This window comes from Globicephala melas, chromosome 20 (genome assembly GCF_963455315.2).
Source record: "Globicephala melas chromosome 20, mGloMel1.2, whole genome shotgun sequence".
Classification (NCBI taxonomy): domain Eukaryota; kingdom Metazoa; phylum Chordata; class Mammalia; order Artiodactyla; family Delphinidae; genus Globicephala; species Globicephala melas.
The window spans coordinates 44,568,194-44,621,891 of NC_083333.1; the positions used below are offsets into that span (position 1 = coordinate 44,568,194).

The 53,698-nt window shown below is 54.5% G+C and overlaps 1 protein-coding gene across 1 annotated transcript; it reads left to right on the forward strand.

Annotated features, from left to right (window-relative positions):
- Window positions 1–9,933: 9,933 nt before the first annotated feature.
- NGFR (nerve growth factor receptor) lies at window positions 9,934–35,209 on the forward strand. Its single transcript, XM_030840123.2, has 6 exons — window positions 9,934–10,154; window positions 17,431–17,572; window positions 20,871–21,230; window positions 24,797–25,049; window positions 26,491–26,651; window positions 27,331–35,209. Exons 1-6 carry the CDS (start codon window positions 10,086–10,088, stop codon window positions 27,630–27,632), a joined length of 1,287 nt encoding a protein of 428 aa, XP_030695983.2. The 5' UTR covers window positions 9,934–10,085; the 3' UTR covers window positions 27,633–35,209.
- The last annotated feature ends 18,489 nt before the right edge of the window (window positions 35,210–53,698 follow it).

Below are 53,698 nucleotides of genomic sequence, written 5' to 3' on the forward strand. Positions count from 1 at the left end.
TCTTCCTTCTCTCCCTCCTTCTCCTGCCTCCTTCTCCTCCTCTATCGATCGGTCTCCCCAGCTCTAGCCAACACGGAGGCTTTGGACGGTGCTCACAGTCTTGCTTTAAATTTATTGCCCAGTAAAGGAGGCGGCAGATGGAAGTCTCCGTGCCCCACCCCCACCCTCCATGTCTCCTCATCCCCACAAAAGCCAATCTAGACACGAATGTCGCCCATCAAATGCACCAATATGGGGTTATTTATAGGCTACCCCCTTCCAAGAAAGGCGAGTGTTTTTCCTTCTCTCTTTTCTCTTTGAGCTTTCACATCTCAGGAGCAAGGGATTCAATATTTGAAAGCTGCACTATGAGGTTCCCATCCCTCAGATTCTAGGGTAGGGGGGCGCAGAAGTGTCTTGATTGGAAATGAATTAATTAGAAGTGAGGCTCTCCAAGTCTCCGAGTTGGGTTATTTATAGTGTTCGGTTAATTTTGATAATTAACACTGGGAAGGAAAAGCGAGTTCCGGGCGAGGCAGTGCCGGCCAACAGAGACACGCTTCCCGCCCCTTCGGCTACCCCTCCCCACTCTGCTCTATTTGGACTCTGTCAAAATAGACTAGTCCCTGCCACGGAATCCCTGGCTTTTCTAAAAGTAGAAGGAAGGAGGTAAGGCCAAAGGCCTAGGGGATGCTTGGGTGAATTTCTATTTCTGAGAAGTGGGGAACTCAGACTGGGGGATGGTCTGGGGTCAGCTCTCCCATTCACCCAGCATCAGGCCAGCACCCCTCCCCACTCCTGGCCACATTTCCTTCCTGGAGCAGCAGGTGCCAGGCTGCTGGTCTGGGCTGCATGCTACGCGGTAGCCCACGGAACCACGGGAGGGTGGGAAGGCTGCACACCTGAGGTTTGGGCATAGACGCCCGTTCTACCAAAGCTGCGGGGGAGAGAGAGGCCTGCAGACAAGGGTGATGGGAACCAGAGACAGCCAGAGACAGTCAGACACCAGGTTTGGGAGGAGAGAACGGGTGGATGGGGAGAGATTCTCAGAGAAGCAGGAAGTTTTGACTTGGATCCTGCAGCCTGCCCCCAGGGCAGGACGGGCATTTCAAGGAGAGAGAGCGATCCCTCACCACAAAGAAAAGGGGCCTTCAGAACGCCCCCAGCTCCGTCTCAATCCACTTGCTCCCCCATCCCTTATGCTGCCCCAAACTGACGGCTCAGCGTTTCCACACGCACCGCCTCCTTCCGTGCTCCTGCACCCTCACTCAGACGGCCCCTTTGCTCAGAATGTCCTCCCCTCCCTGCTCTGGTGACATCAAGGCCCAGTGCACACGTGACCTCCCCTGGGAGCCTTGCTGAGTTGGTGGTTCCCCCTCCTCCTGCTCTCCTAACTTTGGTGGAATTCACCCTGGGAGCTGGTGGTAAATATGGGACTCGAAAGACCTGGGGATGGACTCTTAAGGGCCCTGTGAGCCCTTCCCCGCAGGTGCCGGCAACTGCTTCCCTGCCTGGGAGCCGGGCAGCGGGCTCTAGGCTGCCCCCCCAACACCACGGTGGTTTACCAGGAAGGGATCACTTTTCTTCCCAGGATAAAGACCAACTCAACACCCTCCCACCTCCAGTGGGGGGCAGGTGGGACCACCCAGCACAGGTACAGGAAGTGGTGAGAGGCCTTTGTCCCTCCTGCAGTGTTCTCCACCCCTGAAGCACAGAGGCCATCGGGAACATGGAGAGGAATTTCAAATGCAACCATCCTCCCTTATGCTCTCGGAGGGAAGCTCTGCTCAGGGCTTGCCAAGGACTGGGGCCAGACCGGAAATGGGATCAGATCAGTGACCAAGGGCCGTGGGCTCCTGTTCCTGCAGCCTGTGCCAGCTCCCCCGCCCTTCCCTCCTCCCCCTGCGGATGTTCTCAGGTGTCTCAACCAAATCCCTTCCTCTGCCGTTCCTCCCCTTCTCTCCTAGCTTCTGATCCCTGACAGGAGAAGGAAGAGAGAGAGAGGGGAGATTCCTCATTCTCCTGATGGCTTCTCCCTGCTCTCCATCTTCATAATAAGACATGCTATGTCCCTGACTCACGCCCCTGCCCATCGCCTTCCCACCACTGCCTGCCCAGCCGTTTCGTTGTTTCACTGGCATCCGAAGTCCTCCTCCGGGAAGCCGCTGAGGCTGCCCAGCTGCCCTCTCACGTGCAGCCCTAGTTCTTTTCGTCTCCATCTCCAGCCACAGGTACACTGGGCGACTCCTGGGTTTGCTTCTAGGTTGTTCTGGGAGGTACTTATCCATCTGTCATTTTCCATCTTAAATTCTTTGTGCAGACCCCAGCCCTTCTTGAGGATAGCAACCTGTTCCCGCCCCAGACTGGGGGCTCCCCAGTAGTTAGGGTTTGTGGAAATGGAACTCCCTCTGCCCCTCACCCCACCCCCGCCCCAGGGTGCAGACCTGCTGGCCCACCCACCTGCCTCTGTTTTTGCTCTGTCTCCAGTGCCCAAGGCCTCTGGGCTCCTGGTGCCCTCTGTGGCCAGGGCCTCTGGGCACGTGGCCGTTCCAGGCCAGGCCCCTGACCCCAGGCCACCGCAGGCCAACCCTCAAACATCTCTGAGAGTTTTCCCCCACTTTTCGGCCCAGGGGTCTTCGGGGAGCTGCTCTCTCGTTTTCAGCTGCCTCTGAATGGAGAGCCCATTTTTAATTAAAGTGGAAAAAGAGCTGAAAATCTGTTCGCATTTAATCATCTTGACGACCTTTTTGCTTAAGAGTTTCCAGCTGAGGGGGGTATGCTGCGAGGGGGATTTTGAATGGGGGGTGTAGGCCTTTCCTGAGAGTGGGCCTGGGCTGGGAAGGAGGAGGGAGAGCCTCTTACAGGGATGAATAATGGAATAGGAGTGGGCGTGGCCGGGACTCTGAGTGCCAACTCAGCGCTTTCCTCTGCCGGCTCTTCCAGGAGGTGCCCCGCCCGCCCCTGCCTCCCCTCCCCAGGGCTCCCTGTGGGCTGGGCCGCACAAGAACCCGGCCTCAGACTCCACAGGGTGCGGGAGCAGGGGCAGCCTGGGAGGGACAGCTTTCTTCATGTCACAGGTGGGAACAGGCCTGGAGAGGCACAGTGAGTGGTCGCAGGTTCCACGGGGGGGCTGGGGCGACGCTGAGGTGAGAGCGCTATCTCCCACCTACCGGCCCAGGGCCTTCTCCACTACACCGTGCTGCAGCTGCTTCAACTGCGCCCATTAATTCCCTCCTTTGCCGCGGACCCACTTGGAGCCTTTCCTGGGCGTCTCTGGGTCTCGCTTTCCCCGATGGCAGATGGCCTCTGGGGGGGTTGCTTCCACTTCTAACTGAGTCCCAGCCTAGAGCAAGTAACTGGAAACTGGCTTGTGCTCCTGCCTCAGGTGCGAAACACTCCTGTTTGATTGGGGAACCCCTTAGACTAGGAGGTCCTCACGGCCCTGGGCCATCTTCCCTCTCCCCGGCCCCTGAGATGATAGGAGAGGATGGCGGCCCCTCTCCACATCCTAGACATGCTCCTGGGGGACAGGAGGCTGCAGCCTAGAGACCGTGTCCTCTCCTCAGAGTGGAGGGACTTCCAGGGCGAGGGCTCTATCTCCCCGTCAGACTGGGGTCTCCTCAGTCAGCAGGTGGAGTGGGTGGGACTGAGAGAGTCAGTGCGAGAAGAGCTAGCGGCCCAGGCCTTCTGCTCTTAACTGTTCAGCTCTGTCTCAGGGGTCCCCCAGCCCAGCGGACCGGGCTGTGGGTTGGGTGGGGTTGGGAAGGGATCCTCCTCTGCAGCTCCTCTCCCTTCCCTCTCGGGGGTCTTCTCTTGACTGCGAGACTTAACAGACTGTGCATCTATGCCCTTTACCCTCCTCTGCTGGAAACCAACCCAGACAATCGCACTTGACCCCACTTCCCAGACGCGCCAGAGTGCAGATAAGCTGGGGCCTGGGATGTCTCCTCCCCCAGCAATTCCCGTGGGAATTGTGCCGGAGCCCAAGTCCTGTCACAGCTCTGGCTCTTATCAGCAGCAGGAAGGCCCCCCGAGCCTGGCTCTCCAGTGCTGAAATGTCATCTCACCCCTCATCCGGTCTCCAGCCTGCAGGCCAGATGCCACCATCAGCAGCGGCAGCAAATAGAACGAGCATAATTGACATCTGCCCAGCTCCCGTGACACACACACACTCAAGACCTCTGATTCCTCACAGTAACTCTGAGACTGGAATCTTATGCCGATTTTACAGATGAAGGAAACTGAGGCTCAGAGCAGGGGAAGGAACTGGTCCAAGGCCACACAGCGAATAAATGGTAGGCCTGGGCCTTCTGATGCCTCATCCTCTCACCTTCATGCTCTGCCAGCAGGGTGTAGCCCTCCGCAGGTTTTCTTTAAAATGTCTTAACTGTCCTTGGATGCAGGATAAAAAGTGAGAGGGGGCTTCCCTGGTGGCGCAGTGGTTGAGAGTCCGCCTGCCGATGCAGGGGACACGGGTTCGTGCCCCGGTCCGGGAAGATCCCACATGCCGCGGAGCGGCTGGGCCCGTGAACCATGGCCGCTGAGCCTGCGCGTCCGGAGCCTGTGCTCCGCGACAGGAGAGGCCACGACAGTGAGAGGCCTGCGTACCGCAAAAAAAAAAAAAAAAAAAAAGTGAGAGGGATGATTGAATCCTTCAGAACTACAGGGCAACTCTGCAATCCTTCAGGGCTGTGAAGGATCAAAGTGGAGGGTCCAGAGGAATTTCCTAAAGGCTGGGTACTTGAGGGGGAATGTGCCACGGAGGTGAAGGAAGAGGCTGCAGAGAGGGGAGGCCCCCAAGTCAGCAGGGAAGGTGGCTGCCCTGAGGCACGGGGTACCCAAACTCTCCCCCAGGCCCTTACCACAAAGCCTGGGACTCTCTCCATTCAGGCACTTGGGTATAGCATTGCCTTCTCTGGGCACCTGTCCTCCAAGACACAAAGTCTGGGGAAATTAAGTCCCTACTGCCTGGACTTTCCTGGTGGCGCAGTGGTTAAGAATCCGCCTGCCAATGCAGGGGACAGGGGTTCGATCCCTGGTCTGGGAAGATCCCACATGTCGCAGAGCAACTAATCCCGTGTGCCACAACTACTGAGCCTGTGCTCTAGAGCCCGCGAGCCACAACTACTGAAGCCCGTGCGCCTAGAGCTCGTGCTCCACAACAAGAGAAGCCACCGCAATGAGAAGCCTGCGCACCGCAACTAAGAGTAGCCCCTGTACACCACAACTAGAGAAAGCCCGTGCGCAGCAACGAAGACCCAACACAGCTAAAAAAAAAAAAAAAAAAAAAGTCCCTACTGCCTATGTTTGATGAATCTTTTGACAAGAGGTATGGGTACAGACCAGGACATGTGGGAGGGAGGGTGGCCTTTGAAGGAAAGACTGCAGATGGGAAAATGGAAGACTTTGACCAACTCTACAGTTATCTTGAAGGAAGAGAGAAGGCAACTCTCATGGGGGCATAACCCACAGAAGGGCTCAGAGGTGAGAGAAGCTGAGTAATGTGCATCAGATGGGGCCCCTTGAAGGACAGGGTGGAGGCAGGAAGGGAGTACCAGCCTCTGAGGCTGGAGCAGACAGTGGGGGAGGGCACCGTGGAACTGGCCCACTTTGATGCTCCAGTTAATCTAACTGGTCTCCAAAATTGATTAATTCCTCTCACTCCTCTCACTACTGATGCAGTTCTAGAATCCAACTGGGCTGACCCCAAACCAGTCCCCAGCCCTGACCCTGCTCCCTTACTGGCCAGGTCTCCCTTGCAGCCCAGAAGGAGTCAGCTTAGAGGTAATCACCGCATCACGCTTCAAAGCCACTGAGCTAGCTCTTAATGGGGGCAGGCGGGTTTCACTTACCTTGCCTGGCCGCCTGCCTGGGGCAGATGGGATGCAGCTGGGGGAGGCCTGGTACCTCCTTTTCCCCCTCGCCCTCAGGAATTGTTCTCTTCTTGTCCATCTCCCTTCACTGCTTCTCTGGTTGGACACTGGAACTGAGGGACAGGGGAGGTGATTTTCCCAAAGCAGGAAAAGTGCGTGCTCGCTAGAAGAGCTTGGAAATCACGTCTTCAATCAAAAGACGGAGATCATCCCCTGGCTTGCCTCAGCCCATCCTACCCCGGCCAAAACCCAGATTCTGTGAATGTGTGTCAGGAGGGGGTATCTGAGCAGTTGTACGGAAGGGCCGAGTGCAGCCCCTCTGAGATGAAGGTTCTATCTCCCGAACTCACTGGAGTGAAGGCTGGAGGGGCTGCGTTGGAGGGGAGGAGTGGCTGGGACATGGGAGATTAACATTGAGACGTGTGGCTTTGGAGGGCCACTTATGGCACCACTGCCTCCTTCTGGGGGTCCTTGAGCCAGTGGCTTAACCTCTTCAAGCTTTAGTCTCTTCATCTGTTTATGGTGAACCCAGCACCTCCTTCATGAGATTGCAGTGGGGATTAAGGGAGATAATTGTGTGGATCTCCTGGCTCACAGGACATCTCAATAAATGTGAGTTCTCATTGTCTGCACCCACATTTCTGCTTGGAAGTAAGTTGGGGCTGCAGGCTGGCTCCCCAGGGGCTGCTGGCCAGAGGCACAGGGAGCTGTGAGCAATGTCCTGCAGGTGCCCGAGGTGAGGGGTCCCAGTGGAAAGGAAGGACTGGGAGTGTGTGTTAAGAGCTTGCCGTCCTGGAGGGGCAGGGAGATGGAGGGATGGTGAGATGAAGAGGGGAGGGGCAAACCCCTCCCACTTCAATTCCTGAAGATGCAGTCTGACCCACCACTACCACTCCCAGCTTCATGTAGATCTGCACTGAGATTCTCCACCTTTTCATCTTAGGGTCCCTCTTAGGTCCAGGAGGACTTGGTGTGTGTGTGGTGGGGGGAGGGGCCCTTTATACAGGCAATTCTGTTACAGGAGATGGTTCTGGGGAACCCTCCAATGAAAACTGCTGCCCCCTTGGTGCTGCTTGGCTGGTCCTACTTGCTGGCCAGCTCCTCAAAGCCCTCTCCCCATGCCCCCTCCCACAGTGTGGCTGCAAGTGCTGAGGACTAAGGGAAAGGGAGCTGGGTCAGAGAGAAATTTCTGAAGGATACTCATGTCTGTGGCCAGGAATCATGACAATTAGGGAGTTAGGGTCAGGCAGGCAGTGGCGTCACAGAGCCTCCAGTAATGTTCCAAGGAAGAGGGATGGACCCGAGTATTCAGCGCTCATTAGGAACAGGAATCCCTGCTGCTTGTGGTGCAGATGTCAAAAGGTAAGTGGTGGCGGCCATGGCCCTGGCACCTGTGGTGGTGATGGTGATGGTGGTGATGATGGTGTGGTAATCGTGATAGTGATGGGGATGATTGGGGGAGCAATAGTGATGGCAGTGGTAGCTGTGGTGCTTCTTGTAGTGATGCTGGTGTTGTGGTGATGGTGGTCATGGTGGTGCTGGTTCTGGTATAGGTGGCTGTGATGGTGACGATGGTGGAGATTGTGATGGTGGTGGTCCCAGCAAAGGAGCACTCTGATCACAGCCATGCCATCTATCTAATGGCACATTATAAAATAATCCTTCATATCAAATCACTAACACGCTAGAACATCAGCTCCATTAAGGCAGCTGCTGTTGTTCACTGCTGTATCCCCAGTGCCTAGAACAGGGTGTGGCCTATAGTAGGTGCTCAATAAATACATGTTGAATGAAGGGGATTGAGTCTCTTCTTTGATGAACTTTATTTGCCGTTCAAGATAGAAGTTTTTTTTTAATTCCCATTTTATAAATGAGGAAACTGAGGCTGAGAAAGATGACGTAAACTCAGACCATGCAGGAGTAATTGATGTGGGGGTGGAGTGGGGTGGGAGGTGTAGGAATTTGTGGCCAGGCCTGTCTGACTCTCAGTTCAGTGCTCTTTTCTCTGTACAATTCACAGCTGCCTCCCCACCAGCACTCAGCATTACATCGTGGTCTTGTGCTGGGGCTTAATCATAGAAATACTGTAATAATAATAGTAACAATTGCTGTTTGTAATTGTTGGAGTAAGGCTTAAATGATCAAGACCACGGAAATTATTAATAACCCAGGCCCAGCCATGGTGGCGTGGGTCATATTAAATTGTGTTGAGCTGCATAACCTTAGCAATAATAGTAACCGGGATCATAAATTAATAACAAAGAGTATTTAAATTAATGCCATACTGTCGATACCCTTGGTAGTAAGCAGCTCAACACTGCTTTTAGTACTAATGTTGCCCCTTCCTGCCTTCCATGAATTCAGCTGCGAGGAAAGGCAGGGCTCTAAAAGCTGCAGGAGGAGACAGCTTAGAAGCAATCCCTGTCTGGGAGGAGGGAATCCTCAGGGATTTCTGAAGAGGGGCTAGCTGCCTGGCCTCTTATGCCCAGTCAAGGAGGTGGCTAATTCACGCTCATGGTCAAGGCCACAGTGATGTCTACCTGTCCTTTCTGGGATATCCACTGGACTTTGTTGGTTACACAGGAAAGAAATTCACAGGGCAGACAGAGTTTTTCCCCCATGAATGGATGAATTAGCTCAGCTGATCTGGGAAATCACCTACCAGCAGTAAGCTCTTCACAAGTGTCTATCTCCCTCTTCTTCCCGTAAGGTGGGAGGGTATCTACAGTTACACCCTCAGTTTATCTTCAGTTCGAAACTGAGGTCCACACCTGGCCAAGATCAGGGTGAGGGGATGGGCTTTGTAGACTTGCCCCCCACCCCCCACCCCAAAGCTCTGTGCTCCAAGGCTTTCCTGTCTGGGAACCAGGAAAGGGTGGGGACAGGCAGGCAGCGAGCATCAAGGTGGAGGTGGAAAAGCTTCCCACCGAAAGACTGGTGGCGCGCTCTCTGGGCTGCCAGGGCCTGTGATTTGGACCTGCCAAGGTTTCTAGGGCATTGGTGAGTGTGGTCCTGGGGGTGCCTACATAGTACATGGACAGGTACATGAATGTGAGTCCATCCAACCAATTTTACATTTATTCCCTTCTACAGACCTTTATTGAACACCTACTGTGTACCACGCATTCAGATAAGAAACCATCGTCCCTGCCTGCAGGGAGCTCATCAGCTAATGGAAACACAATCTAGTGAAGGCCAATTGTTGAGGATACATCTGTGTGTGCATATGAGTGTGAGTGTGTGTGTTCATGACTGTGTGTGTGCACTGTGTGAGAGACTGTACATGTGAGGGCTTGCGAGGAGGTGACTGCACACATACACATGTATGTGTGAATGTGTAGGTGAGTACACAGGTCTGAATGTCACGAGCACATGGGCGATGAGTGTGCATATATGGAGGTGCACAGGCAGGTGTAGAATGCACGGGTCTGCAGGACTGCGTGAGGATGGTGTGGGCATAGGTGAATGCATAAGCACATATATATGTGAGCTTGGGAGTGTGTGTATTCCTTTTTGTGTGTGTGCACACCCGCGACCCCCTCAAACCCACCTTTTGAGAATTCAAATGATGTCTCCACCTTGAACGTCCCGCTGCGTGCGGTCGGGGTCAGGCCACCTACTACTCCTCCCCTCCCCTTCCCCTAGGCCTCTGCAGAGAGAGAACCCCCCACTGGGGCAGAGGGAGGGGTGGGGTATAGACCAGGAGATGAAAGGCGGGCGGGCAGTGGGCATTATTGCTGATAAAAGCTGGGTAGGGAGCAGGGCACCGGGGAAGAAGCTGAAGCCGGAGGCAGGAGAAGATGGGCAAGAGAGTGAACCGTGAGAGGGGCCGCAGCCCAAGGGAGCCGCAGTGGGGACGACTCGAGCCCACAGCATGCGGGACGGACGCGCAATAGCGCGGCCCGGGCGCGGGGTAGCTGGGCGGGGTGGGGGATAGGCTTTGAGGGCCGGGACGCGCGGGAGCGTTTCCCCGTACGTTCTCCCTTCCCTCCTCTACCCTCCCGGAGACTGCGGGGAGGGCGGGCGCGGTTCCGGGGGGTGGGCGGGCTGGGCGGGGAGGAGGCGGGGCCGACGCACTGGCTTCTCCCAGCACCTCCCGCTAGCATCCAGAGGGAGCCGAGCCTCCGCCAGGTCTGCGGGCCGGACGCTGGAGCGCAGCGCAGCGCAACGCAGCCGTGTCTGTCCGCTGAGAGGGCTGAACTGGAAGCCGAGCGCTGCCGCGGGAGGCGGGTGATGGGGGCAGGTGCTGCCGGCTGCGCCATGGACGGGCCGCGCCTGCTGCTGCTGCTGCTGCTCCTGGGGGTGAGTGCTAGCCGGAGGGGAGCCCGCTCCCTTTCCCGGGACCGGAACCCCAAGGAGTTCAGGTTTTCCCGAGGGAAAAGAGAAAAGAGCGTTGGGATCCCAGATGCTGGGGGTGGATGGCGGGAGAGGAGCGCCGATGCCAGTATCCACGGAGGAGCGCCTAAGGTTCTCAGAACGAAGAGGCGACCCTGAGATTCAGGGTGGAGATGCGGACAAGAGGGGCGCACCTATGCGGGTCCTCATGTACCATGGGGGTGTGTGTGTGGAGGGGTCTCTCAGGAGGGAGTCGTGGGGCTCTCGGATGCCTGGGTTCTTCGGAAGAGGGCGCTTGAATGCTGGGAGCTCGAGGCGACTTTCCCCCTGAGCATCTTGATTTCTGGAGGGTCGTGGGACGGAACCCAGGCTAAAGAAGCAGGAGGAATGGGACGGGAACTAGAGAAGTGAGGAGAGTGTGGTTGGGGTGGGGAACGGGGGACGAGGGGATGGAACAATGTAAGAGGAGGATGGAGGGACTGGAGGCAAAGGGGACCGGGCATCGGACAATGAGGACCGGCCAGACAATGGGGGGGAGGGGCGTGGGAGGGGGAGGTTCGTGGAGGGGGGCTCTGTTGAAGAGAGAGAAGTGGGTTAGGGACGGCAGAAAAGGGACGACGGCGAGGGAGGTAGAGAGATGGAAGCAAAATGAAGGGACGGAGAAGGGAGAGCGGACCCCGACCTGTCCGCCAAGAGACAGTAGGACGAGAAGAGAGAGCTGAAGCACAGCTGCTTCCCGCGCGTGTCGCGCGCTCTTTCTCGCGGCCTAGCGGGGTCGGGGAATTGCGGCTTGGGGTCCGAGGCTGGGAAGGGAGTGCCCACTTCGCCGGGGCGAACCCGCTTCCCGGGTTCCCCCGCGGCTGGTGGGCTTCTCCTACGCACTTATTCTCGCGGTTTGAAGCAAAGCCACGGACCGGATGGGACGGAGCAAGCGTCGTCCGACGGGTTCTCGCCGCCACCACTTCTCGGGGTGCAGAGAGGCGGGACGCGCAAAGTGGGGACGGTCCCGGCAGCGCGCAGCCGGGGGTCGCGCAGGCGAAGGCAACCCGCAGGGGGCGCTGCGGCGCGAGGGCTGAACCATCGCAGCTCCCCGCGCGACTGGGGCTGCGCGCCGCACCGGCCACCCAGACCCCCAGTTAAGCGGCCCGAGCGCCGCGCTGATGATTGGCTCCGTTTCCGCGCCCAGGCGGGTCGGGATTCCGCCCGCGCCCCGCCCAGCTTTCGATGAAGGACGCCGGGCACCGAACAAGACGGAGGCGCTCAGGCGCCTCGGATTCTGTCTCGGCAAAGGACTGTGGGTCCTCGTAAGCATCGAAATCCGCCCGGTAGTTCTGACAAGACATTCAGGAGATGTGACCCGTTGTGTGGCCATGAAGGGAGTGCCCTGGAAGGTTTGGCAATGGAGGAGGTGTCCTCACTCTCCCTGCCATCTTCATCTCTCATCTGAGCATTGCGCTCCCAAATCCCCATTACAGACAAGGAGACTGAGGCTCTGGGAGATTAAACCAATTGGTCAAGATCCCACAAGCGAGTTGAGACAGAATCCTAGCTAGACTGCCCCTCACCTGATTCCCAGCTCAGTACTCCCCGTACCTCTTAAGGGGCAGCCCGGCGATCCAGCTCGGGATAAGAGCTGCGTGTCTCGGCGGCAGGCGGGCGTGACACCAGCCCCAGAGTCAGGCCGGCGGAATATGGGGGCTGGGATGGGCAGAGACCCCTTCCGGGCACTAGCCCCATCCCCGAAGCTCAGCCTGGTTTCCGTGGGATAGCAGTACCTCCGGCTTCGTCCGGAGATTTGGGAGTGACTGCGGGCACGTTTGCTGACTAACGCCACGGGTTAGAGATGCATCTCGTCTGGGGCGGGGGGGGGGGCATGGAGGGGGGGACTGGGGCGGCCAGTTGTGAGGATCCTGGAGGGGCGAGGGCATGGGCTCCGGATCTGGGCTGGAGAGTGTGCCCCGAATAAAGAAAAGGCGAGGAAGGAGGGGATCTGGGGGTGGAGGGCCTGGGGGCTCGGGAAGGTGGACCCAGCGCAGAATCTGTCGCCTGCAGCCCCTGCGGCTCTCGCCTCCGCCTTGCCGCGGGGCTGCTGTCTATGGGCTGGCGCTGCGCACCGCAGCGGTCCGAGTTTCTTCCTGGGCCGCGGCGAGAGTGCTGAAACCAGAGCGCGTCCCGGCGGGTCGGCTGGCGGGCCACGCCGGTAATGGAGGCACTCTGTCATTCAGACGTCTGTAACCGGAGCCGCCGGGCTGGCTAATGCGCCTAATAGGGATGCAGCGAGGGCAGCAAATGCGAGGACGGGAGCGGCCGGGTGGGGGAGGCGACGCCGGGAGGGAAGGGGTCCCCGCCTTGCTGTACCAGTCTGATCCCGTTCCCGCGCCTAGATTCTTCCCTGGGGGTGCGGGGTGGGGAAGCGGGAATAATAAAACTGGTTGAGTGCCTACCGTGTGCCACGCACTGCCCTGGGTAATTTCGCTTGTGTTATTTAATCCGTATAAGGCCCCAGCAGAGTAAATCTAGTTATTCCCATTTGACAGTTGAGGGAGCTGAATCTCCCTAATCTTCAGGCACGAAACCAAGCCCCCCAGTTACTATGTGGTGGCGCCCTTGTTGGAACCCAGGATGCTTGGCTTGGAGTTTACTCTTTCCTCCTTATGCCAGGCATACCCCCACCCAACCTTCCAGATCACGGAAGGACACGTGGCCTTGAACCACCACTGGACCTGGAGGTTACATCGTGTCCTATGCTCCTGGCACCACAAATTTAGAACTGAGCCCCTTCACCGCCCACTCAGACCCCTGCCCCCTTTCAAAGTCTTTATGCATCCTCCTCCTCAGTAATTAGCTCTTGTCTCCGACCCCAAATCCACCCCATCTAAAGGAGTGGGGGACATGTGCCAGTGCCTCCCCAGGGCTTGCATGGGTCTCAAAAGACCCTTTGCATATTTGAAAACTCGCCAACCCCATGATGGTGGCCAATGGCTCCATTCACCTAAGGAACCTTTTGCTGAAGCTGTTGTGAATGGATAGGACTCATCACACTGAAGCCTTCCTATAGTTTCGAATTCTCTCAACTATTTTGGTGTATTTTCTGTTTTGTCCAGTTTTTAAAATTTAATTATTAAAAGTCAATTCAGGACTTCCCTGGTGGTGCAGTGGTTAAGAATCCGCCTGCCAATGCAGGAGATACGGGTTTGAGCCCTGGTCCGTGAAGATCCCACATGCCGCGGAGCAACTAAGCCCGTGCGCCACAACTACTGCCTGCGCTCTAGAGCCCGTGAGCCACAACTACTGAGCCCGCCTGCCACAACTACTGAAGCCCGTGTGACTAGAGCCCATGCTCTGCAACAAGAGAAGCCACAGCAATAAGCCCACGCACCACAACGAAGAGTAGCCCCTGTTCGCTGCATCTAGAGAAAAGCCTGCGTGCAGCAATGAAGACCCAATGCAGCCAAAAGTAAATTAAATACATAAATAAATTTATTTTTAAAAAAAGTCAATTAACCGAAGGCTATTTCCACCTTAGTTTCTAGAAAGCCTGGATATGGCAACACCCCCCCAAAATTGCAAACATTCTAAACAATGGAATAAGTGTAATAAGTATAACTTTCAGGCAAATGTGCCTATCATTTTGATAAGTTGATCATTTTGGAGGAATTAGCCTGAATCCTAGTCATCCCTCCCTGCTTCCCAAGATTGCCTGGCCTTGGACCCACAGAGGCTGCGGCCAGATTGGTGCAACAGGCCACTTAGCAGAATGACCTAGGTGGGCCTCAGTTTCCACAGCTGTCAGACAGGGGATGAAGGCAATCCCTCAAGTCTTTCCTCCTCGGCTTCTGGAGCAGTTGTTCGAGGTGATATTTCCTCTCCCTCATGGGACTGTGGCTCATCTCAGGAGTCAGGGACGATGTCTCATTGGAAACTCTTAGTTTAGTGCTCAGTCAGTAGTTGAATTAGTTAGCAGTTCTCCATCCTCCTTTGGTCCCCATACCCTCTTCAGACGCTTCTTGGTGGGTCTCTCTTCATTTCTATCCTGCCTACTCTGAGATGGTTTCCCCTGTTTGGGGATGGCTCAACTCTCCTCTGCCACTACCTACCCCCCAGCTCACCAGCTCACTCTCCCTAAGACAAGACACTTCTTTGGGGCTTCCCTGGTGGCGCAGTGGTTGAGAATCTGCCTGCTAATGCAGGGGACACGGGTTCGAGCCCTGGTCTGGGAGGATCCCACATGCCGTGGAGCAGCTGGGCCCGCTTGCCACAACTAGAGAAAGCCCTCGCACAGAAACGAAGACCCAACACAGCAAAAATAAATAAATTAATTAATAAACTCCTACCCCCAACATCTTCTTTAAAAAAAAAAAAAGATACTTCTTTGATAACCAACATTTATTGAAATCCAACTATGCATCAGACAGATTTGCATAAATTATTTCTTTTAATTTTCACAGAAACCTGGACAGTAGGTATCACCAACCCAACGTTTTAGGTGGGAAAACTGAGGCTTAGAGAGATTGAGAATTTACCCCAAGTAGCATACTACTAAGTGGCAGATCTGGAATGTTTTGAAATAGAAAACAAAACAAGCACAGGAAACACATGGTTACTAATTATGTGGCCTGGACTCCCAAGTGCAAGACTTTGGAGAAGAGAGAGGACCACGGGCTGCAGCAGGGAGAGCAGGCTTTGAGAAGAGGGGCTTGCGCGAGGCTCCCACTCTGCCCACAACTGCCACAGTCAGATTGCCTCAGTTATCTGGAGCCCAGGTCTCTGCTGACCTCAACTAACTGGAACACAGCCAAAAGCCACAGAAGACCTTGGAAAAGAGGAAAGAGGGGTCCCAAAGTGAATAAACACTCATTTATTTAATGCCTCCCGCAACTCTCTGAGGCAGGTACTGTCATGGTTACCTAATGATGAAGAAACTGAGGCACAGAGAAATTCAAAACCTGTTCCAGGTCACCCAGCTCTAAGCTGTGAATCAGGATTCAGAGCAATGAAGGCAGCTGAGGAGGAAGGTAGACTTTTTACTCTGAGAACGGCCCCCTCCTGGTTCCCATACTCCTTACACTCACTTTAATCACCTTCCTCCCAGGGCTAGTTACACACTTTCTAAAATTCAATTAGACCTAATAAATAAGACTGGGGAGGGCCGCTCCGGTCACACTGGCAGCAGGAAGAACTGAAAACTGATACTTTAACAGGAAGGGAGGAGGCAGAAAAAACTATAAGAAAAGCTGACAGGAGAACTCTCTTGACAAAGGTGTGGTAATTTGGGATAAAGAACACAGGGCTCCGCTGCACTGCATCCCAGAATACTCACGGATGTAAATATTGAGTCCCTGAGTCATGGGGAAACCGTGAAGGTACGTTCCAGAGACAGAGGAAGGTGCAGCCCCCGTGGTTAAAGTGAAAAACATTAGGTGAGAAGAACAGCAAAGCCATGACTTTCCAGAAACTCAGGTATCCAGAAAGTCAGGCCCTGGAGTTCTAGTTAATTGAGGCCATATTGTGTTATGTTCTTAAATTCCATAAGTATACATGTTGGGTCCCTAATACGTGTCAGGTACCGTCTCAGGCACTGAGGTGACCACAGTCCCTGCCTTCAGTGACCTGAGAGTCCAGTGGGGGACTCTGTAGAGTGTCAGACCAGACAAGAAGAGTGAACAGGGGGGACATGTGACAGGGCAACTCTGCCTGATTTGTCAGATCAGGGAGGGGCTGGGCCACAGGACCACTTCCCTGATGAAGTGACATTTAAGCAGAGCCCTGAAGGATGAAAAGAAATCTGAACAGACCTTTCTGGAACCTTGCTCACCTCCTGGGGGAAAGCCTGTATCTGGGACTACCCCCCGCCCCTAGGCTTCTGGTCTACAGATGTTCCCAGCACTGTGTTCCTGCCACCTGGGAGGAGATGGTGGCAGCACCCAAGGTTCCCCTCCTTTGCTGCCTGCACCCTCCCCACCGGTTTCTTGAGGACCATAGGCTGCCTCCTAGACTGATCCAACCTGTCCATCCCCCTGCCTCCACCAAACCCTACTGAGACCTCAGGATATTAGAAAGGACTGAAGGGAAAGGAGTGTTTTGGGCCATGATCTGGCCAACATGGAAGCAGAGAAATGCCCAAAATTACCCTTACAGCTCCTCTCTAGTCCCATGATCCAAGAGACCATACTTCCTCTGAGCATCAAATGGGAGCTACGCGGTCTGGAGCCAGGGAAACAGGCTTTGGAGTTTTATTAGACATTAAGATTTTTTTTAAGGAACAGAAATATAAAGCAATCTGCCAGCAACCCGTCCCTCTAGGGAATCTGGTGCTAAATCCTTCCATCCATGAGCAAAGATGCCTCGGCGGCGGGAATCTGACTCTCCTTTCCCCTGTTTGCAGTGTTGTTCCCACTGGCTGCATGGGGCGCAGGGAGAGGGGAGGGCTGGTGGCCGGAAATCAAACCCTGGGGGAGCGGGGTTGCTGGGTGGTGAGAGCAGCCACTTTCTCATATTGGTAACAGGCGTACTTTTCTCCAGTCTTGGCGCCAGACTCTCGATGACCGGCTGGTCATTTGCTTTGGCCCTGAGCTGTCTCCATCTCTATCGGTCTAGAGAGATGAAGACTCAGAGCAGGAAAGCCGAGAAGGTCAGAACTCCCAGAGCAGAACCAGGATTTGAACCCAAGGTCCCACCCCTCTGCTTCTGTTCTTGGACACCTCCCATTTGATACTTAATACGTGGAATGGTAGGATTAAGGGTGAGGAGTAGAGCCCTGCTAGACTTTGATAGAAAAAGACTCCCCTCTGGGTAGACGCATCCCTGGAGATGTGCAGCTTAGCAAGTGGCATTTGGGCTAGATTTCAGCTTCTAGTTGGCCCCTTGGCTGGGAGCCCTGTGTAAGCTGCAACCTGCCTGCTGGGTCCTGACTGCTGCCCAAAGGCCCTCTGCTGGGCCTCAGGTTGCCTTCCCCACATGGTGTATCCTTGGGATTCCAGGAGTTACTGTAACCCCAAGATGAACTTTGCAGAAGGTCAGCATCTGAAGCTCTGATCTCACACCCCTAGCAGCCTGCAGGGCCGTGCTCTCCCGCTCTGCCTTTCTTCCCCATCAGCTTTCAAGTGGCAAATGCCTCCCTAGTGAGCTCATCCCAGCCCAGGTGGTTCCAATAGAAGGCTGCAGGAGGGGGTGTTTGCTCCCTCGGAGTCCACCCTGTCCCCTTTCCCTTGCCAGTCTGACCTTCTGATCCTCCTCCATCCAGGTGTCCCTTGGAGGTGCCAAGGAGGGGTGCCCCACGGGCCTGTACACCCGCAGCGGTGAGTGCTGCAAAGCCTGCAACCTGGGCGAGGGCGTGGCCCAGCCTTGCGGAGCCAACCAGACCGTGTGTGAGCCCTGCCTGGACAGTGAGTATAGGGTGTCCGGTGGGGCGAGGGGAGCGGAATGGAAGGGGGGGGCAAGGGGGCTGGAGGGCATGCCCAGTAGAGGCCTTCCAAGTGCTCTGCGCCCTGTCAGGGACTCCTGCCCACAACCGTATGGGTGCCAGAAGTGGGTCTGACCCAGCATAGGAGGCAGAGAGGGGAAGCTCAGAATGGATGAGGGAAGTATGCGGAGGGAGGAGGGGGACCAGATGGGGGATCCCCAGGCTGTGCCCCTTCCCAGCCCCCAAGTAGAGAGGCCTGGTAGAAGAGTGTGGCCAGGAGGGAGGAGTAGCTGATGCTAAAACCAGCTAAAAATATCATCTGCACTGCAAAATCGATGGCTGCCACTTACCCTTGGTGCGTTTGTGGGGAGGGGAGGAGGGTCAAATCCTGGCTGCCCTGGACACTGACCTTGGGGGATCCTGGGAGGGTGTGGCTAACCCTCCCCCCGGGGCCAACTGTTCTCCAGCTCTGACGGGGGGGAAGCAGAGCTTTCCCCAGGCAGCAGGGACGGCGGTTGGAGCACCACAGGGATGTCCTTACTGGGGGGTGATGTCGGGTGCGAGAGCGGGAGGGGCGCTGTGGCCATTCCTACCTGGGATTTCCTTGGGGAGGGCAGAGAACCCCATCTTCCAGAGGTGCTGGATGAGGGAGGCAGGAAGATGGCAGGTCTGGGGTCTGAAATTCTTTGCTCTTGACCCAGGAGTCTCATCTCTGCTGGATTCACTCCGCCCCTTCTGTTGCTTTCAGGCCATGGGCCCTTTTCCTGACTCTGCCTGGAAACCTTTCCTGTTGACAGTTAGATCTTGCCTTCTACCTGGCACTCAATGCCCACCTGGAGGGCCAGTGGGAACTCTACCCAGATTGTTCTTTAATCATGTTGGGGACAAGGCTACAGGAACTGGGAACTCTGAACGCCCCCGCCAGCCTGTCTTACCTTTGAATGCCTCGCCGCCACCACCGCTACCTCGAGGCACCTCACTGCACACAGCCCATCTGTCCTGCAGGCAGCCCCAACTCCTTGGTGTCCCAAACACTCTGTTGTCCTACTTCTGTACTAGTGGATCCTGTAACTCCATCCCCCAGCGGAGGGATGCCAGGTAGGGAGGCTGGACATCCCATAATGCCTTTGCTACCTTGCCATCTGGCCGCCTCCCTGGTCCTGGCCTAACAGGGTTTCTTTCCATCCCAGGGCAGGGTTAGCCAACCATCAGCTACCCTGGAACCTCCCACGTTTGCCTCTCTTATTTCCTAGACTCCACCCAGGGCCTCTTCTCTTTGGACCCGAAGTCTCCCAGGATGGGACCCCAGTCCCTTCTGTCAAAACAAGCGGTGGGATAGAAGAGGCTGAGAGAGGGCATCGCTGGGGAAGGGGAGGGGAGACAGGAGCAGAGACCAGCTCGGAATGCTCCCTCCCACTTCCACCCTCTGCTCCCCTCCCTTTCCCCCTTCCCCCTCACCCCCCTCCCCGCACCCCAGCTGTGTTAACAGGCTGCCTTTACAAGTCCGCTTTATGGGATGGAGACCCCAGTGGACTTTCCCTCTATCCTCAAAACGTTTCCGCAAGGAAACCCATTAAGCTCCTGCCTTCATTCTCTGCCCAAAAAAGACCACATTTTCCCCACCCCCCAAAACCCTCTCCCAGGAGTTTGCTGCTAATTTTCTGTATTTTCCCATGGGCAGGGCCCTCCCCTTCCCCTCCCATGTGACTAGACCCACCCCTGCTGCCACATGCCACCCAGATAGGAGCCTCTGGTATAAATTGGACCTCCTGCCTTGGCTGTTTTGGTTTGGAAGTCCTTTCTGATGTCTGACTAGTATCCCTGCTACTGAAGTTCATTGAATTGATCATTGCCCACCCCAGGGGGCCCAACATTTACAGGATCCCTGCTGTGTGTCACGTGCTACTGAGGAATTTCACTTATTCCTCATCACAACCCTGTGAGTGGAGACATTATTCCCTGTTTTACAGAGAAAGAAAAAAGCTCAGAGAGGTTAAGTAAAACACCGAGAGTCACACAGCTAATAAAGTGATGGAAGCAGGTTTTGAATCCAGATCTGCCTGATGCCTAGGAAGAGAAACACAGGAGTCCCTCTGCCAGAACTGACTTGAAACTGAAGTCTTCCTCCAGGCCCATCTCTGTCTTTTCTTCTCTTCCCCCCCAACTGCTGCCCCTTTTACTTCTCTGCTTTTTCCTTCTTTGCTTCTGCAGTTCCAACCCCAGCCTCCAAGATAATGACCCTGTGCTCCATCTTGTCTCTTGATGGCATTAAAGAAAGTTAAGATAGGACCCCCACAGCGAGCCTCGATTTCCGTCCATGGGGATCCCAATCTCTCTACCCGTTTCCACATTCTGAGCAATCCTCCCTCCCCAGTTCTCAGGTTCTACATCTGTGCTCTTCCTGCCGTGGGAGCAAGGATACATCCTCTTGGATTCAATTTGGCATGGAGTTCTCCACCCTGGGCTGGAAGGGGTGAAGAAGATCTGGCTCTGTGCCTTCCCCACTCTTTGCACAAGGCGGAGAGGACCCTGGCATCCCTCCCCTTATTCTGGAGCTCACATCCATTAATTAAGAGAGCGTGAATCAAGAGTGAGCTTGGAAATCTTCCCTTCATGTCCTTTGAAAGAGCAGAGGACGATATATGCAAGTCCTCCCTTCCTTCTAACTTCAATCCCTCCTGCAGTACCTTTCTTGCCAGGAGTCCCATCCCTGCCCTCTAGAGCCAAGACCTTCAGCAGCTGGGGTAGCGCCACGGGTGGGAAATTCTGTTGTCTATCCCTAGTCACTCCCATTCAGGCCACACCTGAGCCCCCACCTGTGCAGAGAGGCATGGGAGGGCAGCTGAGGTGGGAGCCTGCCTGGTGAAGGCCGGCTCTGCCCGGGCTGGGTTCACAGCTTAACTCTGGCCTGTGGGGAGGGCTGGGTGGGAACCACTCTCAGATTATTCCTCAGTCATGCTGGGAACTCTCTAATAGAATCCGCCAAGAAATTTACCGGCACCAGCTGGGTTACCCCCTGAAACCTCAGCGCCAACGCTTCTGGGGCCTGGAGCACCGGGCTCCTGGCCCCCTTCCTCCTTCCCAGTCGGGTGCCACCAGCTTTCACACACCGGGGATCCGGGCCCGGAGGGAAAAGCGGGGGAGTCAGTGAGGGGAGGAGGTAGAACGAGGGTGTCCCGGGATGCGGCGGGAAGGCCTCCAGCCCCTGCGTCCCAAGTGCCCCCAGGGCAAGCGGCTAGACGCGGGGCGCGGCTCCCCCCCGCACGTCCGTCTGTCCTCAGGCGTGACCTTCTCGGACGTGGTGAGCGCCACGGAGTCGTGTAAACCGTGCACCGAGTGCGTGGGGCTGCAGAGCATGTCGGCGCCCTGCGTGGAGGCCGACGACGCCGTGTGCCGCTGCGCCTACGGCTACTACCAGGACGAGACGACAGGCCACTGCGAGGCGTGCCGCGTGTGCGAGGCGGGCTCGGGGCTCGTGTTCTCATGCCAGGACAAGCAGAACACCGTGTGCGAGGAGTGCCCCGACGGCACGTACTCCGACGAGGCCAACCACGTGGACCCGTGCCTGCCCTGCACGGTGTGTGAGGACACGGAGCGCCAGCTGCGCGAGTGCACGCGCTGGGCCGACGCCGAGTGCGAGGGTGAGCGTCGGGGCTGCGGGGTGGGGGTGGGGGGCGCCCCGGGGTCCGCAAGGGTCTGCCGTGGCCTGCGGGGCCAGTGGACACCCTCCCGATCCTTCCCACCAATGGACCCTATCCACTGTTTACCCTTTGGGGCTGTTTGTTAAGCCATCCTCATCCTCCCAGGCCACACTCATTTCCCAGGGCTTTGTTAATCTGTGGCTGCCGGCTGGGAATTGGACGGGTGGTAGATGAGCGGCACGAATAGGACAGATAGGACACGTCTGATCCTTGAGGCAGACTCTCTGCACTGGAGAAGGGGGTCTGAGGACCCTCAGGAGTTGGGACCTTTTGTCTCTGAGGCCCATAGTGGTTTATGGCTCTGGGACCTGGGATGGAGTCTGCCCTGTCACTTACTATCTGAGCGACGTCAAGGAGGTCACTTCAGTTTCTGGACCTCAGTTTCCTCGCTGCACGCGGTTTCCACTGTTGCTGTGGGTTTGGGCCGGGGGCTGGCTCACTTCAACTTGTGGGGGAGGGGTCAGCAGTCACTGGTACAGTTTAGTCAAGGACGAAGTTAGACCCAGGGAACACTAAGGAGGTCGTGCGGACAGGGGCTTTGGGACAGATAGAGGCGGAACAGCAAGCCTGGGGCTTGTGAGCCCGAGGATGAGGCAGGTGCACATGGAGGGCCCTCAGCTTCCTGGGTGGATGGGAGCTGGGTGTGCCCTCCTTAGCCAGAAGGGGCAGTTCCTGGGATGGGAGGAGGAAGCACTGTGGCAGTCAGGGCAGAACCGTTTTGGTTCCTGGTTGGTGACATCCATCTTGGGGGAGAGATTGACAATGCCTTTACTTTCTATCCCCCGTTCAGCTGTTTCCCCTTGGGGCCTAACCCTCAGGGTGCTCTCACTCCGAGCAGGCAGTGCAGTGCCTCCTTCAGGAGCCCTAAGTTGGACGGGACAGAGACAGCCTTTGCCCCAGTCTGATGAGGGAGACGCAGTCCCAGCACTTAGTGCCCAAGAGATCCCCCCATTCTGATGGGGGCAGCACAGCCTCTGCCTTCAGTCAGCCCCCAGTTGGATGGGAGAGATAGGTCCCCTGCCGTGGGGAGCCTGCAGTCTGACACACGCATGCCTGCCTTCCACATCCTGTGATCTCTGGCGCAGGGAGCTCAGGGTGCAAAGGGCCGTTAAGCTGGACTGAGGCCAGGCGTGTGTGTGAAGCTTGCTCCATTGGGATGTGGGGTCAGGGTGGAGAAGTGGGGTGCAGAACGTGGTGGTTCCGGTGGCCACTGCCCTGGGCCAGGAGACGGGCAGGTAGCGTCAGGCGCAGGGCAGAGGAGGGAGGGAGTTTCAGCGCCTGCAGCAGGCAGGTGGGTGGCACGCTTCTGTGGGCAAGTCGGCACCAGCTAGTGGGGGGGACTTAGGGGTGCGGTTAGAGCAAAGAAAGGTGCTGGCTGGGGGAGGGGTGGGCTCTGCCTTTTGGCGTTCCCACGTTCCTTCCAGATACCACTTTACTTTCCCAGACACCCTGAAGGGGTGCGTTTATCCCTGCCCCTCTTCCCCTCACCCTCTAGCCTCTGAATGGGTAAATGTCAGCTCCAGGGCAGAGGGAACATTTCAGGAAATGGAATTTGATTTGTGGTGGCTTGGTTGCCCCCCTCCCCTCCACTGCAGGGTACTTCCTTGCATAAACGCTTCCGGTGTCAACATGGTGACTCACCCACCCTGGGGGCAGAACCTGCCCCCCTCCCCAAGCAGAAAAAATTGGATTTAGGAGGAGTAACCTGGCCCCTCTTTCCACCCCCAAGTCTGACAGCTCCCATTCTGGAAACGGCTGTCAGGACCTGCCAGGGCTTAGTGGGTTGGAATGCTAGTGGACACAGCCACATCTGGATCTCATCCCCACCCCCAAACAGGGCGGGGGATCGGAGAGACGAGGAGAAAGCGCCCTGGAAGGCGCTGTCTTCAGCCTGGGCCGTCTCTCGGCTTTTCCCCACTGCTCTCAAATCTCTGTGATGCCTGATTTCGGTGACCCTCCACCCAGCCACGCCTTCAGCCTCTGGGTTCGGGTCAGCTGAGCAGAGCTGTACCTTAGCCTCGGGGCTCAGGCTGCCCCTCCAGCTGGCCCAGTCCCCTAGCCGGGCAAGAGAAGACCCTCCCCGGGCCAGCGCCTTGTCTGGGGCTGCCAGAAGGAGGGCTGTGTTTCCTCCACTCCCTGCCCCACCTCTTCCACGCCTTCCTTCCCAGGACTGAGATGGGGGAGGGGTGGGATAGGGCAGCAGATGGCAGCCCCCTCCCAAATGCCAACCAGATGGATTCCAGATTCACACGTGGGGACCTTACTCCTCAGAATGTGCTGAAAATGGGGGCCTTTGAAGCATCTTTGCCTTGAGCCAAGGAGGCCTAGGAAACCGGTGGGCAGTTTCGACTCCAGCTTGGGTGGGCAAACTGGGGGCTAGGTGAGGCAGAGCTGGGGAGCAAAGTGCCTGCCCTTCACCCCATCAGCTTGTCCTGTCTGCTTTCCCTCCCTGCTCCAGGCGTGGGAAGCGAGGAAGGAAGGGGTAGGCAACTTTGCCCAGACAGGTACCCCCAGGTCGTCCAGAGTCCACAACCCCAGGTACTGCCCCCGGCTGGGTGGCAGAATGGAAAATCCCACCCACTTGTGCCAGGGGCTGCTGGGTCCCCTGCCAGGGAGGCTGGCAGTGCCCAGCTGGCATGAGAGAACCTAGGCGGGTGGCAGGGCAGTCTCCCTCCCCTGAGGCAGTGGCAGTGCCTGCTCTGTGGGCCCTCTCTCCACCAGCAGTCCTCGACCTTCCCAAGTTGGGTTTGGGCTATCTGACACTGTCATCTCTGGGTGGCAAGATCAGACGGGGTGGGGGCCACGCAGGGCAGGAAATAGAGGCTAGCCACTATCCACGGACCAGCTAGAGGGAAGCAAGCCAGCTGGGCACCTCCCCACCCTGCCCGAGCCTAGAGCCAGGACACCAGAGACTAGAAAGGAGGCTGGATGCCAATTCTCAGGGGCCGGTGCCGGGGAAGGTACCCCTCTGCCGGACCTGATTACCCTCATCCTTCTTTAGGACAGGGGTGACTGGCGCCACTGGGGCAACCTGTGGCCAGAGAAATTACACATTTCCCTAGCCTGATTCCAGCTGGAGGCGTCCTAGGGCCCACTCTCTTCTTTGTGTGTTTACCTCCATGCTGGGTTTTTGGGTACCCAGGGTAGGCAGAGTAGAATTCTAGGATCACAGTTATACCCAAGATGGAAGGGAACTTAAAGACCGTCTCTTTTCATATCCCCATTCATGGGGAAGTTGAAGCCCTGAGAGTTGAAGGGACTGGTCCAGAGTCACACAGCAAGTCAGTGGCAGAGCCGAAGGGGACCCAGCGCTCCCGATTCTTAGGCCCTTGCTCTTCTCCACCATCGTGACATCATACACCCAATCCCAGCCCTCTCTCCTGTGTGTAGCCGCTGGACATACAAGCATCTGGGGCAAGGAGGGGGCTGGGGGAGAAGCTCTGAGGGTCAGAGCATAGGAGGGGGCGGGGGGAGTGGGCCCTCACTCCTGTAGCCCTTTCTCCCAGAGATCCCTGGCCGTTGGATTACACGGGCCACGCCCCCGGAGGGCTCAGACAGCACAGACCCCGGCACCCAGGAGCCTGAGGTACCTCCGGATCAAGACCTCGTAACCAGCACGGTGTCAGATGTGGCGACCACAGTGATGGGCAGCTCCCAGCCCGTGGTGACCCGAGGTACCACCGACAACCTCATCCCTGTCTACTGCTCCATCCTGGCTGCTGTGGTTGTGGGCCTCGTGGCCTACATCGCCTTCAAGAGGTGAGAGGGGGAACGGGAGCCAGGGAGCCAGATCTTTACCCTCAAGGAGGGCTTTGCTGCGACCATGACCTGAAAACGCACACACTTTTTTTTTTTTTTTTTTTTTTTTTTGCGGTACGCGCGCCTCTCACTGTTGTGGCCTCTCCCGTTGCGGAGCACAGGCTCCGGACGCGCAGGCTCAGCGGCCATGGCTCACGGGCCCAGCCGCTCCGTGGCATGTGGGATCTTCCCGGACCGGAGCACGAACCCGCGTCCCCCGCATCGGCAGGCGGACTCTCAACCACTGCGCCACCAGGGAGGCCCCGCACACGCGCTTTTAACTCAACCCCAAACCAAGCTCATCCTCACTTACCATCAGCTTCCCCACTCCAGGGTGTGGCAGGTCAACAGGAGGTACGGAAGGGGATCGTCCCTGTCCTGTCCTGGTGCCAGCACCTCCCCGCCCCCATTCTTCTGCCCCACCTGCCTCCCTGCACACAGAGCTTCCTTTACCAGCAGCTTGTGTCCTCATTCCCTGAACCCCGTTACCTGTGTGTACGTGTGCGTGTATCTCTTCCTTCCCACGTCACACGTGGGGTCTGATGGCGCCCATAGCCAGAAATGCGGGATGTGGATAAGTCCTAGGATGCGTTGTAAATGTTTAAGTGCATTTTCCATTCTTAAAAAAAAAAAATCATCAAAGTAATAACGTGCTTATTGGGGAAAATGCAAAGAAGACCAATGTCTTGTAAAGCAAAAAGCAGTAAAGCCTCCTTTCATCTCCCCAAATCCTACCCTGTCCTCCTGGGAATCTGTCTGGAATGGATCCCTTGCAGCCATTTTCTATGCATTTATAAACACGTGTGTGGAAAACCTATTCGTACACGTGCAGGGTTTTGTTTTTTTTAAAGCATCAATGTGATCACATTATACATATTCTACATCTTACTCTTTCCGTTCATCTCCCTTGGGAGAGCTTTCCTCAGAGCATATAGATAATCTGATTATTTATAATTGCTCGTTCAGTAATACGGGCGGATCATAATTTATGTAACCAGTCTCCTATCGATGGCCATTTGCTTTGTTTTTCATTTCTTCTTATTGCTTATAACAGCAGAGGGAATCCGTGTGCATACCCCTGCACACACGTGGGGGCACTTTAGAAGGGTAGCCTGGGAAAAGTGGAGCTCCAGGAAGGCATTTATTTGTGCACCATTCATCCCATGGACATTTACTGAATACCGGCCGCACACACCAAGCCCTGGGTGCCTCTCTGCCCTCACGGCGTTTCCGGTGTGGGCCAGGGGCAGATAGGTAGAGGAAGGAGAGCCTCCCGTGGCGCGCGGGGTTACAGACGGGCACCCCCTGGGCTCCCGGCACCCACACGCCAGAGCACAGATACCTCAGCGGCGTGGCCCGTGCGCCCCTCAGCCCCGTGACTGGGGCTGTCCTCTGGTTCCAGGTGGAACAGCTGCAAACAGAACAAGCAAGGAGCCGACAGCCGGCCCGTGAACCAGACGCCCCCACCCGAGGGAGAAAAACTGCACAGCGACAGCGGCATCTCTGTGGACAGCCAGAGCCTGCATGACCAGCAGTCCCACACACAGACAGCTGCAGGCCAGGGTAAGCAGTGGGGCCGGGTGGCGGGCCGGGGGGGCGAGGCAGGGAGAACGGGGGTGGTTAAGCTTAGGCTATAGGAGGGATGGCAGAGGGGCTGGCTGCGGGCTGCAGTGTGGAAGGATGGGAGAGGCGGGCTGAGGGCATGGGTAGGAGAGGCTCTTTCCAGTGGGGATGACTTGGGAAACGGAAGCTTTGACAAATCGGAGCATCTAGACTCATCCAGCTAATTGTCCCCCAGGGCTAATCACTCCCCAAAGTGGCTGCAGTTAGCCTCCTGCCCAGGACTTCTGGGGAACAAGTAGTTAATTGTGTCCCCTAATCGGTGGCCCATAGCCCAGCTCCAGTACACTTGCTGCAGTTGAGTCTGAGATCAGAAGTCCTGTCTCCTGAGCCTTGATTAATCGCTGGGGGCGGGAGGGAGGTAGTGGGCAGGGAGGAGGTTAGGTTGTAGGGATGGTTCTGGAGCTGTGGGTGAGTCAGCATCCCCCAGGTGCCTCCACAGCCCTGCCCACATCCACGACTGCATCTCGGGCATCCCTCTGCTTCTAGACCCTCGGGTCCTCCCCAGATCGGGAGGAGAAATGCCTCAGCCCTTCTTGGGTCTTACTCCAGGCCCCCACTCCCACGGTGGGGGAAAGGGTGTCCCGCGGGTAGCGCCTGACTCCCCCTGGGTTCTTGGCAGCCCTCAAGGGTGACGGAGGCCTCTACAGCAGCCTGCCGCTGGCCAAGCGGGAGGAGGTGGAGAAGCTGCTCAGTGGCTCTGCGGGGGACACCTGGCGGCATCTGGCCGGTGAGCTGGGTTACCAGCCTGAGCACATAGACTCCTTCACCCAGGAGGCCTGCCCGGTCCGCGCCCTGCTGGCCAGCTGGGCCGCCCAGGACAGCGCCACCCTTGACACCCTCCTGGCCGCCCTGCGCCGCATCCAGAGAGCCGACATTGTGGAGAGCCTGTGCAGCGAGTCCACGGCCACGTCCCCGGTGTGAGCCGGCCCGGGAGCCCCTGCCCTGCCCCCACATTCCGAAGACTGATGTTCCAGCCAACCCCACAGGCCAGCGTCAGAGCTGCGCGCCTCTGGGCAGGGCCTCGGAGCCCGGGCCCCCAAACCACAGCCCTGTCACTCTCCTGTGTGGCCCCATCGCTTCCGATCACACTCCCTCTCCAGCGCCAGAAGTGCCCCTGCCGCCTCTCCCACCCTGCCCTGCCCTGTCGCCATCTCAGGCCTCCTGCCGCCGTCTCCCCCCACTTCTAGGGGGGCCAGCCCCTCCCACCTTAGCAGGTTGTCATATATGGGGGGCTAACACCAGGGATGGTGTAGAGGGCATGACAGGGTCCCAGAGACTCAGAGGGAGAGACTGAGGAACCAGAGCCGTGGGCTCTGCACTGTGATCTTGGGGAACGAGGGAGCACCTTCGTGGCCTCAACCTCCCTCATCCCCCCTCCCCCCTCCCCTCTGGCCTAACAGGAAGAGGATCAGAGGTTTGATAGAGCTGGAAGAGGGGCTTGAAATCTAGTCCATCCCCCTCATTTTACGAACAGCAGAGTGAGGCCCAGAGAGAGGCAGCGATTTGCCCAAAGCCACCCAGAAATGGGGAGGCCAAAGATGGGCTGTCTCCCGAAACGAGGGGTGCAGGCCTCAGGTTTGCAGGGAGTGGGGGGCCAGGCGACCCTCCGGGAAATGTCTCGAAGCCAAACCCAGTCTGCCCTTCACCATCTCCAGGCCTGTCCAGCCCCTGTGGAGAGGGGATGCGTCACCCAAGGCCTGGCCCATTGACCCATCCTGACCCCAGTCAGGTTTGGGGTTTGTGGCAAGGGGTGCTGCTTCCCTCTACCTGTCCCCTCAGGCATGTCAGTGTGGCATCCGTGCTGTGGCTCATCTGTAGGTACCCACCATCCCAGCACAGACCCAGAGCCAGTATAGGCAGCATCTTCCCCTGGAGTCAGCCCTGGGGGACTGAGGAACCCCACCTGCAACACAGATTTACAGGCACACACACACACAGGATGAGAAATCTCGCTTCTCTCCAAGAGTTCTTCCTCTTGGGCTGTGGCCGGATCCTCCTGGGGCAGCTGCCAGAGAAGCATTGAAGGGAATTGAACTCTACTCGCTGTCTTCCCTCGCCCCCGGGTTTGGCAGGCCAAGGACGGCTGAGGCTTGGGCTGGCGCCTGCCTTCCAAGGGCCTGCACGTGGAGGAATGCTCCCCCGTTCCACCCCTTCCCTGCAAGCACGGGTTTGGCTGGGCCCTGGAGGCTGCAATGAAGACAAGTGGACCAGCGTGGGAATGCAGCAAGAAGGAATTGAGTTAGACTGTGGCCCATAGAGGGTCTCTCCCAAGTTTAGAGAACCCTACAAAGGACTGTTTTTTCCCTAGCTTGGTACCGGAAGGGGGCCATGGAGCCCCTCCTGGCCTGTTCTGTTTTGCTTGATGTTGGAATGAGTGTGCCCCGCCCCTGTCTCTTTAGCATGAACGAGCCCTGACCAGGATGTGCACGGACAGCCACCCCCTCCCCAGCCCAGGGGTCTCTCAGCCCTGTGTAAGGCACTGGGAACGTTGTACGTAGATGGTATTTCTTTGACCTCAATCTGTGATGGGAGGAGGAAACTCACCTGCTGGCCCCTCACCTGTGAATGTGGGGAGTGGGACAGAGTCTGAGGTATTTCTTTTCCTCCCCAGCAGTGGGGGAGGGGGTCGGAGGTTGCAAGTATGTTTCAGCATGTGTTTGGTTCTGCGGCCCCTCCTGCCTCCCTTTGGGCTGAGGTGGAACCCTTTTGCCCCCTCCCCCCGCCAGCTGGGGGCTGTGAACTCCAGGCTCCTTGTCACCCTCCCTGTCACCTGCCCCTTGCATCCTGTGTAATCATTTCTTGGGCCCTCCTGAAACCTACACATAAAACATAAATGATGAACATTAAATAGCAAAGAAAGGAAAATCGTGCAGAGATTTTCTGGAAATACACGTGGTTTGAGTTGGTGGGGGGTTTTGTGTGTGGGGCAGGGACCCGGGTATAATTTCCAACTCAGTGAGTTCCTGTCCTATTTTCCCCACACACAATGGGGAAGTTTTAACAGAAATCCAGCAAATTCACACGTGTCACCATGGAGTTAATTTAAATGGGATAGAGAGGGAGTGGGGGCCCTTGCCGCCAGACTTTGGAGAGGGAAAGTAAAAACGGCCATGCAGGAAGCTGGCCAGCTGTGAACTTGACCAGATGTCAGAAGTGAAACTGACCACAGGGGAGCCAGAGGCTTGCTGGGAGGGCCAGGTCACAACCCCACGGCTCGCAGCCACCCACACGGCTTGGGAGGCACACCACCCCCCAGCACACAAGCACACACACAAGGTCTGGCTCCAGATGGCCTGGCGGGAGCCTGGCTGGTCCGGCCTGGAGTTGGGCAGGCCCCTCCCTTGTGGCTCTCCCAGGCAGGTCCCAACCCCAGCTTCTACCAGCCTGGCTTTGAGCCCTGCCTGGTCTGGGAGCTTCAGGGTTCCAGGCCCCGGGTCTGTGTCCCTCTCCCAGGCTGGCCTGGCAGCTGGTCCGAGCTGCTCGGCCTCTGCTGGTGGCTTGGCCAGGTCTTCTGATGGGCCTGACTCGTGGTTGCTAGGGAATGCCACGGGAGGCTTGCTTTCCCAGAAAGAACAGCAAACAAGCCTTCCTGATCTTGGGATCCTGGGAGGGGCCAGCCGGGCCCCAGCCAAGAGTTAGGCATGAGGTGGAGGGAAGCTGTCTTCCATCTCCCACCCCCAGGCTGTGAGGGTTGTGAGGAAGGTGGCGGGGAGGGGGCAGTGATTTAGAGCCGGTATAGGAAATGATCCTGGGTCTTGGGTAACCCCCAGTGTGATGGGGGAGACAGACTGTCTTGAGGAAGTCTCCCACCTAATGGGGAAGACACAGCCCCAGACTTGAAGATCCCTCTAATCTGGTGGGGGAGGCTCAATTCCTATCCTAGAAGAGCCCCCATTCTCATGGGGGAAATGCCTCTAATTAGGTGGGGGAGAGCTGGACGCTGCCTGTGGGAATAAGGAGACACAAACTCCTGTCTTCCACAATCTTATATACTTGAGGGGGTGGCAGCAGACAGCCCCTGTATGGTGTGCAGCGCCATGCTAGGGGTGAGTGGGGGCCCCAACCCAGACTCACCCCTACCAGGGGTTAGGGAAGGTTTGCCAGTACAGAGACACTGAAGCTGAGCCCTATCGAAGTGGAGTCAACAAGCCAGGGGAGGAGAGAGTTCCTGGCAGAAGAATCAGTGCAGCAAAGGCCCTGAAGAGAGAGAATAGAGCCCATGGGGCCTGGGGAGGCTCCTGTGCCTGCAGCCCAGAGAGTGAGTGGAAGGTCAGTGGGGCCAGATGGGGAAGGGCTTACAAAGAGACATGTTAAAGCATCTGGATTAAGCAGGGGGTGTCGTAGACAGATTTCCATCTTAGAAAGCACCAGCTCTGGCTGCAGTGTGGAGGGTGAGGGTGGGCAGGATAGGTGGGCCAGGAGGTGGAAGTCAGAGGTAAAGTATGGGCCACAGGGATGGCGAGAAGAGGGCATTGAGAAAGCTCCGCATAGCATGCAGGACTGGGTAGGAGATGTGGAGGTGACTGACACTGGCCTCGGGCTTCTGGGGGTAGCGGAGCAGAGAGCCTGAAAGACATCGTACCAGAGATTCGTACCTCCCCCACCACATTGTGGAGAAACCCCCTCTGCCCTCCTTCAGCCTAACCTCCATCCTTCCTTCTCTAATTCCCCTGCAAGGGCAAAAATGCTTCATCGGCTCCCCATCTTTAATGTGGCCCCGGAGGCTGCGTGACGCCCCTGCCCATCCCTCCAGACTCACCGCCTTGCTCCAGCTGTCCTCTTCCTCAGTCTCTGCTCTTCCCCAAACCAGCCCCCTCACAATTCTCCAAGCTTCAAGCCACAGGGCCCTCTAGCCACAGGGCCTTTGCATAGGTTGTCCTTTCTGTAAGACTCTTTCCCCCTTCTTTCTCAAGTTACCTCCCAGTTCAGTGCTTCCTTGGGGAAAAGCTCTCACCACACTCTGGATACAAATCAAGTTTCTTGAGTCCAGGTTCAGAGCACATCAAGTTCCACTCCTTTTCTTTAGACCACTTATCTCTCTTTGCAATTAGGCACCCGTCTGAGTGATTATTTGATTACTGTAAACTCCAGGAAACCAGAGACAGGGTCTGGTTTTGCTCACCATCTAATCCTGCGCACCTTGCCTGGCGCACAGCTAGCACCCAATAAAAATCTGTTGAATAATGAATGAATGTGGTCTAACGTAGCACTGTCCGATAGAAATATACTGCAAGTGACATATGTGATTTTCAATTTTTTAGTAGCCACATTACAAAAGTAAAAGAAACAGGTGAGATGAGCATAATAATATAGTTTATTCAGCTCAATATATCCAACATATCTTTTCAACATATAATCAACATTTTAAAATTATTGATATTATATGTTACTTTTTTTCTGCTAAGTTTTCACAATCCAGCGTGTATTTTATTCTTACAGCACCACCCAGTTCGGATTAGACCCATTGCAAGTGCTCAGTAGCTACATTTGGCTAATGGCTGCCACGTCGGGCAGCTAGCTCTAGAGTCAGACCTCATTCTGAGCCCCCAGTGGGCTCAGAGGACAGATAGGTGTTCCCTGGCTTCTTCCTGTATCATCAGTCTGCTTGGGCCCGAGGCCTATTGTTCTCCCCTCCCCATCCCCAAGGCTCTCTCCTCTCCACTCTTTGTCTCTTTCATTCTCTAGGTTACAGAATGATACCATCTTTGTCTGCTCATCAGGGCCCCTTCTCTTCCCCTAATGCCTCCCTCCCCTCTTTCATCCTGTGCAATGAAGCTGAGATGAGACTTGGAACAATAGGAAAGGCCTCTCCACCCAGAGGGGAGGGGCCTGATGGGGGCCACTGAGCCTGTGCTCCAGGGAAAGAAGGGGCTGAGCCAGAGCTGGGGTCATAAGACATCTCCCATGATGCTCTGGGCTGTGGGGTCTGCTGACCATATGCCTGGGGGAGGCAGCTCCTCTGATAATGCAAAGCAGATTCCGCTCAGTTTTGTGGCAGCTGGTGGGCAGAAGGCCAGAGGACAGGACTGAGTCCCCAGGCATCTGGGTTCAGAAGAGCTGAGGCCGGGAGGGCTCCTTCAGCCTCCAGCCCCCTGACTCCCTCCAACGCCCCTGCCCTCGTGCTGACCCCTCCCAACTACACCAGGCTCCCCTGGGCCCCACCCCAGGCTCCAGATCACCCTCCAACTCTATCAAAGACCCCCAGTTCTCAGCACACGTCCTTGGGATCTTTGGTGCAACGTCCTCATTGAGAAGGGCCTTCTTCTCCAGGCAGACCCGGGGTAGGGCTGTTCATCTCCACGCGCAGGGTGATTCCTCCCAGGCCCCACTGAAAGTTAGGGCTTTCCACACCCCAGTTCTACCTATTCCAATCCTCCAGTCATCTCAGAGGCGAGGCCAGGATCATCTTTCTAAGGCTCTGTCATGGAAGGACGTTAAGGAACCTTCCAACTCTCAGTCCCCATTCCTCCCAGGGCACTCAATCCTGCCCTCTTCCCACAGCATCTGGGCACTTCCCCATTCCTGCGCTCCCTTCCCGGCAACTCCTGCTCCGGCTGTTTCCAACAACATTCCCAAAGGGCTCCTGGGAGAGGTGGGATTGGGTCTCCTCCCTGGGTGGGGACTGCTCCCTTTGGAAAAGTCTGGGAATGCGCCCATCCCCCTCCTATCTTCTAGTGACTCATAGAATCTAGGGGTCCTTCTGTGTCATCCAGGAGCCTGTCGCCCTCCTGAGAAGCCCTCAGCACTCTCTGGCCTGGGCCTGGGGCTCAGCGTCCACATTCCAGGGGCCCGGCCCCACCCCAGGGCCTAAGGCTTCAATCAGCACTCCAGATGGTTCTCATTCTACGCCTACGCACCTTGGGATGCCAGCGGTCCACATCAGATGTGCGGGCCAGGGGCACGGGGCAGCCAGGCCTCCATTTGTCGACCCTGGACCCACAGGAGATCACACGGTGACCTCCTGGAAGATGATGCCGAGGGCTCCGAAGCCAGTCACCTGGGAGCTCCCCTCTCTTCACTCTGCGTACCAGTTCGGATTTCTCATGTTGTAAAAGGGAGAAAACCCAACTCAGGGTTGTTTACGGGAATTTACTGTCCGTCTGAAGTGAAAGGTGCAGGGGTAGGGCTGGCTCTAGGCACTGCTTGATGCAGAGATTCAAACAACATCCTACCACCCAGTTTCTCCGTCCATCTCGTGCCTCCTTTCCTCGCACAAGACTCTTTCCTTGCGGTGATAAGACGGCTGCGCACCTTCAGACTCATGCCGTGAGCATCCGGCGAGTCTCCAGGCGTCCCTGGTTCTGATTGGCCCATCTGGGGAATGGCGATCACTGATTGGGTAAGGTGGACGTCACATGCTCCATCCACAGGAGCGGGGGTGTCGCCCCGCCTGAGGCACTGGGAGAGTGGGGGAAACTGAGGCACAGTCACCAAAAGGGGACCCCAAAAACAACAAATGTAAGGCTCCAGCCTAGATCAACACTTGGGCTCTTCCCTCTTCACCAGGCAACTGAGCGAGACGCCACCCCCCGCAGACCGAGTGCGTCTTTCTGGTCAGAATCGCCATGAAACAGCAGGGACATCCTATGCGAGGACTTGAATGCCAGGCTGAGGAATTTGGACTGATCAGGGAGCTACGGAGGTTGTCTGTCCTGGAAGGAGAGGCAGGGAAGACCAACTGCGAGGTTGGTGCTTCGGGCAAGGTAGCTAGCAGTGGGGAAGAAAAGAGGGGAGCAATTCAGGAAATATTAAAAAGAGAGAATGAACCTGCCTTGGCACAGGAGCAGATGGGAAATAGTAAGGCAGAGAGAGTACATGACTCCCAGTCTCCAGCTTTAGCAACCGAGGGGATGATGGTGCTGTTCACAGAGATAGATCCCTGGAGGAAGACCAGGCTCTCGAGGAAGATCAAGACGTCCATGTTGAAACAGAAACAAGAGTCATAGATACAGAGAACAAACAGGTGGTTGCCAGAGGGGAGGGGAGTGAGAGGAGGAGAGAAATAGGCGAGGGAGATTAAGAGGTGCAAACTTTCAGTTATAACATAAAATAGTCTGGCTTCCCTGGTGGCGCAGTGGTTGAGAGTCCGCCTGCCGATGCAGGGGACACGGGTTCGTGCCCCGGTCCGGGAAGATCCCACATGCGGCGGAGCGGCTGGGCCCGTGAGCCATGGCCGCTGAGCCTGCGCGTCCGGAGCCTGTGCTCCGCAACGGGAGAGGCCGCAACAGTGGGGGCCCACGTACCACAAAAAAAAGAGACATACAACATGATAAATATAATTAACACTGCTGTGCGTTATATATGAAAGTTGTTAAGACAGTAAATCCTGAGCTCTTATGACAAGGAAAACATTTTTTCTATTTCTTTAATTTTGTAACTATATGAGATGATAGATGTTCACTAAACTTATTGTGGTAATCATTTCATGACATATGTAAATCAAATCATTACTCTGTACACCTTAAACTTATATGGTGCTGTATGTCAATTATATCTCAATAAAACTGGGAGAAGAAAGTTCCCATGTTGAGCTTGAGAAGCTTGTGGGACATTCAGAAGAGAAAGGCAGGTGGCTTTTTTTTTTTTTTTTTTTTTAATCAGGAGCAGGGAAATTCGAGGGCTACAGTGGAATACTTAAAAATCATCTGCCGTTCACTAGGTGAGGTCCCTGGGAGAGAGAGCCCTTGGGGGTAGTCCTGCTTAGGTGACCAAGGAGAATGTGGAGGCAGAGATGATCTCGAGGGGCCAGTCAGTGTGTTGAAAGGCCTGGATCTTGCAACATCAAGGGAGCCTAAGAAAGGAGCATGTTTCTAGGAGTAACAGCAGGTGATTCCCAATGCACGTGCTGCAGGGAGGCCTGGGAGGGAGAGGCTGGGAGAGCCAATGGATTGGATCTTGAGAGTGCAGGAGACGGACGGCAGTGGTCCGAGGAGAGGCTGGCAGGTGAGATAGTAGAGACGCCCCTGTATAACTCTCCTAGAAGCTTGGCCGTGAGGGGGAGATAGGGCTTGCCCTGGGACAAGGAGGGGCTTCCCTGGGGGGAGGGAGAGGGAGGACGTGATCTCCATGCTCAGGGAGCTTTGAGGGGTAAAGCCAGGCTGCCTTGAGCCGTCCCTCCCATCTTGGACTCCGCAGCCTAGTTCTACCCGCTCAGCCCTTCTGTGTGGCCTTGAGGGTCCAGGCCAGCTGAAGAGGGGTCAGCTTTGGTCCTCAGGGTCCCGCTCCTCTTGTTGCCCCGATCATTTTGCCCTCTACCCCCACCCATTCTTCAGACCCCTCACCTCCAGCTCATCGCCACTGATGCAGGATTAATTAGCAAGAATCAGTGCCTGGTTCTCAAGGAGTTCAAAGTTCAGTTAAAACGAAGAGGGAAATTGTCTAACAATTCTACGTGGGATTGGATTCTGCCAGCAGAACCACAACCTAGATCCTCTGTTGAAATGCCTCCTCTTTGAGAGTTTAATAAGCAGCCGTGAGGCCCTGCGAGTGAGAGCCTCACTCCATCCCTTCCAGGGCTGAGGAAGCTGCCAGAGTTACATTAGGTTCATGCAGAAGCTACCTCGGCAGCTCCGGGCACCACGCCCCACCTCTTCCTGGGGTAACACATGGGCTGGGCACGTGCCCAGAGAGTGCCACATGCCTGTCAGGCTGGGGCCTGCTTCACGCCTCTCCAGGGAGGCTGCCAGAAACCCTGGACCAGGGCAAACCCAGAGTGGTGACTCAGGTGAGGGGCGGGGCGGCGAGGGAAGGCTGCAGTCTAGGCCAGGTTGTGGGGCCTGGCCAGCCAGGGGAAGGGGAAGGAGCACAGGCGCCAGGGGCAGGGGCTTGGCCCCCTATCTGGGAGCGTGCTCGTGCCTCCCTTGGCAGGAGGGCCGTCTGCTTGGCGTCGAGGCTATCTCGGGCTGACCAGAGTTGATGCCCTGAACGCCAGGCAGCCCCTGTCAATGAAGAGCTTCCACTGAGGACAAAGCGCAGCCACAGTCCAGCCTGCGGCCAGGATGACGGTGGAGGCGGGGTGGGCTGAGGTTTGTCGGTGGGAGCTAGAGCCCGATCCTCTGGACTCGGGGCCCCACGTCTGGCCTCACGGTGGGGGAGAGGCCCTGGAGCCCCTGGGGACCCTCGGGCCTAGGGGCCGACCAGAGCCACTGAGGGGGCTGAACTGAGCAACACAGCTGCCTGTTAGCCAGGGCCTCTGGGGACCATGCTTATGATAACAGATGACATTCGTCCAGCATTTTAAAGTTGACAAAGCACTTTCACAGCTGTAATTTCACGTGATGGGCTCATGAGTCCTCCCAGAGAGGTATTATTGGACCCACTTTACAGATGAGACAACTGAACCCCAGAGATTTGCCCAAGGCCACCTGATAGGAAGTGGCATAGCCCACCTGGGAGCCACATCTACCCCCAGCGCCCTTGTCTCCTGTCCTGCCCCCACCTCGGCGCCCCCCGCCCCCGCAATGCACCAGGCTGCCTCTGCTGCCAACGGGATGAGGGTGGAGGTGGTTGTGCTGGGGGTGATGTGAGGACGAAGGGCGGGGGCAAGGGGCTGGTCTGGGGAGGCAGGGAGGCTGGAGTGAGGACTGGAATTCAGATGGGGAATGGGGGCTGAAGATAAACTCCGACCCCATTTAGGTACTTCCAGAGGCTCATTCCCCTTCCAGAATCCCCTGCCCCCTCCTGCAAAGAGTGGCAGGCACAGCTGCAGCCCATGAGGGGAAGAAAGGGGATCCCCGTTTAGAGCCTGGTATCTTCACATTGATGCACAACCAGCACCCCCTTCCCTCTCCCCCCGGCCCCCCATCCAGGCTGCAGGAGGCTGGCGCCACAGGGAGCCTGGCACAGAGCCACACGGGCCAGGCTTGGTGGAGGGGGCAGAAGACCAGCCTGACCACCCTGCAACCCAAGGCCCACCCTGGGGGACCTCTGCCTGGGCCCCTCTGCCCATCCCCAACTGCCCACCTCTCTGACCGGCCACTGAGAGTCCTCAGAGCTTGAGTTTCAGTCTGGGATTTGCACAAGTCCACCCTTTTGGGCACTCCTGCCCCTCCCTACCCTGGGCTCTGTTGGGTCCTGCTGGGTAACCCCACAGGGACCCTCCCCGGGTCCCTGAAATGAAGCCCCAAGGCCAGAACACTCTTCCCACCTTTGCTGCTGGTTGTTTGGACTCCAGTACCCAAGGGACACAAGTGTGACCTTTAGAGTCACACAGTCCTGGGTTCAAATCCCAGCTTGGCCACTTACGAGCACTGGGATCTTGGGCAAGGCAGTCACACATTCTCACTGAGCCTTTGTTTCTCAGCTGTAGAGTGGGAATACGTAGCAGCTCCCTTGGAGGTTTGCTGTAAAACTTAAAGCATATATATGTGAGATTAGACCTGGCACAACCCTGGCTCACAGATATTTGAATCATTGTCATCCCCCGCCCCCACCCCAGCATTAGAGGCCCCCACAGGAACCCTCCCTGCCCTTCCAGCTTATCTCCCACCCTTCAGCCAGACTGGATGACTTGTGTCCCCTGAGTCCAGCCTACGCTTCCCAGTTGGGGCTTTTACTGCTGCGCCTGCGTCCTGGGGGGCCCTCTCCCCAGCTCTGCCTGTGGCCACATCCCTTTCCCAGCTCCTCCTGGAATTCCTCCCAGATCTCCCTCTCCCATTGCAGGCAGGATATCTCCTTGGCACTGCAGAGAATGGACTCTACTCCATTTTGGGTCCTTGCTTTTTCTTTCATTAACCTATAAGCTGACTCATCTCTGCAACCCTCCCCCCCCCAGTGCCTGTGCACAGTAGGTGCCCGAAAGCCTATGGAGTGCTGACTGCGTTCCTCCTCCGTGGAGCAAGTCCAGCCCATCTCCCTCCAGCCTCCTTAGACCCACTTCCACACGGGGCCATCACACCATCCAGCGAGGACAGAGCATTGCCATTCCAAGGGAACTTGGAACCCAGCTGCACTCGGATATGATAAAGAGAGCGGGAAGATGGAGAAAGCAGCATGTTAACGGGAGTCAGCCCTGTGACTTAATCCAGCTTGACACGGTTGTGCAAAGGCCATTCACGGGTTGTCCCTCTGGCTCCAACCAGGCCAGCAGCTCACACCTTCCCCCATTCTCGGCTGTTGACGTGGAGGCGGGAGAAGCCACCCACAGACGCCAATCTGCAAGACAGACAGAGCCTGGGCCTCCATGCAGGGGCTAGGTGTAGGCTGTAGGGTTGAGGCGAGCAAAGTCACGGATGATCGCTGAGCTGGGCTGCAGCTGACACAGGACTGGAGACGAATGCATGAGACACCTGTCTGCCTTCTGGGCTGCTCTCCCCCTCCATTCCCCACTCCAACCTCTTTCAGAGTTTTACTAAAGTCCCTTCTTCGTTTCACCTGAACTGTAAGCTCCTTGAGAACAAGGGACTGGCTCTTACCCCCTCACCCAGCGCTGTGCCTGATGAACAACTATTAGTACAATCACCCCATTGTAAAGATGAGGAAACTGAGGCTCAGAGACATATAGTGACTCATAAAGTCACACCATGAATGCACAGCAGAGATGGGAACCCATCTGTGACCTTGGGCCTCCATTATTCTGGACTCTTCTCAGAGTCCCCTTTGCGGGGCAGGTTCTCAAGGGCAAGATATTCTCTACAAACGAACTCCTGAAGCCAGCAAGTTCTGGAGGATTCAGGGGCAGAAAGCAGGCTCCTTCCTCCCCACCCATGCACTCCTAGTGATTTCGGATGCACGCAGCAGTGAGTGGTAGCTTTACAGTAAGCAGCAGCAGCAAACGGTAGCTGGAAGCAAGACCTTAGTTCCCTGACCAGGAGCCCTAAAGCTAGACCTCAGAGGCCAGGGGCTAGGGCCTAAATCTCCAGTCCTTGCCTGTGTTGACAAGAATGAATTCAGGGCTTCCCTGGTGGCGCAGTGGTCGAGAGTCCGCCTGCCGATGCAGGGGACACGGGTTCGCCCTCCGGTCTGGGAAGATCCCACATGCCGCGGAGTGGCTGGGCCAGTGAGCCATGGCCGCTGAGCCTGCACGTCCGGAACCTGTGCTCCGCAACGAGAGAGGCCACAGTAGTGTGAAGCCCGCGTACCGCAAAAAAAAAAAAAAAAAAAAAAGGAATGAATTCTGACTAGGAGGTGGAAGGTAACGAGAAAAGTAAAACATTTATTGGAAAAGTAGAGTACGTGGGGAAACACACAGGGGCGAACTCTGACAGAGTCATGCCTTTGGGAAGTTTAAATCCTTTATAAAGGGGAAGTTTTCTGGGTCTTTGTCTTCCCTCTGGCCAATTGTCTTGTTTTGTCGTTCCCCCCCCCCCCCCCGGCTAATTTGACTCAGGACCCACCCCACCACCCCAGGTGCACACACACCTGTCAGCCAAGGTGGATCTCGTCGCAAAGGCATCTGGGAAAAGCAAGACTCATTATGGCCTGGCGTGCCCTGATCTTTGACCCCCAAGGAGACTTTTTTGCGCATTTGTAGTGTCTCCCTTGCCCCAAGGTGGGGGGGTGGTAGGTGATCTCTTGATCCTTTACTCAGACAAGGTTTAGCCCCTCTTTGTTCCTGCCCTGGCTGTTATCTTAAGGTGTCCACAGGAGACAAAGCCTGGGTGTTTACCCTGTTCCTGTTGTTACTTCCATTTCGGAGAGTAAACAGGAGGCTGATTGCAAATGCCTACCTGGAGCCCACCTATCTCCTGTCTCAGGAAATGCAAACAGGAGGCTAGTTTGTAAGTGTCTGGCCTGAGGCCCACTTTTCTCCTGCCCCAGGAGATGTAAGCAAGGGGGCCATTTGTAAATGTCTAACCTGGAGCCCATCTATCTCCCGCCTCACCAGGTCTCCGAAAGTCATCTCCTAGCTTTGGAGGCCCTGAGCAAGGTCACTGGCCACTGGCCAGAAGGGCCTCCTCGTTCCTGTTTTTTTCAACAAACCCCTAGTCTCCCTCCCTCCCTGCCTTGGCTCTGATGAGGAGGACCTGAGGCCCTTGGCGGGGGTGGGGGTGGGTGGCCGTGAGCCAGCCAGTGATGCCTGTGGAAGGCGACTCCGGGGTCTGGCTCCCAGGTTCCAGTCTTTCTGGCACCCAGGGCCATCCCTATATAAATAGCAAAGGGCCGCACTCTCCCTTCTGCCCGCCTCAGGTCTAACCTCGGTGTCTTCTGCAATTTGGAGCAGACAAAAATTCCTGGCAACAACTGTTAAGAAGGCCCCAGAGTGATGGGAAAGGCATGATTCTGGTCTCTAGTCAGTTCCCAATCTGATGGCAGAAACAGGTCACACTTGGAGTCGGCAGAGAGAGGAAGAGCAGTGGGCCTCGATGCCGGGCAGGGGTGGGGTGGGCAGAGGGATGGCAACCTGTGTGAGCCGAAACGGGCTCGCAAGAAGGGCTGGGCCGGGAATTTTTGGCCGGAGGAAAGGCCTGGGGAGACCCAGCGGCCGGCGTGGGTGGGGGCGGAGGCGCCTGCCAGGACTGGCCCATGGAGCAGGGTGGCTGAGCGGCTGGGGGAGGGTAGGACCCCGGTGCTGGAGGGCCTCCTCCTGGACCCGGCTCCGGAGGCTCCAGCCGGGAAAACTAGGCCTGTGGGCCCTCCCCCTTCCCAATCCTCGGGTGCTAAAACGCCCTCGACACTTACGACTTCAGGAGGGTAAAGATCCTGAGAAATGAATCGCAGACCATATGGATTTGTTAACTGGGTTAAAAAAAAAAAAACAAAAAAATCCTTCTAATTAGGCCGGGAAAAGCCATTGGCCTGGGTCTCGAGGCCCCTGGATTCAATTAGAGCCCGGCCTCCCCCACGCGCGGGGCCCCACGCACAAGGTCCTCCCCGCCCCCTCCAGGCGCGGGTTCCGAGGTGCCTGGAGAAGGGGCGGTCCCGGCAATGTTGTTTTTCACTTGGGATGAATTCGATGTTAAACCCCCTGCGGCTGTTGGAGTCTTCAGCGCCCAGTCTTCCCCCACCCGGCCCCCTAGGCTACTGTCTCTGAGAAGAGAGGTTTTGGGACGGGACCTCCTTGGAGCCCCCTTCTCTCTCTGCCGGGAAAAACTTCTTTACATCAGACTAAAACTGAATCGTTGAGCAAGTTGAAAGGTGGAATTATGGGTATTTAACCCCCAAAATGTTTTTAAGAGTTGGAGTAAGACTTTTTCTACGATATATGGAAACGAGCCCGAAGAAGCCCCTCCACCTGTGCTCTGGGTTCTCTCGGAGTCTGTCCCCTCAGTCTATAAACACGCTCCCGCTTCCCGCATCCTAGGACACCTTCTCTGAGCCCTGCCACCCTCTCCAGCCTCTGTCCTCTCGCCTTCCCCGTCTAACTCCAGATGCTGGGAGAAAGAAGTTCACCGCCTCCTCCCTCCTACCCTCAACCAACCCTGCTGACCTCCACCTCCCCACCCACATCCCGCCCCAAGCTGGCCTCCCTCCTTGTGGGACCCCGTGGGCGCTCCCAGGCTTCACCCTTCCAGCCTCCCTGCCCCTGTGCTCCAAGGGCCTGGTTGCCCCAGAAACGCTGTGCCCCCTGAGCTGCCCGGACACAACTACCTCTCCACCTGCTCCTCTGCCCAATGACTGACCCAGGACCAAAGCACTGGGTACCCTTCTGGGCCTTTTATTCTCTCTAGCCCTGCTGTCTTCCTGGCTCACGTCCCCACTCTAAATGGCTCCCAAGTCTGTTACCTCAGCACCATCTGTCTCCTGATTTCCTCAGCTTTCTGGTTGCCTGTAAACACTGCCTTTTGCATGTTCTACTCATACCTCCAGCTCAACGTGCTCAAAATGCAACAAGAATTCGTTCTTTATCTACATCACCCCTCCAAAACCAAAGCAACAATAACAGAAGTTCCTCCCTCAGAGCTCTGTATTGTTTTTTAATATATATACGTATATAATTCAAAAAGCAGTTTTAGGGCTTCCCTGGTGGCGCAGTGGTTGAGAGTCTGCCTGCCGATGCAGAGGACACGGGTTCGTGCCCCGGTCCGGGAAGATCCCACGTGCCGCGGAGCGGCTGGGCCCGTGAGCCATGGCCGCTGAGCCTGCGCGTCCGGAGCCTGTGCTCCGCAACGGGAGAGGCCACAACAGTGAGAGGCCCGCGTATCGCAAAAAAAAAAAAAAAAAAACCGGAGAGGAGGACCTCAGATTGGGACAGCGAGAATTGTTTTTCTCTTTAATCTCTTCTGTTTAATTTTTTAACCATATGCATATATTGCTTAGTTAAATTATAAGTGTTTAAATAATTTTCATTATAAATTTCTACTGAAGAATTTTTTTTGGTTTTCTTTAAATTTTTTTATTGAGGTATAATTGACATATAATAAACTGCACATATTTTAAAGTATGCAACTTGGTAGTTTTGACATATATATACAACTGTGAAGCTCTCACCATAATCAGCATAGAGAATGTATCCAACACCCCTAAAAGTTTCCTTATGCTCTTTTTTTCTTTTTTTAATATATATCTTTTTCTAAATTTATTTATTTATTTATTTTTGGCTGCGTTGGGTCTTCGTTGCTGTGTGCGGGCTTTCTCTAGTTGCAGCAAGCAGGGGCTACTCTTCGTTACGGTGCGCGGGCTTCTCATTGCGGTGGTTTCTCTTGTTGCAGAGCATGGGCTCTAGGCACACGGGCTTCAGCAGTTGTGGCCCACGGACTCAGTAGCTGTGGCTCACGGGCTCTAGAGCACAGGCTCAGTAGCTGTGGTGCACGGGCCCAGCTGCCCCGCGGCATGTGGGATCTTCCGGGACCAGGGCTTGAACCCTTATCGCCCGCACTGGCAGGCGGACTCCCAACCACTGCACCACCAGGGAAGTCCTCCTTTTGCTCTTTTAAATCTCTCCTTCCCGTTACCCCCAGTGCAGTTACTGATCTGCTTTCTGTTACCACAGGTTAGTTTCTGTTTTCTAGAGTTTTCTATAAATGGGATCGTCTAGCATGTGCCAGGTTTTTTGCTTGCTTGTTTTTTGGTCTGGCTCCTTTCACTCAGAATAATTATTTTGAGGTTCATACATGTTGTTGGCAGTATCAGTAGTTTATTCCTTTTTATTGCAGTATAATATTGCATTGTACTACAGTTTGTTTATCCACTCAATTGTTGAATGAAACATTTGTGTTGTCTCCAGATTTTGGCTACTACAAGTAAAACTGCTGTGAACTTCCATGTGTAAGTCTTTGTATACCTTTTTTAAAATTAATTAATTAATTAATAGTTTATTCTTTTATTTTATTTATTTATTAATAGTTTATTCTTTTATTTATTTATTTAGGCTGCGTTGGGTCTTCATTGCTGTGCACAAGCTTCCCATTGCGGTGGCTTCTCTTGTTGTGAAGCATGGGCTTAGTTGTTCCACAGCACGTGGGATCTTCCTGGACCAGCGCTCGAACCTGTGTCCCCTGCACTGGCAGGCAGATTCTTAACCAATGCGCCACCAGGGAAGCCCTGTATATCTTTTTATATTCTCTTTTCTCTTGATAGACACGTCAGAGTGGAATGGCTGGATCATATGGTAGGTGTATACTTAACTTTTAAGAAACTGTCAGTTTTCCAAAGTGATTGTACCATTTTACATTCCCTTAACCGTGTATGAGAGTCCCAATTCCTCCATATCCTTGCTGACACTTAGTATAATCAGTTTCTAATTCTAAAATTTTAGCCATTTATAGGTAAGTTGTGGTATGTCATGGTAGTTTTAATTTGCATTTCCCTAATGACTAATATTGTTAAGCAACTTTTCATATGCTTATTTTCCATCTATATATCTTCCTTAAAAAAATATCTCTTCAGATCTTTTGCCCACTTTTTTATTGGTGCTATGCGGCTGCTTCCCACTAGCTATTTGTTTTCTTACTGTTTTGAGAGTTCTTTATGTATTTCTAGATTCAAGTCCTTTATGAGATACAGGCTTTAGAAATATTTTCTTGTCTTTACAAAAAATAAACTTTTGCAGTGGTTAAGAATCCGCCTGCCAATGCAGGGGACACAGGTTCGATCCCTGGTCTGGGAAGATCCCACATGCCGCGGAGCAGCTAAGCCCGTGCACCACAACTACCAAGCCTGCCCTCTAGAGCCCATGAGCCACAACTACTGAAGCCCGCGTGCCTACAGCCTGTGCTCTACAACAAGAGAAGCCACCGCGATGAGAAGCCCGCACACTGCAACGAAGATCTAATGCAACCAAAAATAAATAAATAAAACACAAAATTTTTAAAAAAATAAGCTTTTAATTTTAGAATAGTGTTACATTTACAGAAAAATAGTGCAGAGAGTTCCCACACCCAGTTTTCCCTGGTACATTAATATTTGTAACATTTGTTACAATTAATAAACCAATATTGCTACATTAATATTAAGGCCCATACTTTATTCAGATTTCCTTACTTTTTATTTAATGTCCTTTTTCTGTTTCAATATCCCATCCATGACACTACATTAGTCTCCTTAGTTTTCTTAGGCTGTAACAACTTCTCAGACTTGCCTTGTATTAATAACCTTGAGAGTTTGAGGAGTACTGGTCAAGTATTCCGTAGAATGTCCCTCCACTGGGATTTGTCTAATGTTTTTTTCATGATTAGACTGGGGTTATGGGTTTGTGGGGGGAGTGCCATTTTTATCACATTATATCAAGAGTACATAATACTAGCGTTACTTATCACTGGGATGTTAACCTTGATCACCTAGCTGAGGTAATGTTTGTCATGTGTTTCTACTGTAAAATTACACATTCCCCCCCACCTTTTCATACTGCACTTTCTGGAAGGAGCTCACACTTAAGGGATGGGAAACTATGCTCTACCTCAAGAGTAGGGTATATGTTATTTAGACTTCTTCTGCATGAGAGATTTGTCTATTCTCCCCCATTTATTTACTTACTCAATAATTTATTTATATCAGTATGGACTCATGGATATTTATTGATATTTTATACATTGAGTTATAATCCAACACTACTTCACTGATTTTGTTGTGCAAATTATTCCAGCTTTGGCCACTGGGAGCTCTTTCAGTTAGGTCCTGTGTTCCTTTGACATATCTTCATGACTGTGTGTGTGGGGAGGTTGTTTATTTGTTTTGTTTGAGCATTTTCTTACCTCTGGCACTACAAGCTTCTTCAGGCTCATCTTGTGTATTTCCTGCCCAAGTCCTAAAAGCAATCATTTTTCTAAGAATCCCCAGTTCCTTTTATTGGAGAATGGTATTAGAAACCAAGATCTGGACATGAAGTGTGCTCCTTTCTTTTCTTTTTTTGGTAACATCTTTATTGGAGTATAATTGCTTTACAATGGTGTGTTAGTTTCTGCTTTATAACAAAGTGAATCAGTTATACATATACATACGTTCCCATATCTCTTCCCTCTTGTGTCTCCCTCCCTCCCACCCTCCCTATCCCCCCCCCCAAGGTGGTCACAAAGCACTGAGCTGATCTCCCTGTGCTATGCGGCTGCTTCCCACTAGCTATCTATTTTACGTTTGGTAGTGTATATACGTCCATGCCACTCTCTCGCTTTGTCACAGCTTACCCTTCCCCCTCCCCATATCCTCAAGTCCGTTCTCTAGTAGGTCTGTGTCTAAGTGTGCTCATTTCTAATGGGTGTGGTTTCTTCTGGGCCCTCTCAGTTGACATAGCAAAGAAATATATGTATACTAACCCATGTATATAGATATGTCTGTAAATATTTCTATATATAACCATCTGTATCTATTTAAGCTAAACATGAGTTTATACTAATGGCTCCAACTCTAATCCACAAATTGTTCTGTCATTCTAGCCTCCTCTCCTTGCTCACCTATACCACTACACAGTAAGAAACCCAGCTCCTACAATCACTACCCATTTATTTAGTTGCTCAATTCCAGTATACATACGTACCAGTATCAGAATTGTGAACCTGTACCCCTCCAGAAAATAACTTTAACAACTAGAACCAGTGCTAATGTCCAGTTTCTTCTGACTTTAGTCTTACACATGAAACTCATTCCCATATTTCCCAGAACTCTTTCTCCCCATCTCCTTTAGTGGGTTGTTTCATACATTTGTAATAGATTATTTTGTCACAATCTGCATTCTTTTGTAACTGAGCAGGACCCTATGGGGCCTTCCCAGGACAGACCCCCTCCCATGTCCTCTGCCTGCCTCTTGTTTAGCCTCCTAGGCCTTCCCCAAGTTCCAAAGAATAAGTTTAATCAGAAATGTGAGAAAATGCAGAAAGAAAGGAAACCAGTCAAGCAAGACAAAATAATAATAGTTTTGCCATTAAACAAAATCAAGGACTCTTATTTCCTCCTAAAGGGCTATAGACAATATTCTGAGCCATATCCTTCAGCAGTTTTGCAGATGCTGAAACCAGGCGGAAAAAGTTAACTGTATGCTGCCCACAAGCCATAGACCCAGACTGGTTGGAACTAGAAGGAACTAGAAGGTTGATGATGTTGACTCCTGATTACCTCACCACCAACCAATCAGAAAAATGCCCAAGAGTTGATCACACACCCACAACCCCCTCCCTCAGCCTGTCTTTAAAAACCTGTCCCTGAGGGACTTCCCTGGTGGTCCAGTGGGTAAGACCCCACGCTCCCAGTGCAGGGGGCCTGGGTTTGATCCCTGGTCAGAGAACTTAGATCCGGCATGCATGCTGCAACTGAGAAGTCTGTATGCCGCAACTAAGAAGTCTGCATGCCACAACTAAGAAGTCTGCATGCCACAACTAAAGATCCCGCACACCACAACTAATTCCCGGTACAACCTAAACAAACAAACAAACAAACAAATAAATAAATAGATATTTTAAAAATAAAAATAACAAAATTAAAACCTTTGCCTGGAAGCCATTGGGGAGTTCAGGTCTTTTGAGCACTAGCTGCCTGGACTCTGCTTGGCGCCTGCAATAAACACTGCACTTTCCTTCACCACAACCTGGTGTCAGTAAATTGATTTTGCTGCACGTGGGGGAGTGGACCCAAGTTTGGTTCAGAACAATTTCCTGAGAGCTCTCAACTTCCTAGATGATTTTGTAAATTTGTATGCATTACAGTTCACTCTTTGTGCTGTAAGGTAATATGGGTTTTGACAAATGCATAGTGTCATGTGTCCAGAATTACAGTATCACTATCCTAAAACAAAATCCCCTGTGCTTCACCTGTTCAACCCTTCCTTCCTCCTCACAAACTCCTTGCAAACATTGATCTTTTTACTATCACTATAGTTTTGCCTTTCCAGAATCATATAATTGGAATCATACAATATGTAGCCTTTTCAGATGGGCTTTTTTGACTTAAAAATATGCATTTAAAATTCATCCATGACTTTTCTTTCATCACTGAATAATATTCCCCTGAATAGATGTACACGGTTTGTTTATCCATTAACTCACCGAAACATCTTGATAGCTTCCAGTTTTTGGAAATTATAAATAAAGTTGCTAAAAACATTTTCATGTAGCTCTTTGCGTGGACATAAAGTTTTCAAATCAACTGGGTAAATACGTAGAAGGGTGATTGCTGGATCATATATTTAGCTTTGTATAAAACTGCTATACTGTCTTCCAAAGGGGCTGTACCACTTTGCAATCCCACCAGCGCTGAATGAGACTTCCTATTGTTCCATATCCTTGCCAGCAGTTGGTACTGTCAGTTTTTAAAATTTTAGCCATTCTAATAGATATACCATTTGTGTTTTAATTTGCAATTTCCTAATGACAAATGATGTTGAGTGTGTTTTCATATACTTAGTTGCCATCTATGTATTTTCTTTGGGAAGGTGTCTATGCATATCATTTGCCATTTCTTAATTGGTTGGCTTGTTTTCTTACTGTCAAGTTTTAAGCGTTCTTTATATATTTTGGATACAAGTCGTTTTTTAGAAATGTGTTTTGCCCATAATTTTTCCCAGTCTGTGACTTGTCTTTTCATTCTCTTAACAGTATCTCCTGAAAAGAAGACTTTTATTTTGGTGAAGTCCAATGTATCCACTTGTTCTTTTATGAATCCTGGTTTTGGTGTCATATCCCAGAAATGTTTGCCTAACTCAAGGTTATAAAATGAATTGTATTTTATTAATATTAATAATTAATATTTTATCAATATAATAAAAATCTTTTGTTTTCTTCTAGAAGTTTTGTAATTTGACGTTCAGGTCTATGACAGATTTTGAGTTTATTTTGTATGTGATGTATCATACGAGTCAAAGATTTTTGGGGGGGCTTCCCTGGTGGCGCAGTGGTTGAGAGTCCGCCTGCCGACGCAGGGGACACGGGTTCGTGCCCCGGTCCGGGAAGATCCCACATGCCGCGGAGCGGCTGGGCCCGTGAGCCATGGCCGCTGAGCCTGCGCGTCCGGAGCCTGTGCTCCGCAACGGGAGAGGCCACAACAGTGAGAGGCCCGCGTACCGCAAAAAAAAAAAAAAAAAAAAAAAAAAAAAGATTTTTGGGTTTTGGCTTGGGGGTTTTTTGGCATAGAACTGTCTAATCATTCCATTTATTGCAAAGACGACACTTTCTCCACTGAATTGCCTCTGTACCTTTATTAAGAATCAGTTGCCCATATATGTGTGGGTTATTTCTGGACTCTGTTCTGTTCCATTGATCTATTTGTCTATCTCTGTGCCAATACTATATTGTCTTGATTACTACAGCTTTATAATTAAGTCTTGAAATCAGGTAGCATTAGCTCTCCAACTTTGTTCCAGAGCGGTACTAAGTCTAATCATTCCCCATCACTGAAGTAACACCTTCCTTGGTAGTCTACCCAATGCTGCATGAATTATGGCTTTTTCCAGTCTGGCTGGTGGGAACAGGCACTATTCCTTGACGGACACTGCTCTCTAATCCTTTTGGATTGTCTTTCCTGGCCAGGGGTGGTTTTCTCACCCACATGCGCTGATCGGTTCTCTGCAGAACACCTGAGGGGTCTCCTCTGCAGATCTGGGGGTGACCTCTGAGCAGGTCTCTCCTCTCAGGTACCATTTCCTGTTAACTCTAGACTCCTTGGTCTCCCTGGACTCACCTCCACTCCTCCTCTGCAGGAGCCCCTCAGGCTCTGCCTCAGTCTCTCCCCGTGCACAGCCTGAAAACCCTCCCCAGGCAGGAGCTGGGGAAACTCAGGGCCCAGTTTCCTATCTCTCAGGGATTACTGCCTTCACCGCCTGATGTCCAGCGCCTTGACAACATTGTTTCACATATCCTGTCCGGTGTTTTTGGTTATTTGGAGAAGGTGGGCGAACACAATCCCTGTTACGCCATCTTTAAATCTTGCCATTTATCTGGGACTTCCCTGGCGGTCCAGTGGTTAAGACTCCATGCTTCCACTGCAGGGGGCACGGGTTCGATCCCATCCCACATGCCGCGCGGTACACCAAAAAAAAAAAGCTTGCCGTTTATCAAGACTTCTGATGATCTCCCTCTCCACATATGCCTCCTTGCTGAGTCTAAGACGACCCTGCCAGGGTGCAGGAGGGCGAGGACATGTTAGGCAGAATGAAATGTGCCGGGCATGGAGGGGGACTGCAGGGCAGGGTTTGGGGGCTCATGCCAGTAGGAAACAGAAGAGAGAAAGGGGAGCAAGGGAGAGAAAGTCACATGGCTATAGAAGAGCAGATGGAAGAGGCGTGGGATCCAGGGTGGAGCTGAGGAAAGGAGACCCCGGGAGGCCCAGTGAATCACCCTGGGGCGCAAGCTGGTGCATGGTAAAGCCGCGGCTGAATCTGGCTCTGTGTGGCCCAGGAGCTCAAACTCTGAACTGCTTGCAACTTGCCCTGCTCTGAGAGCCCGGCAAGAAAGATAAAGAGGGGAGAGAGGGGCTTGCAGGGACCTAGGTCAAGGGACCCTGCTGGAGGCTCACAGCTCCCAGGAGTAGCAGAAAAGTGGGACAACTGGGTTTTCCTGGGCCCAGAAGGGCCTCTTCCCTCCAGAAGGCTGAGTGGAGCCCCTGTTATGTGAGAGGCTTAGCCTTGGGGGCCTCCCAGGAGCCCAGAGCTCCTGCCCGGTGCCCCACGTGGTGCCGAGAGCAGGGGAGCAGAGGCGGTGTCTCATGGGAGATACCTTCTTGTGCCCCTGAAGATTCTGGGGGTCAGAACTGTTGTGGCCTGTAGAGTCAACCTGGCAACTTGCTGAACATTCAGAAGCCCAGTCCCCTGCCCCCTACGGGAGATGGAGATTGGATTCAGTTGGGCTGGGCCTCTGAGTCCCAGCTGATTCTTTGGCAGCAGGTGGTCTGGGATTCCATTCTGAAAGGCCACGGACATCTTTCACCCAAGAGTGCCTGGGGAGTTGAGGCCTGGGGAGAGCACAGGCAAGCGTGGAGGGAAGGAGCCCAGGTAGGCAGGCAGAGGTACGCTTGGGAGGGGGCCGCTGTCAGCATCCCTTTAAAGTCTGCCTTTAAAGGGGCTCCCCCCCATCCCAGGTCTTATCTCTGGGTGCTGTCGTGCCCTGGGCTCCCCCCATCCCAGGTCTTATCTCTGGGTGCTGTCGTGCCCTGGGCTCCCTTCCATCCCAGGTCTTATCTCTGGGTGCTGTCCCCGGACGGAGCTTTCTCCGGGGCACCTCGGGGTCCCTGGGGCAGGAGGAGGGGACAGATCAAAGGGCAAAAGGGCAGGCGCCCTAACAACGGAACTTGAGATGGCCTCTTTGCATCCTGGAGAGGCCCAGACTGAGACAGGATGGATGGGAGCCCTGGGCCAGGGGGCAGGGAGGGGGTGTGAGTGGAGAAACCAAATCCTGGCGCATTCACTGTGGACAAAAGGAAGGGCTTGGAGAGGGGCTCAGCCTCCTCTCACAGCTGCTCTGGCTGGAGGCTTCCGGAAAGGTCTGGGGACATCTGATTCAGGTTCCCTTCAGGGGTAGGAAGGACCCAAAGGGGGTGGTGGTTTGCACGCCTATTGGTTGGGGACCCAGGTCCACTTGCTAAACCCTGTGTTTAGCTGATTCCAAGTTACCCATACCCAGGAGGGGGCCTAGGAGCAGAGCTGGGGGCAGGGGGGAGTAAGAAGTAGCCCCCTCCCAGATTCTCAAATCCCAGACATCCCTCCTGGGAAAGCAGACTAGCCACTTGGGTGTAACGCTATCCCTAGGCTTGGGGCTCACCCACATCTGGAGACCCAGCTGCCGACCCACCATGGAGGCTGGGAACTCTTCCCCCCAAATTCTGCCTGGTCCCAACGACAGTAGCAGAGCTGAGGGAGTAGCAGCTGTCTGCTCCGGGGCGTCTGGGCCACAGGTGGGCGCCAGGGCTCGGTAGGGGGTGATGGGGGGAGGATCCGTGTTTCACCTGCCTCTGGTAATCTGGGGCCTTGCAGTTGGTGTTAGGGTTGGGAGGGTATCTGGGATACAGTTATCCTTCTGCCAACTTTGGTCTGAGTTCAAGGAGACCCAGAGACACTGGGACCCTCAAACTATGTACACCGCCCCCCCATGCCCCGCCAAGGCCCCCACTGAGACCAGTTGGATTCCACATAGACTCACCGGACCAAGCGCCCGATGCAGCCAGGCCAGGTCTGGAGGTGGAGATGGGTGGGGACTGGGCCGGGTCAAACCAGCGGCAGGTGGGATGTGAAGGCCTGAATTCAGCCCCCTCTCCTCCAGGTTCTCTCATAGCCCATGACCCTCCCCCCAGCATTCTCCCTGAGCCTCGTTGTTCTCAAGCCCACCTGGGCTAGTCGCTGAGTACCAAGTGCCACAATTCAGCAACCGAAAACGATGCCCATTTATTAGCTCACAGTTTCCATGGGTCAGAGTCTGGGTCCAGCTTAGCTGGATGATCCGCTTGGGTCTCAGAGGCTGCAGTCAAGGGGTCGGTCAGGCTGCATCCCTGCCTGAGTTTGGTGTCTTCCGAGCTCGCAAGGTCGTTGGCAGAGTTCAGCTCCTAAGGCTGCAGGACTGAGGTTCCAGTTTTCTTCCTGGCTGCCAGCCAGAGGCTGCTCTCAGCTCCCAGAGGCTGCCCACAGTTCTTTGCCAGGTGGCCCTCTCCCAGGCCCTCTCACTACAGGGCAGGTTACTTCTTCAAGAAAGACCAACAAGAGAATCTCTCTGACCTCAGGGAGGGCTTCATTCTCCCTTTTAAGAGCTTTTATCTGGTTAAGCCAGGCCCACCCAGAATCAGCTCCCTTTGGAGAACTCACAATCAAAAGATTTGGAACTTAACTACAGCTGCAAAACCCCTCCATGTTCGTCATAGTCTATTGGCTAGAAGCAAGTCACAGGTTCTGACCATGTTCATGGGGAAGGGATTATACGCAAGGGTTTGACTCACGGGGTGTCCCCTTAGCCTTGCCTCTGCCCATGCCACCCACTGAGGGTCTTTATAACGTGGCCACCCTCCTTCCTCAAAGCTCTGCCATCTCTGGACTGTGGCAGTGAGAGCCTGGGCAGGGGCCAGTATGGACTCTTCTTTTTTGCCTTCCAGGCAGCCAAGAGCTGCAAGTGGGCACGAGGCATCCGGGGGGTAGGGGGGGTAGGGGCAGGTGGGGAGCCTGGGACCCCCATCCTCAAGGGTGAGGCCAACCCCATAAAGAAGTCACTTTAGACCTTTAGGAGAGTCCAGGAAAGCTTCTGAAGGGAGGGATGATCTGAGCTGAGTCTGGTGGGATTTTGAAGGCAACCAGGGTTGGGAGTGGGTAGGGAAAGGGCTGCTCTCGCTGAGGGACAACCTGACCGAGGTGAATTTGGGGAACCGTGTGACTGTTGACCGACCACAAGGCTTTAGATGGAAGGACCAGGCTAGAAGGCAGATGCAGGAGGGCTGAGCACGGCAGGCTGGGGCGGCAATGGGGAGCCATGAACGTGAACTTCTGTGAGCCGGGGAAAGATACGCTATCCTGCCATGGACACAGCCGGGGAGGCCTGTCCCCCTCTCTAAACTGAGCCCCCACTACGAGCCAGACGCTCACAGTTTGGCGCTGTGAACGCAATACTGAATCAGCAGAGAGGGGATTTCAGGGATCTGCGAGACGAGTCAGGGACACAGACATCAACCAAATCATCAATTCCATCTGGAATATGAGGTCGGAGGAGAGAAGA

Bases quoted from the DNA above. Each gene is read 5' to 3' on its own strand.
- NGFR (XM_030840123.2), top strand. From the start codon at position 10,086: ATGGGGGCAGGTGCTGCCGGCTGCGCCATGGACGGGCCGCGCCTGCTG. The intron at 10,155-17,430 runs GTGAGTGCTAGC...TCCTCCATCCAG, and splicing joins TGCTGCTGCTGCTCCTGGGG to GTGTCCCTTGGAGGTGCCAA. The intron at 25,050-26,490 runs GTGAGAGGGGGA...CTCTGGTTCCAG, and splicing joins GCCTACATCGCCTTCAAGAG to GTGGAACAGCTGCAAACAGA.